The 69,134-nt window shown below is 49.1% G+C and overlaps 3 protein-coding genes across 5 annotated transcripts in view; 2 read left to right on the top strand and 1 right to left on the bottom strand.

Annotated features, from left to right (window-relative positions):
- Positions 1 to 18,065, top strand: part of AHCYL1 (adenosylhomocysteinase like 1) — a 36,583-nt gene extending 18,518 nt beyond the window's left edge. Inside the window, 16 exon segments of the mRNA XM_038541051.1 lie at positions 5,244 to 5,355; positions 7,811 to 7,954; positions 8,957 to 9,057; positions 9,684 to 9,770; positions 9,772 to 9,787; positions 11,583 to 11,677; positions 12,252 to 12,358; positions 13,200 to 13,316; positions 13,578 to 13,641; positions 14,439 to 14,527; positions 14,890 to 14,960; positions 15,326 to 15,420; positions 15,509 to 15,607; positions 16,022 to 16,090; positions 16,718 to 16,796; positions 17,941 to 18,065. Coding sequence (XP_038396979.1) covers positions 5,244 to 5,355; positions 7,811 to 7,954; positions 8,957 to 9,057; positions 9,684 to 9,770; positions 9,772 to 9,787; positions 11,583 to 11,677; positions 12,252 to 12,358; positions 13,200 to 13,316; positions 13,578 to 13,641; positions 14,439 to 14,527; positions 14,890 to 14,960; positions 15,326 to 15,420; positions 15,509 to 15,607; positions 16,022 to 16,090; positions 16,718 to 16,796; positions 17,941 to 18,065 — 1,470 coding nt within the window.
- Positions 18,066 to 35,135: 17,070 nt separating this feature from the next.
- STRIP1 (striatin interacting protein 1) lies at positions 35,136 to 53,599 on the top strand. Of its 3 annotated transcripts, none has more exons than XM_038541046.1 (21): positions 35,136 to 35,330; positions 37,615 to 37,684; positions 38,642 to 38,716; positions 39,329 to 39,463; positions 39,557 to 39,677; positions 39,948 to 40,016; positions 40,959 to 41,065; positions 41,179 to 41,306; positions 42,439 to 42,621; positions 42,975 to 43,192; positions 44,189 to 44,254; positions 44,378 to 44,441; positions 45,526 to 45,597; positions 46,085 to 46,159; positions 46,384 to 46,481; positions 47,694 to 47,820; positions 48,032 to 48,132; positions 49,077 to 49,143; positions 49,681 to 49,785; positions 50,359 to 50,563; positions 51,701 to 53,599. In XM_038541046.1, the coding sequence occupies exons 1-21, from the start codon at positions 35,151 to 35,153 to the stop codon at positions 51,946 to 51,948; spliced, it is 2,514 nt and encodes an 837-aa protein (XP_038396974.1). In that variant the 5' UTR covers positions 35,136 to 35,150; the 3' UTR covers positions 51,949 to 53,599. The 3 variants fall into 3 exon arrangements, with proteins under 3 accessions (XP_038396974.1, XP_038396975.1, XP_038396976.1); XM_038541047.1 differs by lacking the exon at positions 35,136 to 35,330 and adding an exon at positions 35,732 to 35,881; XM_038541048.1 differs by lacking the exon at positions 35,136 to 35,330 and adding an exon at positions 35,840 to 35,864.
- Positions 53,600 to 57,700: 4,101 nt separating this feature from the next.
- On the bottom strand, positions 57,701 to 66,842 carry ALX3 (ALX homeobox 3). Its single transcript, XM_038541050.1, has 4 exons — positions 66,566 to 66,842; positions 61,852 to 62,168; positions 59,041 to 59,169; positions 57,701 to 58,875 (listed from the first exon to the last, which is right to left on the bottom strand). The coding sequence occupies exons 1-4, from the start codon at positions 66,840 to 66,842 to the stop codon at positions 58,567 to 58,569; spliced, it is 1,032 nt and encodes a 343-aa protein (XP_038396978.1). The 3' UTR covers positions 57,701 to 58,566.
- Positions 66,843 to 69,134: the final 2,292 nt, after the last annotated feature.

The raw sequence follows: 69,134 nt of genomic DNA, 5'->3' as shown, positions 1-69,134 counted from the left end.
GCGTTTCTTCTGGAAGTGGATTCTAGCAGTGTGTGTGTGCACGCGCACGCGCATGTCATCCTGTTACCCTTGAGACACAGAGATGGGTGGAGTGGAGGAGGGAGATGTATGCTGTGATTAGTCAGCCGTCCCCCCCCCTCCCCCCCAGAAGCTCAGGCCCCATCTGGGGAAACTGAGAATTTAAGAAACTTGAGACCGAGAAGGAGGACAGGGAGCAGCCAAGACCTGCTGAGTCTCAGAAGACTAGTTTGTGCACTAGGGAATGGAAGCAGTGACTGAAGGAGACTGTGGATTCGACTCTGTGGCCTGAGATTGATTCCCTTGAGATAAATTATTTTCTGGTGGTGTACCTGAGCAACGTGTTGGGAAGAGGATATCCTTCTTTGGGAAATTTCTTTTATCTAACTGAAGGTCTGAAAGATGCGCAGACTTACATAGTTCTTGTACCAAAAAGTTGGTGTTCATTGATGACTATTTTTTTGGATTCATCTGAAATGAAATCAGACTGATAAGTGGTAAGTATCAAGGAAAGGTCTTGGGCCGATTTAGTTTAGGGTGACAGCCATACCCTCTTCCTTTCCTCTGAGAAGAGAGCAGAGGAGAGTTGAATCTGTCGAAAAAGGAATATATTAGGCAGAAGATGTGAAAGGGATTAGAAAAGATGTAGGAATCCTGGAAGGTGTTGTAACATATTGCTTAGCAATTGACCTTGTTAAAATCTCTGATCGTCATCTTGTGCTCAGTTGCTAAGTATTAAGCTAAGAAATACGCCAACCATTTCAAAACAGAAAAATCTGCACACACAGTATGCCAGAGGAGACAATGGGACAGATTATATAAATTTGGGAATATCTCAGAAAATCAGTCGTGTACCAGAAGAGGGGATACTGGCCCTTTAGATAACTCTTCAGCAGTTAAGACAGACCAATCCCTCTACTCATTTCTAAGCTATGCTTTCTTAATGATTTGTTTTCCTAATAATTGCTGTTTACCTTTGAGTCTAGTCCTTCACCCTTAGGAGGAAACCTTTCTGAAGAAATTAAAAGCTGCTAGATAGGTATGTGAAATCACAGGTCTGTAAATTGTCTAGCCCAACCTCTGATTTTTGGAGGCCTAAGCTAAACAGTATCCAGATAAGACTGTTAAGATCTATATCTTAACATCTATATCTTCCTTAAAAAGCAGTAAAATTCTTTGGCAACCATTTGTGTTATTATTACCCTGTCATCAGTCTAAATCTACAGATTGTAAGGGTCCATGTTTCCTTTCATAGTTCTTTCCTGGGATAGTGCTGGGTGCTTAGGTGGTGCCTCCCAAATGTGTTGACTAAAAGAGTATAATAGTCCATGAATATTATCCTGATCACCATCCCTTGGCCATAGTGTCATAATGGCATTCTGATGGCTTTCGACTCTCTTGGATTCTGGGGCTAGACAGCAAAATTGGGTGAGACCTGGGAAGGAAGTGTGGCTAAGCTACTTAACATCTGGGTAGATAGAACATGTGTTTGTGGAAGTAAACTTTTCAGCTTCTAATGGTAAATAATGTCAGTTGGGATAAATTGAACCAGTAACATATAACAGTTTTCCTTCCCTGGAGGTTCATAACTGTTTTGGATTGCCTGTGATCCCTTTTTCTGGATAAATTATCTACAGAAATTCTTTCAGCTCACTTTGTCACCAGACTTAACAATGAGGTGGTGGGTGCACCGTATCCCACGTCATTTCTTTGGCAAAGCTTCTCTTCATCATTTTCAGTGTCACATGGAAGACAGTCAACCATTATACCCACTGAGCCTTTTGAAGAGGTGCTCTAAAATAGCACATTAAATTGGCCTGATATTTAATTGAGTTTTTAAGACACAGCAAGTAGGCTTCTGTATTTGGATGTGCTATTTGGAGAATGGGTCAATCTGACCTTCTAACCTTTCTCAGATGTAATACTAGTTCAAGAATGAAAAACACTGGCATGCCTTGTTGTGGGTAAGGCTGGTTTATGGCGGGGGCGGGGGGGTGAGTATTCAAACACAAAATAGTTCTTTAACATAGGACTTTTTGAACATCCAACTATCTTATCTCTTTTTCTCTCGCCCTTTTTTCCCATCCTACATCCTATTTAGAACTAGCCTTCCTTACAGATAGAGCTTTGAAGAAACACTGAAGTGCACCAATTGAGATTTAATTATGATTGGAAGAAATGACCACAGGAAGTAATGTAAACAGAACAGCTTTGCAGCCATCTTTGGGTTTTGTTTTTACCTAAATGATCATATTTGCATAAATGCAGTGAATCCATCCCAATTTAGAGGGCTGTTACTGAGATCTGGTTTCACTGAGGGAAATCTTGTGATAATTGCTTTTGGCAACAGTGTCTTTGTTTATAACATGCAGGTGAACAGCACTTCAGGAGGTACTTTAAAAAGGAAGGCGGGGATCCCTGGGTGGCGCAGCGGTTTAGCGCCTGCCTTTGGCCCAGGGCGTGATCCTGGAGTCCTGGGATCGAGTCCCATGTCGGGCTCCTGGCATGGAGCCTGCTTCTCCCTCCTGTGTCTCTGCCTCTCTCTCTATCATAAATAAATAAATCTTTAATATATATATATTTTTTTAAACTATATATTTATATATGTTCAGCATGCAGGTTGGGAGAAAAGACAAGGTCATCATGAATCTTTGTATAGCTGGACCACCCTATTTATATTTATAAGCAGTGAAAATGTCCAAGAGCTGTGAGAACAGACAGCTACCCATCCATGTCATGGCTTGAGTTAACATTCTGCCCACTTCAAATATGGACCAAATTCATTATTTGAGAGATGGGGCACTGCACTGATTAGTAAGCTGCTTGCAACACAGTCTAATATTTTTAGATGGGAAAGATTTTGCTAAGCTTTAGGCTACTGGTGAGCTGCATTAATACAAGGCGGGATTATGACTATTAAATCAGTTCTTAGGTGGCTGAAGAAACATTTCTGTCCTGCCACAGCTATCTCTCTCTCTCTCTCTCCTTTTATTTAAGAAACTGCAAATGTTACTGCATTTCCCTTCCCCACCCCTGCCACCACCAGGTAGGTGGTGTCTGGGAATATGCCCAGAGCCTTTTGAAAAAAGATGAACAAGGGAGGGAATCATCACAGTCAAGAGAGAAGACTAGCTTCCGACTAGACTGCCCATGCCAGGAACAAGGAGGCTGATGGAGGAAGGGCTGCCTCTAGAGAGTGGTAAAAGGCATGGATGGTCTCTTGACTATTTTTTCTGGCACCAAAAGAACTACATATTGGGTTGAAAGTCATTACCTTGGTCCTGGATTAATCTCTTCAGTAAAACTAGCTTTGCTGACTGTAGAAGTCATGTGAACATGCAGTGGGAAATCCTGTCCAGAAGGGCAGATGCTGACATGGAGCCACTTCAGGAGTGGGGTTTTTTATTTTGTTTCTTGTTTGTTCTAGATTATTTGAGAGTACTTGGGGAAAGAGGCAGAGGGAGAGAGAAACTTAAAGAGGCTCCTTGCTGAGCTCAGAGCCTGACACAGGGCTCGATCTCATAACCCTGAGATCAGGACCTGAGCCAAAACCAAGAGTCCGGTGCCTAACTGACTGAGCCACCTAGGCACCCTCAAGTGTGGGGTTTGTTTGTTTTTCTGAAAGTCACTGTGCTTTTGGCATTTCAACTATTTAAGTTTTAGCACCTAAACTTTAAAAATTGCTTAGAAGATATAAAGATACTTGTCAATCAAGTTATGGTGTCATGTATGTTTAGACTGAGTCCCTTTTATTTGATTATTTTTCTGTGTTTCACATTTAAGCCTGATTCTTACATGGCTGGCAGATGCTACCCTAGCTGGAGGGTACATATGACAGAGGTGGGGGCTGTTCTGCAGCTATGACAAATGGGTAGTTTACTGTTCCTGGCTTAAGAGTGGCTATAACCATGTTGCTAGCATTATGGGGAGAAGATTTTAATCTGTAATAGCTTTTACACTTCCCAGAGATATCTGCTAAAGACTTAGCTTAATGGATTCTTCATGGGAACCTTTTCAGATTTAGTGAGATTGTGAGGAGAATCTCCATTCATAGTCTCAAACTGTTCTGTTTTTCAGGAGGCTGAAGTGTATTTTAAAGAAAGGGTTTTTCAGAGTTTAAAGAGTTCAAGAGGAAGATTTAAACCATTTAATGGAAGAAAGTGTTTTCATACACTTTAGAAGCATCCCTTAATTTGACTTGACTATAAATTATATTATTTGTGGGCAGCCCCGGTGACGCAGCGGTTTGGCGCCGCCTGCAGCCTGGGGTGTGATCCTGGAGACCCAGGATCGAGTCCCACATCGGGCTCCCTGCGTGGAGCCTGCTTCTCTCTCTGTCTGTGTCTCTGCCCCTCTCTCTCTGTGTCTATGAATGAATAAAATCTTAAAAAAAAATTTTTTTTAATTATGTTATTTGTAAGGAATTTACCATTTATTAAAGCCAATTTTCCAAGTATCCTTCAAACAGTTACCTAGTTCTGGTGTATTTCATTGAAAGAAGTTTGTAATGCAGAGTTTACCAAGTCATTTATTTTCTCCTTCCTTCAAATTAATTCTAATTAGTTGGATTTTACTGTGGAGTGCATACACTTTTTAAAATTTTGCTTTCTTTACTGTATTCCAGTATTTTACTGAATGTAGAAAGTTCTGGGCATACTGTACTGGCTTTGTGAAGTATAGGTATGATTGGGCTCTTGACTTGGCATCACCATCAAGTGCCCATCACCATCTCAAGACAGCTCCATGGTTTTTCAAGCAACAAGACAGTTGCTAATTTCAGGATAAGAATACGCTGCAGATAATATTCTGAAAAAAAGAAAAAGCTCTATGAGTGTTTAAAATGTCTGTTTTTTTGGTAGTGTTGGGAGGAAGGGCGAAGAGTTTAATGTGTCAAGGTTGTAAGAGGAAAGAAAACTTTATGGAATGTGAGAAGAAATATTTGTGAGATTTGGACAGATGCTGAAAGAAATTGAGTCTTAAGCACCACACCCCAACAAATACACACACACATATAAATTCTTCATCAGAAAGAGACAGTAATTGGCATTTGGGGAGGAGTCAGCCAGGAGCCTCTGCCCACCCTCATTCTGGTAGGAGAGTTGCTAGGTTAATAGGAGCCATACAATAATATTGGGTTTTAGGGAAAGAAATGTATGGCCTTCAAAAATGGAACATTTCATAGAATTCTTGTTGTAAGTTTTCAACTGTTTGTCTTCTTCTTACAGCAAATCCAATTTGCTGATGACATGCAGGAGTTCACCAAATTCCCCACCAAGACAGGCCGGAGATCTTTGTCTCGCTCCATCTCCCAGTCCTCCACTGACAGCTACAGTTCAGGTAGGTACAAACTTCGAGTCCACTCTGATCTCTCTTCCCAGTTCCAAAGCCTTAAGCTAGTTCTCTACCCACTGCTCTTTACTTATCTAGAATCTGAAAGTTCCTCCTATCAGGACTTCCCATCTTTCTGCTGAACGCTGATAATTAGCAGTTGGGCAATTGGACATGTCCCCAACCAGGCTTGTAGCTGAGGAGGCTTTTGTCATCTGAGGACTCTCTTCCCCTGGCTGTCTCTGTGTGTGGTCTGTGGGCAGTGCCTGTTTGGTAGTATTGGGCCAGTTCCCATTCCCACGTTTCTCCGCCCACATCACAAATGGAGAAAATCAATTCTATCTTGGCTGACAGAACTGGCCTTGAAAAAGAGGTGTACTTTGGAAGCATAATTTCTCACTTTGTTGTTTAAGATATACACCACCACCTATCCTTTTCTTTCTTGGCTCCAAGACTGTTTAAGTGGTGACAATAAGAAGGAATATTTTGGCTCCTTTTATTCACTAGGTCATCCTTTATGTTGAAGTGTCCTCTTCTGTTCACCTCTGGAGTAGGAAAGGTTCAACTACTATAATGTGACTCCAGCTTGGTTTCTTTTTAGCTCTCCTCTCCTATCTTAACATAGGCTTTTTTTTTTTTTTTTTTTAAGATTTTATTTATTTATTCATGAGAGACACAGAGAAAGACAGAGGGAGAAGCAGGCTCCATGCAGGGATCCCGATGTGGGACTTGATCCCGGGACTCCGGGATCAGGCCCTGGGCTGAAGGCAGACGTTCAACTGCTGAGCCACCCAGACATCCTTTTTTTTTTTTTTTTTTTTAAAATTTTGCCCTTCTCAACTTCAAAGTGAGTACTACTAGAAAGTTAATGTGGAAAAAAAGGATGTAGAATTTAGGATTTGAGTACTAGAGGAATAGACACTGGAAGATCCACAGGGGCCACTGATCTAACCTCCCCCCATTGTTCAAGTGAGGAAACATTGTTAAGAGATTAAGAGGCTTGCCCAAGGTCCTAGATTGCTGTTAGTTTTAGCAGAGATTTGCTGTCTCAGTAAGTGGCTTTGCCAGAATACTGTTTGTACAGTGTTATTAACATTAAGGACTGGGCTTGAGGGGAAAGGAATGTAAAAACAACAAGTAAATGCATTTTAAAAAAAAGTGTCCTTTGCTCTGTGCCACTGATAACCCAGGGTAGATAAGATAGGCAAATAAGAGTAAATGGTGGTCTACAGGGTTAAGTATTGAAATAAATGAATATCCAGAGTCCCTGTGGGCATGTGTGCAAGAAAAGGTTCCCAAATATATTGGCTGTCATAAATGTGTCATGGAGTGACAGATACCAGAGTGGGGGTGATAAGCAGGCTGACTATAGCTAAAAGTGAATTGTGAAAAGCTGTTATAAGAGGAAGAAGGAAGGAGTGAGGGAAGAAAGCTTTAGTGAAGTCCTCAAAGATTTTGATGTCTGTGTATTAACAGGAGCCTATCAGAGCTTTTTTAAAAAAGCTTTGTGATCTAGTTAAATTGTCCCCATGGGAAAGAAACCTTGGAGAGTATTTGTGTTGGCTCTTAGTGTGAGGAAGACAGCCAGGGAGACCTGATGCACGGGTAGAGACAGATCAAGAAATACTTGTCGATTCAGAGAGGAAGGAAGTGATTTGAGAGTCTCAGGGACTGATGATTATACGTCCTCCTGCATATGTCTAAAAGGACATTTTCAGCCTTTATATGAAGCTGCTTTTTTTACAGTTGAACATATTGAGTGATCTCAGGACTGGCAGAGCCAGAGCTACTCACCCACCTTTCAATTCGTTTCTTTCCATCTCTATTCCTTCAGCACAACCTTGTGTAAAATCCCTTGCAAGATTCTCTTAGCACTATCGTCCATATTAGTGGTTCTCAGAGTGTGTGGTCTTCAGAACAGCATCAACAGCACCTGGAGACTTGTTAGAAATGCTAGTTTTGGGGTCCCACCTGAGACCTACTGAGTGGGACTCTCTGGCGGTGGGGCCTGGCCATTTGCATTTTAACAGACCTTCCACATGATTCTGATGAATGCTTTAAATGCTTAAGTTTGAGAACAGGTATTCTCCAGAAATGGTGTTCCTTCCATGCCCTAAAGTATTCTTCCATTTTGGCCATGTCTGGTTCCAGTCCAGGTTGGGACCAAGCACCCTTGTTACCTGGGATCCCTCAAGGCAGTGCAGGAGTGGGATCAGTAGCTTCCCATTACAGGCACTGATGGCACAGCATCATCAGGGTGGATGAAGGGGCCCCAACACTGAAAGATCCACAACAATTTCATTCATCTGTTAGACTCTGAAGTAGTAGAGCTGAGCGTGATATAAAAGGCAACTCCAATTCTGAGTTTGCTTAACTTAAATGAGAGTCTTTTGGGGGAGGGCGGTTTGTGGAGTTGGGGCCATTGAGGTTTTTCTATCCTTGTTTCTTTCTCTCCTGGCTCTAGCTGCATCATACACAGATAGCTCTGATGATGAGGTTTCCCCCCGAGAGAAACAGCAAACCAACTCCAAGGGCAGCAGCAATTTCTGTGTGAAGAACATCAAGCAGGCAGAATTTGGACGCCGGGAGATTGAGATTGCAGAGCAAGGTAAAGAAAGGGAGAGGGTGGGGGCCAGAATCAACCCACTTGTTGCTAGTCATCAGGATCCACAGACAACTTCACACTTGAAAGCTAACTTGAAAGTCACCTTGGACAATTCAGTATTCTAGACTCTTGTATGAGCAGATCTCTGTGTGTGCAGCTCGAGCCTCAGGGTACTTGTTCTTGGTCTCCTTGCTTCCTGTTCTCTGCACGTAGTGATTACACAAAATAGTTTCTGTTTTCCTCCCCCATGACACCATATTCGGAGAGCTCCTTATAGAGTTAGTGAGTCCCAGGACCACTATGTGGTGGTTAGTTCTGCAGGATCCTACCATAGCTGCCAACCTCAGGGACCCACATTTCCCAGAAGCAGAAAATGTGGGAGGGTTTTCAGCTAAGGATGTGGTGACCTAGGGTCTCGCTGGTCTTTGGTCCCAAGCACCCTCTGCTGGAGCAAGAGTAAAAGTGACTGGCAGTTAAATCTTGATTTCCCCACCCTCTCTACTCCAAACAAGGTCTCTTTACTCTTGTGGCTTTCACACTGAAGGTATGCTCTGTACTGGGAGGAAGTACAGAAACCCAACAGACCAGCACAGTGGGGTTAGGCAGCAAGTGCTCTTCTGCTGAGGGTGAAGTCTCCCTTCCTGGTTTGATGATTATATATAGGAGACCATTAGCCAATGCCATAACCACTTCCCTCTCCTCCCAAGTGAATGATGAGACTTCCCCTCCATTTTGACGAGATTTGAGAATTTACTTCATTCTCCATTCAGTCCTCTGTGTAGAAATCTAAAACGGTGGAGGAAGCAAGAAATTTCCAAGCGGTTGGATGGCAACTCCCCAACTGTCTGTCTGCTGTTGAAGCTGCCAGTCATGGAAATTTGCTTAGAGTTTTTCATCCGAATCTTTGATATCTCTACAGATGCAGACCACCCCTAGATGTTGCTGGGGCAGGAATTGATAATATTGCTAGTGCAGACCTAGCTCAAATCCTCTGTTCTTTCACAGACATGTCTGCTCTGATTTCACTCAGGAAACGTGCTCAGGGGGAGAAGCCATTGGCTGGTGCTAAAATAGTGGGCTGTACACACATCACAGCCCAGACAGCGGTGAGTTTGTGGGGAGGAAAAAGAGGGACTTCTGATGAGGGGGAAGAAAGAAACTTTTTTTTACTTGCTTTTCCTTCCCTAGCTATCCAATTTCCAAATGCTTACGACTATTATGTGGGACCCCCTGTTACCCAGTAATGGGGTTTTCTACTCTGTGTGCACAGGTATAACCTATGTTTAACAAACTTGACTCAAGGAAATCTAGATCTGCAAAAATGTAATTGACTATCATGAAAATGTTCAGACTTTAGGACACATCTGTTGGGTAAAGTTAGATACCAGTATTCTGGGGATCCCTGGGTGGCGCAGCGGTTTGGCGCCCGCCTTTGGTCCAAGGCACGATCCTGGAGACCTGGGATCGAATACCACGTCGGGCTTCCCGGTGCATGGAGCCTGCTTCTCCCTCTGCCTATGTCTCTGCCTCTCTTTCTCTCTCTGTGTGACTAGAATAAAAAAAAAAAAAAAAAAAAAAAAAAAAGATACCAGTATTCTATTTCACTGGCCCCACATTGTGACTTCCAGCGCACCACTGGTCGCTACAGAGTTGCTGGGTCTTGTCCTCTTACATGTGCGCTTCTGTCTGGCCCTCCTCTTTCTCACCCTGTCTTCCTCTGTTATCTACGTAGGTGTTGATTGAGACACTCTGTGCCCTGGGGGCTCAGTGCCGCTGGTCTGCTTGCAACATCTACTCTACTCAGAATGAAGTGGCTGCAGGCACTGGCTGAGGCTGGTAAGTTTAGCTTGTTTTCACCAACTCTGCCTCAGAATAATTATCTAAGTAGATTATTTTTTAAAATATTTTATTTATTTATTCATGAGAGACAGAAAGAGAGAGAGAGAGAGAGAGAGAGAGAGAGGGGCAGAGACACAGGCAGAGGGAGAAGCAGGCTCCACACAGGGAGCCTGATGCGGGACTCGATCCTGGGACTCCAAGATCATGCTCTGGGCTGAAGGCAGGCACTAAACCGCTGAGCCACCCAGGGATCCCCTAAGTAGATTATATACATACCAAAATTGTCTTCGGGGATCCCTGGGTGGCTCAGTGGTTGAGCGTCTGCCTTCAGTCCAGGGTGTGATCCTGGAGTCCTGGGATCGAGTCCCACGTCGGGCTCCCTTCATGGGGCCTGTTTCTCCCTCTGCCTATGTCTCTGCCTCTCTCTGTGTCTCTCATGAATGAATAAATAAAAATTTCTAAAAAAAAAAAAAAAAATTGTCTTCATGGTTATATGTACGTCTAAGGGCTATAAAACCTAGAGGGTAATAAGAATATCACCAGGAAGAAAATGGGTAATAAACTGAAGGTCCATATCCCTGATGAAATATATGGCCATTAAAAATGACCTTTGAAAAGAATCTTAATTACGTGGGAGATGCTAATTCTAATGGTTAAGTGAACAAGGAAGAGTATCAGACTATATGAGGTACATGAGTTCAGCTGGTCTTTTTTTCACCAAAGGCTCATCACTTTTGAGGGACCACAAGTAAGAAGTGCCTTCTGTATAAGCAGTTTGGTTAGATAAGGTGGTGGTCAATACTGCACTGAAAATATATGGACCGCTTGTAAGTTCAGTTTAGCTTACAATTTTTATTGTAAAAATGTTCATAAGAAAATCACCATGAAGTTTCTTGAAGGACTTATCATCTCCCTGGGATCCTCAGAGAGCAACTGTATAACTTTTATTTTTCTTGTTGTTCTTTTCTGGTGCTCATTGCAGAAAATATAGGGGTTTTCAAAATAATAATAATCCTACACAGGAATAATATTTTTTAAAAGATTTTATTTATTTATTTATGAAAGACACAGAGAGAGAGGCAGGGACCCAGGCAGAGGGAGAAGCAGGCTCTTCACAGGGAGTCGGATGAGGGACTTGATCCTGGACCCCGGGATCACGACCTGAGCTGAAGGCAGACACTCAACCACTGAGCCACCCAGGGATCCCCACAGGGATAATATTTGATGCATTTTTCCTTTTTTCTCTTCATGTTTTACAGAGATGAGATAAATCTCTGTATACTTTTATAACATTTTCAGAAGTAGTTTTCCATTTCACTGAAAACTTTTTGAAAGCATCATTTATAATAATCATATGGCCACGTGATTTTACTTCACCGTTTTACTCATGTTGAACATTTAGGTTTCAAGATTCTTAGTAATATAAATAATGTTCTAATGAGCAACTTTATTTTAATTCCCATTTCCTTTTATCTCCTTAGGTTAGAGTTCCAAGTATAAAATTGGCCAAAGAGGGCAGCCCGGGTGGCTCAGTGGTTTAGCGCCGCCTTCAGCCCAGGGCCTGATCCTGGAGACCCAGGATCGAGTCCCATGTCGGGCTCCCTGCATGGAGCCTGCTTCTCCCTCTGCCTGTGTCCCTCTCTCCCTCTCTCTCTCTCTCTCTCTCATGAATAAATAAAATCTTTAAAAAAAAAATAAAATTGGCCAAAGAGAATCACATTTTAGGGTTCCAAAAATGTCTTAAATTTGTTATTGATTGGAGAAATCAGCTGATTTGTTTCCATCCCTACAGGAGTTGCAGTGTTTGCTTGGAAGGGCGAGTCTGAAGATGACTTCTGGTGGTGTATTGACCGCTGTGTGAACATGGATGGTTGGCAAGCTAACATGGTAATGATGTATATTCATCCTACAATTTGACCATAGATTTGTTTCCTTTTTTCCCTCAAAGCATGGTTCCCTAAATATGTTTTGGTTGTGTTCTAATACACTTAACTTTGTTGCCAAAGTGTTGAACTTGATACCTATTCAGAATGGGTCTGAATACTGAATGGAAAGGTGGGGGAAGGGTAAGACGAAAGTGAACAGGTTGGCTCAAACACAGCAGAGTGAAATAGAAGTAATGTGGTACCTCTTTGCAGTGGAATTCTGGTTTCTTTCCTTCCTGCCCCAGCTCTCCTTTTGCATTCCACAGAGCCATAGATTACAAGACTCTAGACTAAAACGAGTCTGTGATTAGCCTAATACTCTTCACTATAGTCAAGAACAAACTTAGGAATCCTTTTAACCATTCTACACCAACAAATTTGACTGTGTTTCCATTGTCTAAACCTGCTCTAAGGAGATCTGAGGAGTGCTCTTCCAAAACATACAGGGCTCTCTTATTAGTACAGAAAGTGGGTTCAAAGTTCCCCCCAGCTCTAGCAGCCTGAATGCCCATAGAAGTCTTCTGGCTGTTCTATAGATCCTGGATGATGGGGGAGACTTAACCCACTGGGTTTATAAGAAGTATCCAAACGTGTTTAAGAAGATCCGAGGCATTGTGGAAGAGAGCGTGACTGGTGTTCACAGGTAACAGATTCTGGAGTAGCTGCCCTTGGGTCCTTGCCTCAGCAAACTCTCCTGGTCTCCATTAGGCCCGAGGGCTGTGTTTCAGACTTATAACTAAATGGGAGGATCTTCATTAGATAAAACTCCATTTTTACTTCTGAAGAATCCAGGAGATCCTAAAAGGAAGTGACCTCAGGCTCTAGTTCACACATTTTTCTTTCCCACTTATTCCACTGTGAGTCTCAACCAGTGTTGGGAGGTGTAGGGAATGGATATATCTGGAAAAACTGTATTCAATATGTATTATAATTTTATATTTGAAATACGAAAAAAAATCCTATTGTAAAACTATACTTATACCCACTACAAAAAGTAAAATTTGGCAAAATATTCTTGGCTTGTTGGAAAACCTCAAAGATATATCTCCGAAAAAGTGTTTCTCAGTTGGGGGCACATTGCACATGCTTGCACACGCACACATAGGGAACCAAAGCAGAGTCACTGATAATCTTTGTTTATCAGAAGTAGGCATGTTTTTGTTTAATTGAGAAAATGCTGGTCTAAGGAAATACTTCCCCTTTTATGGAAGAGAAGTGAATTTCTTCAGTTGAAAGGGGTTTTTTTTTTTTTTTTTTTTTTTTTTTTTCCCTTCCAAGAAAAAGGGCGGGGGCAAAAGGGGAGAGAAAATGAAAAGAGGTGAGGGATGACAAGGAAATGCTCTTCTTTACTAATATCCTTGGGCAGTAAATACAGCTTGGGAGGTCAGCATGGCACTCGAAGAGAATTAGGCAGACTTTGTCATGTATTATGTTTTACCAGCTAACTTTGGTTTGTTTGTTTTTGTGGCTTCTTCTCCCTTTAGGCTGTATCAGCTCTCCAAAGCTGGGAAGCTCTGTGTTCCGGCCATGAATGTTAATGACTCTGTTACCAAACAGAAGTTTGATAACTTGTACTGCTGCCGAGAGTCCATTTTGGATGGGTAGGTTGAAATGTAGAGATATTCAAACTTAGAGGGGACAGGTTTGGGTTGGGTTGCAGTGTTAGTCTGATACCACTCCAGTCTTGTCCCGTGGTCTTCCTTTGGCATTAAAGGTTTGTTAGAGGGGTCCATTTCATTCCATGCCCAGCCAGCTTCCAGCTGGAGTTCTCCTGGGGCATTGCCTCACGCTTTTACTTTTGTGCAAAGGGACTGTGTTTGGGCTAATAATGTTTAAGTTGAGCCCTTATCTGTTTTCCACAGCCTGAAGAGGACCACAGATGTGATGTTTGGTGGGAAACAAGTGGTGGTGTGTGGCTATGGTGAGGTAAATAGTTGGGCCTCAGTGTGTCTTTTCATAGACTTACTAGAAATGTTGAGTGAAGGAGATTTGTGCCATCAGTGTGGTCACTGATATGGGGTTAAAATATACTTTGAGATAGTTATTGCAATAGCAAAAGTGCTTTATTCAGACTTATCAATACAGACATATAGATCAACTGAATTTTCAGATCTCACCACACTGTTTTATGGATTGGCATGTTGGCATCATCCGCCCCTCCCCCCATGATAAGTTACCTTTTATGAGACTTACTTTAAGTGAATATGTAGCATTTTAGCTGCACAAGTGACCTGGTATTGGGAGTGAAGGGTGGGATGCGAAAGTGGTATATAGATGATTCTCTCTAAACTAGAGTAGGTAAAGGAGATTTTATTGTCATCCATGACCCATGGAGTCTCTTGAGCTACTGGGCTATCCTGAGTTAGATGCATCTCAAAGGAGAGTTAATTAGGTTTTTCTGGAATAAGCTATGAGAGGTTACAATTGCTCTTCCTTGGTCTTGCTTTCCTAATGGTAACACTTATTTTATCTCCAGATTTCTTTTACTATCCCAAGCCCCGCCCTTGATATAAAATATGAATGTCCACTAAGTCCCCTTTCTAAGGGTCACAGCATAACCTGGATCTGTTTATGCTCTGCTTGGATTTGGAGCATCCCTGCCAGGGCTCACTAGATAATTGGTGATTTCAGGGAGGTTATTCCCACCTCTCAAAGGGCCTACCTGCCCCAGTACCCATGCCTTAATGGACCTGACACCCCTACTTCTTTCTTATGCCATGCAGGTAGGAAAGGGCTGCTGTGCTGCTCTCAAGGCCCTTGGAGCAATTGTCTACATCACAGAAATTGACCCAATCTGTGCTCTGCAGGCTTGGTAAGAACAGAGTGGTAATACCATTAGATTCATCCCTGGTACTTTGTTGTTTCTGAGAGTTATTGATTATATTAACCATTCCTTGCAGAAATCTCTCAAAGGAAGAGAAAACTAGGAGGATGGCTCTGTTCCCTCCATTTTAACCCCAGGGCACTCCTAGAGCTTCCTGGCATTTTCCCTTCCTGAACAGAATCTCAGGGAATATGAAGAGGCCAGTGTGAAGTTTAGCACAGCTTGTCCCTTAGCCTTGTGAGGTGCACTGGACCTGACTTCAGAAGGGAATTTAGCAGTCTCATTTTGTGACCAGCTTCTATCCCACTGCCCCCTTGCTTTGCTCATCGTGTTCCTTCCTTTTCTTCCAGCATGGATGGGTTCAGGGTGGTAAAGCTAAATGAAGTCATCCGGCAAGTTGATGTCGTAATAACTTGCACGGGTAAGTATCAGTGCTTTAGTGTATGTGGAGGATTGGCCACTCTGAGGCCAAATCTTGAATGTGGTCTGCCTTTCACATAAAGTAGGTGAGACCTGGGCTCAGTGTAAAAGTCTCAGAACCAGAATAAGCTTTCAGAACCTTAACATGTTTTCCAGACCTAAGAGCCTTTTTCCCTGATGGCTATTTATACTGTTTAATCCTCAAACCAAATTACTGAGTCTACAGAGCTGTCACACAGTGTACACTTTCTTACAAAGGATACATGCCCTTGAATGCAGCAGACTTCTTTCCCATGCTCTAACTGGAAGCCAGTTGGTACCTTTGTTCCCCAGCATCTTTCTTTGGCTACTCTCCTTTACTCTTAGGAAATAAGAATGTAGTGACACGGGAGCATTTGGACCGCATGAAAAACAGTTGTATCGTATGCAATATGGGCCACTCCAACACGGAAATTGATGTGGTAAGGTTTCTCTCATTCATTTACTGCAAGGGCTCTTCTCCCTCTCTTCCATTATGACCACAAGTCAACTGTGCTGTCTTCCTTTCAGACCAGCCTGCGCACTCCAGAGCTGACATGGGAGCGAGTACGTTCTCAGGTGGACCACGTCATCTGGCCAGATGGCAAACGCGTCGTCCTCCTGGCAGAGGTACACACGCAGGAGGGCTTTGGCAGTGTAGCACCAGCAGTGTAATTAGATCCATGGCAGAGTCAGGGAGATGGGGAAAAAAGTATTAGGTCCCTGTCTCCCTCAACTCTGTCTTTGGATAGTGATATTTCTTAAATTTTTTGGTCCTTAAGATAGAACCACTCAAGAGGAAAAAAAAAAAAAAACAAACTACCTTTTACCATTGTAACATACTGTTTCCTGACCACAGCGGATTCTTCAGCTTTTCATATTCAGATGGACTTACAGAAAAATAAGATAAAACCTAGAGTCCCAATCTGGAACTGTAATTCTTTCTCTACCAACTGACTGCTGTCCTGCATTTGCTTAACTTGTATGACACTGGAATCTGAGAGGGGGAGCACAATTCATCCCAGGCCTCTCTTACCTTTTCAGGGTCGTCTGCTCAATCTGAGCTGCTCCACAGTTCCCACCTTTGTCCTGTCCATCACAGCTACAACACAGGTACGTGACCCAATGCCGCCTTCTCCCACCCTGAGATTAATGGAACTGGGCCTGGGTCACAGTTCAATGAGTGTGTGCCCTGCTATGTTCTTTTCAACCTGTTTCAGGTCACAGGTGGTCAAGATAAGCTTGCTTTTTTTTTTTTTTTTTTTTAAGTTTTATTTATTTATTCACGAGAGACAGAGAGGCAGAAACATTGGCAGAGGGAGAAGCAGGCTCCCTGTGGGGAGCCAGATGTGGGACTCAATCCCAGGACCCCGGGATCATGCCCTGAGCCGAAGGAAGACACTCAAGCATTGAGCCACCCAGGTGCCCCACAATAGGCTTTCTCAAGTATAGAAGAGTCATCAGGCAGGCAGTCAGTGTTTGTGTCCTTTTGAGATGGCTATGTTAGTTGAGAATGTAGTGTTGCAGTTTAGTTGTATTTAGTCTGTTTTATTAGGAACCAAACAAAGACAGCAGATCCTCTTACGATGCATGGTGGTGTTTATTGCAGGGCAAGTCCTGAGTAGTACTACCATGGTATATCACTGTAGTACTTACCCCAAGACCCTGTTATATCTAGTTTTATTTTCATGTCCCTAAGAAGTGTTTTTGTGTCTTCTGACCCTCTTTTTCCCAATCTAGGCTTTGGCACTGATAGAACTCTATAATGCACCTGAGGGACGATACAAACAAGATGTATACCTGCTTCCTAAGAAAATGGGTGAGTGAGAAACAGTAGGAACCTGTATTGATTCCCCAGACTTTTGCATGGTTTAGTAAAATGATTATCATTGAAATTATTGGATTTAGAGTCAGAGTTCTAATCCACATCCTAGCATTTCATGGTTTCTGAACCTCAGGACAAGCTCTAATCTCCACAAGCTTCAGTTTCTTGAACTTCAGTTTCTTTATCAATAAAGTAAGAATGATATTTATATACACTGCAAAATTATAGTAAGAATTAACAGCTAATGAGTAAAAGTGCTTAGCACAATGGTTTAGGGTAGGTGCTCTTATTCTAAGTAGCCTCATGGAGTTCAGCAAACTTCCCACCACCAGTGACTACAGCCTGCAACCAAGATGAAAGAAACAGAAACAAATCTTGGTTTTATCATCCATCCTCTGTAAATATGCAACCTCCTGATACTCCAGGAGACAGCTGTGTTGTGTTCATGTGGCATAATACATCATCTCTGATTCTTTCCCTTCTTGAATAGTGGTACCCACCTCCCATCTATGATTGGTCAGCCCCGACCCCTTAATTAATTAGCTGAAAGACTTCTCCCTCTCATCTCCTCCAGTGGCTTTCCTCATATTTTTTTTTTCCTTTAATTCATATTTATAAAAGTAAAGCCTGGGAAGTTTATCTATGGAAGAATAATAAATTTGCACCAGCTGCCTTAGAAATCCATGATCCTAAGATTTGAGGCCTTTATGGATGTTATTCTAAATAAACCTTAATTTGACACAGAGGTCTTTTGAACTGCTGGTATCTATTTTGTTTCATAGTTTGATTGTAATTCAGTTAAGGAAGTTGTTGCAGGAAGGTGAGAGTATTACATAGCATGTTTACCTTGGGTAAAGCCAAAAACTTTGCCAGAGAAGGATGAGGAGGTAAGAGTCCACCCCATTTTGTCACGCTGACAAATGGCTTTCTTAAATGCATTCTGGATGTACAGAGAAAAGTTCCTGCCAGAAAGGCAACTTTGAGGGTTCTTTAAGCAAATACTTTGAGTTACAGATACTTTCAGAGTTACTCTATTCCTGTCCTCTTCAAAGAGCTTCGGATGAAAACAGGAGGAGGTTATGCCCTGGGAGGTAGATTAAAGTAAGAGTCTGCTCCCCTGCCACTGTGTTCTTCCTAGATGAGTACGTTGCCAGCTTGCACCTGCCATCATTTGATGCCCACCTGACAGAGCTGACAGATGACCAAGCAAAGTATCTGGGACTCAACAAAAATGGGCCATTCAAACCCAATTATTACAGGTAACTTGGGGAAAACAAGTGAGAAGCTCTTTTACCTAATATTAAACCAAGCATGCTAGCCAGCTTTCATAAGTGCCGTGGCTGATTTGAAGAGTATGAGAACTCTACTCCAGACTAACAAGGTAGGCAGAGAAGTTGTAGTAGATGTTAGAGGAGTAAGGGTTTTCTAGAATTTTGAAGCTTGGGCCTCACCTCCAGAGATTGTAATACAGTTGGTCTAGCATGGGGCCTGGTGTTATTTTTTTAAAAGCTCCCTAGATAGTCAGGGTTGAAAGCCACTGGCTTATATTATCAGGGAGCAGGAAATGAAACCAGAGATGGCATTGTCAGAAGCCCTGTGGAAGCACAGGGAAGAAGAATCCATGGGGAATGGCTGTAGGGATCCCCAGCCGGGACCAGGGAGGGACCCTGGGGAGTGTCCTCTCTTTCTGATTTTTCCCTTGGCTCTCTCATGAGCCAAGTGCTAACCAACCAGTCTCTTTCTTTACAGATACTAATGGACCATATTATCAAGGACCAGTCCACATGAACCACACGACTCTTAAATCTTTTTTAAGATAACTTTTATTTTCTTCTTATTCCTTTCCTGTTGATTTTTTTCTATAATAATTTCATTTTTGTTTTTTTCATCTCATTGTCCCAAGTTCTGCAGACCACACAGGAACTTGCTTCATGGCTCTTTAGATGAAACTGAGGTTCAAGGTTCCTCACCCTAGTCACTAAAGAAGGATTTTACTCTCCCGGCCCAGAAAGGTGATTCTTTCTTTCCCATTTCTGGAGACTTTAGTCTTAATTGGGTACCTTATTAAGAGGAAGTGCTAAGGTACCTTCTGTGTTGAACAATCTGCAATGTCTAAATTGCCTTAAAAGAGCCCATTTCTTAGCTGCTGAAATCAGTGCTCTTTCACTTCATCAGAGGAGCAGGGATGGTACCCACCAGCCAGGTAGGTTAGATGTTAGGTGACGCACGTTCATTTCCCCAGGTGTTCCAAGGCCTGTTTCCTGTGTGAAGGTGGTGTGTCTGGTTCAGAGATGAGTATTGTTCAGATCCAGTTGGTCCACTTGGATTTAGTACAGCCCTTCCTCCACCCCCACCAGACCTTCTCGTTTTTCAGGTCTTTAACCAGACTGCAGTCTATTAAGTTGAATTTTGTCCCCTAGCATCAATTTCCATCGTACAAAAAAAGAAAAAAAAAGTAAGAAAAATGTTTAGCGTTAACACTGAGGAACTGCTGGGTGATTAGTTGTTCACCAGTTTCTCCTTTGAACCTTCGGAGCTGAGCGTGCAGAGTTGAGTCTGCAGAATGCTGGCCTCCACCTCTGCGAAGTCCCTCTGTCTCTAGCCCGTAGTCTTATAGCATCAGTGAACTGGGGCCCCATACAGCTTGTGCTGAAGGCGAATTTCTTGAGCCATCGCTCAGCCTGAAACGCTGAGCTCTGTCTTTAGGATTTATCCTTTAAGAGTAAATTTCTGGTCAGCTGTGCTTCTGCAACCTAAAATATTTAAAAGGAGGTAGATGTGGATGGGAGAAGGATAAATTGGGCCAGGGTGAGGGAAACGTAGTTCCGTGTAACTGGTCCGGGACTTGAGGCCCCTGCATAACGTTAGTGTTGCAGAAGTGGTGATCGACGCATGTCACAAAAAGTTTATGAACCAAGATCTTAAAGAGCAGTTTGTGCACAGAGAGGGTAATCAGTGTGTCCTGGCTCATGCTCAGAAAGAATCCCTCGAGAGGCCCTCAGAGATTGGAGAGGTGTATTCCCATGCCATGCACCCGGCTTACCAGCATCTCTGCATGGTCCGATGAGCTTTATGCTCATGAGCTTTATATAATTATCCAGGATTCAAAACCTTCAACTTGTTCTAGCTGATGATCCTTCCAAGTTGGGTCAGGCATTAGTGCTAGGTACGAACAATGTTCATTTCTCTGTTGCCATTGATCAGAGACAGACATTAAAAACAGTCATATAAGAAAGGAAAGCTTTCACTCTGCAGCCTTCTAGCAGAGTTTTGCCAAAACGTTTTTCCTTTTCCTCTCCTGGTTCTCCACTACCCAGGCCCTTCCCACTCCTTTTCAGTGTGACCATGCTTTCTTCTCTGTAGATGTTAACGGCCCAAGCCCTTTTTCCCAGGGCATTGAACCAGCCAATCAGAACACCCCATCCTTGAGGGGCAGTAACCTGGCCAATAGTGGTATCCATCGCATCAGCTCTGCTGGAGGCAAGGGGCCTAGGTCCTGCTGCCCTGTGGCCTGCCCCCTGCTCCCAATCTTTTATTGTGTCCATAGGAATAATAGGTAAGGGCTCCATCTCTGTCAAGCCATGTAACAAAGGACACTGTGGGAAAATCTCTGGCATCAGAGGGAGCGTGTGGAGAGCAACTCGGGAGGAACAAGTTTATTTTGTATTGAATGATTTTTAATGAATGCAATATTAATCCTTGCAGATGAGCAATAATCATTAAAGTCAATTAAAATGATAAGACCTTATTGGGATTGTGTGTCATTCTTGTTTAGACTTGTCATTAGAACTTCTTTTCTGGGGTGGGATGGGTCAGAGGCCAGTCAGCAGTCTCTAACAGAGATTAGCTGAGGACCTAATATGGAGAGGAGCAAGCTGGATGCAAAGTTCTTTGGGAATATCTTAAGTTGTGTTTGCCTGCTCTGTGCCAAAGCACTTGCATTTGAAACTCCTTCAAGAGTCAAATCTGCAAGGTGCCTGACTGGCTTGGTCGGTGGAGCATGCAATTCTTGATCTCGGGGTTGTGAGTTCGAGCTCTATGTTGGATGTGGCCAGGACTTAATAATAAAATCTCAAAAAAAAAGAAATGTTCAAATTTCAGGGCTCCTCGCTTGCATCGCCCCCCTTCTAGACCTATACCTAATTCTTTTCCTTAAAAAATGTCTTTAAGGCATCTGGTTGGCTCAGTTAAGTGGCTGACTCTTGGTTTCAGCTCAGGTCATGATCTCAGGGTCATGAGATCGAGCCCTGTGTCAGGCTCCATGTTTAGCTGGAAGTCTGCTTGGAACTAACTCTCCCTCTGCCCCTGCCCCTCTCCCCTGCTCACTTGTTCTCTCTCTCTCTAATCTTTTCTTTAAAAAAAGAATGTCTCCAAAATTAGGAAAGCATTAGCCCATCTCACACCTTTATCCAACTTTGGAGTTGTGTCTATGTCTTCTGATGTAACAATGTACCTATTAATACTCAAAAGTATTTTAAATTGGTCCCAGACAATGTTGACGGTGTCTATGCAGACTGGTAAAATTAGTATTTTTAATTCTGGGAGGCTTTATCCATGCACATAAATCCAAATTTAAGATAAACTTCAAATTGCCTAATTAGAGATTTAAACTTCTAACTACCCTGTGAGTCTCTTCGGTAACTTTTGAGATTATAAAAAGTTGCCTATTATGGTGGGAAAATATCTTGAAGTTAAATATTTGAATACAAAGTATTTAAATGAACTGTTGACCTTGTAGTTTCATAAAATTGATTCCTCGTTGTTTTTTGTTTTGTTTTGTTTGTGCCAAGGTCTGTTTTAGATACTTGAGACATATATCAGTGAGAATCCGATTTCTTCCTTTGTGAAGTTTACATAAAATTCCAACAAGTCTCAGATTCCTCTTCCCCTTTTTCCTTTACCCACAATTCTGCAATTCAGTAGAGCAGAGCAAGCTAGGCATCCACATGGATTGGTAGGTTGGTATGTGGATGTGGAGCTGGGGGTAGGCCCCGTGCAGAGAGTCCATGTAAGTGGGATGAGGAGGGCAATGGGGTTGGATAAGAACAGGAACTTGATCAAATACGCAAAAATATTAAGGATAATGGAAGAGAAGGTGTTACAAATCGGAAAGGGGGAGAAGACCAGAATGAACTCTGGTGTTGTGTCTGAATAGGAGGTATTGCTGTGAATTCATGAATTTCAACATAAAGAAATACAGGAGCCTATATTCCATCCCCTAGCCCTGTCTACTAAATGAGGCTTGCAGCAGTCTCCTTCCGCCAGAGCAGTCACGCATCTACCATCCAGATTCAGGGACAACGTTCTCCACTTAAAGGAGTCAGGACTGTTTGAAGAAAGGGCTGATTACATGGCTGGGCGGGAAAAGTAAAAGATGAGCCAGAAAGAAAGGAAGTAGTCCAAAAGTGATGGGGGCATGTCAAAAGAACACAGAAGCTAGCTTTAAAGGGACTTCATAAAAATAATAATAATAAAGGGACTTCATGCTGGGCAAACCTGAGACAATCTGACATAAAAATAATGGCTTCTAAACCATTAAATAGAATAGGAAACTATGAGTTTATACTGATATGAATGAATGAATGAATGGTTAAATAAGGAATTGGCTATGTATACAGTTTCCAAGTACTTCCCCGTAAAATATTAAGTGCAATGGCAAAAGAGTATCTTAAAATGGAGAGGTTGGCAGACCGCCTTAACAGGATGAAAATCAGTAATAAGATTCTATATCCTCCACCCCTGGGATGCAGAGAACACAGCATGCCTTCTGCGATATTCCTGCCAAAGATGCAAAACCCAAATGTAATCATGAGGAAACAACAGACAAATAATCGTTTTACAAAATTACTGGCCTATAGTCGGTCTTCACAAGTGCCAAGGTCACCAAAGTCAAAGAATGACCAAAGAACTGCAGAGACTAATACAACTAAATGAACTGAACTGGATCGTTTTGCTGTAAACATTACTGGGACAACTGGTGAAACCTGAAAGGAGGCAAGGACTAGGTGGTGGGAACATCAGTGTTAATTTTTTCTGAAGTTGATGGCTACAGTGTGTGTGTTTTTTTTTTTTAATTTTTTATTTATTTACGATAGTCACACACAGAGAGAGAGAGAGAGAGAGGCAGAGACATAGGCAGAGGGAGAAGCAGGCTCCATGCACCAGGGAGCCCGACGTGGGATTCGATCCCTGGTCTCCAGGATCGCGCCCTGGGCCAAAGGCAGGCGCCAAACCGCTGTGCCACCCAGGGATCCCTACAGTGTGGTTCTGTAGGGTGTCCTTGCCTGGAGGAAATCAATACCCAAGTATTAGGGGGTAATGGGTCATCAGGTCAATGACTCCCTCTCAGATGGACTAGGAAAAGATTATTTGTAACATACTTGCTACTTTTTTGAAAGCTTTATTGTAAAGTTGAATTTTAATGAGAAATCAAAGACCAAAAAAAAAAAAAATTCAGACTTTAGTTTCATCAACTGAGAAAAAAATTTAAATCTTTTTGCTCTATTTAGGAACATTTTAGGGCGGCCAAGGTGGCTCAGCAGTTTAGCGCCACCTTTGGCCCAGGGCATGATCCTGGAGACCCAGGATTGAGTTCTACATCGGGCTCCCTCCGTGGAGCCTGCTTCTACCTCTGCCTGTGTTTTTGGCCCCCGCCCCCCATGAATAAATAAAATCTTTTTTAAAAAAAAAAATAACATTTTAGACCAGATAATAAAGGTAAAGCCTCCTGGGTTAGCAAAGAAAAAGAAAAACACAAAAACAGTATTTTACCTGCCCACACAAAACCATATTTCACTGACAAGTCCCAATGAAAGTAGTAACAAAGACCTGGATGGCTCAACCAAAAGGTGGGGAGTGTGGGTGCAGCAAGGTGCAACCACTCCAGAATGCTCCCTGAACAAAGTCTTAGCTGCCAAACAACTTCTGAATGTGGGAAATTCCAGAGAAATATGTGAATCTTGAAAGAATGGAGAACAAGAATTTACATTAGTACTTAACTTGCTAACCAGGTGCAGAACTCTGGGTCAGAGCAGGGGTCCATAAGTGATAGCCTTCCCATGAGCCAAATCTGGCCCACAGCTCACAAGCTAAAGAATGGTTTTCACTTTATTTTATTTTTTTTAAGATTTTATTTACTCACCCAACAGAGAAAGAGCCAGAGAGCACAAGCAGGGGGAACAACAGAGGGAGAAGGAGAAGCAGACTTTCCCACTGAGGAAGGAGCTGGACATTGGGGTCCATCCTACGACTCCGGGATCATGACCTCGAGCCAAAGGCAGATGCTTAACTGACTGAGCCACCCAGGCGCCCCTGGTTTTCATATTTAAAAGAAATTTTTTAAATTGTGAATAATATTTTGTGACACTTGAAAATTACATGAAGTTCAATTTCAGTGCCCATGAATGAAGTTTTTTTTTTTTTTTTTTTTTTAAGATTTTATTTATTTATTCATGAGAGACACACAGAGGCAGAGACACAGGCAGAGGGAGAAGCAGGCTCCATGCAGGGAGCCCGATATGGGACTCTATCCGGGGACTCCAGGATCACACCCTGGGCTGAAGGCAGGCACTAAACCGTTGAGCCACCCAGGGATCCCCACCATGAATGAAGTTGTATACACAGCCACACTTACTCGTTTGTATGTCTATGACTATTTTCATGCCACAATGTCAGAGTTGAGTAGTTGCAACCAAATAGCCCACAAAGTGCAAAACATTTACTGGCCTTTTATGGAAAGTTTGCTGATGGCAGGCATACAGGTTGTTAGGTATAAAAGGAAAGATGTGTTGAAAGGCATTTCATTTGCATTCTGTTAGGTAAGAAGAGAGCAGAAGCTGAGAGAATGAAAGCATTGGAAAGTAAAGGGTATTGAGTAGAGTATTATTCTAGTGTAGGTAGCAGATGCTAAATCCATCTGCATCCTGGCCAGGTTCCCTCTGGTACTAGGAAATCTCAGCAAACTGATAACTTAAAAATTAGTTGGGGGGATCCCTGGGTGGCGCAGCGGTTTGGCGCCTGCCTTTGGCCCAGGGCGCGATCCTGGAGACTCGGGATCGAATCCCACGTCGGGCTCCCGGTGCATGGAGCCTGCTTCTCCCTCCGCCTGTGTCTCTGCCTCTCTCTCTCTCTCACTGTGTGCCTATCATAAAAAAAAAAAAAAAAAAAAAATTAGTTGGGGAAGATAATTTGTGATTCCAATCTAGAGTATGTGACTGAGTAATCAATTAAGACTTAGTAATCAGTTTTAAATTGCCATCGATTCTATACATATGGTATTGGAAACTATATATACACCATCAGAACTTTTTATTTGAGAGCACTATCAGAACTTTTAATAGTATTATTTTGTTTGCATTTGGTTTGGTGATAATTGAAATACTCCAAAAAGGAAATTGAATATATTAAATATATAAGTGCAATAGTAAATGTTTAAAGGAGTTTAAGTTATGAATTGGATATTCAGACCTCCCTTAATTAAAAGTAATTAACATTTGCTAGATTTATAAATATAACATCTAGAAGCCAAACTTTAAAAAGCTTAAGTAATGTTTTTATTACTTTAGTAAATTGAATATTAATCATTTGGACTGAAGTGATGTCTTCTCTACCCATACAGCAGCCCTTGAAGACATTTAAAAATGTCCTCTAAAAAGAATTCTTCTGAACTGTGGGCCAGAAGATACAAGTCTCTGATGGTGGGACATTTCCCCTCCTCCTGCCCTCCTGTGGCGTGGTTCTCCACTGCAACCACCAGAGGGCGAGTTTTCCCACATTGTCTTATAACGTGAGAAATGTGTTGTCATATAGGGTCTCCTGCCAACAAATGATAATAAGATGTAGCTCCACTGTCCCTTCTCTGAAACCCCTGCGCTTTGAAGTCAAGAATATTTCAGATTTTTAGGATATACACAAATATACAGTATATTATGTAATGCCTATTGGGAGGTGCAGGGCAGCCTTCCATAATCAAATGTGTTGATATTTCTTCAATTAAATTTTAATATTCACAGAATAAAAGATAAAGACTATTAATGGCCTCCCATCAACTCAGACCAGGTTTTACTGCCAAAGTGATTTATGCCAAACTTAGGGAAAAACTTTTTGATTTTTAGAATTTCTTTTTTAATTTTGGAGTTGTGGATAATGCTTTGTGGATCTAGAATATTAAAAGTAACACATAAAAAAATAATAAAAAATAAAAAAATAAAAGTAACACATAGGTGGGGCAGCCCCGGTGGCCCAGCAGTTTAGTACTGCCTTCAGCCTGGGGTGTGATCCTGGAGGCCCCGGGATCGAGTCCCACGTCAGGCTCCCTGCATGGAGCCTGCTTCTCCCTCTGCCTGTGTCTCTGCCTCTCTCTCTCTCTCTCTCTGTCATGAATAAATGAATAAAATGTTTAAAAAAAAAAAAAGGTAACACATAGGACAGCCTGGGTGGCTCAGTGGTTTAGTGCCACCTTCAGTCCAGGACCTACCTGATCCTGGAGACCTGGGATGGAATCCCGCATCGGGCTCCCTGCATGGGGCCTGCTTCTCCCTCTGCCTGTGACTCTGCCTCTCTCTCTCTCTCTCTGGGTCTCTCATGAATAAATAAATAAAGGGATCCCTGGGTGGCGCAGCGGTTTGGTGCCTGCCTTTGGCCCAGGGCGCGATCCTGGAGACCCGGGATCGAATCCTACGTCGGGCTCCCGGTGCATGGAGCCTGCTTCTCCCTCTGCCTGTGTCTCTGCCTCTCTCTCTCTCACTGTGTGCCTATAAAATAAAATACTTAAAAAAATAAAAAATAAATAAATAAATAAATAAATAAATAAAATCTTTAAAAATAAATAAATAAAAGTAACACATAGGGGCACCTGGGTGGCTCAGTCAGTTAAGCATCTGCCATCAGTTCAGATCATGATCCTGGGGTCCTGGGATTGAGTCTGCATAGGGCTCCCTGCTCCACAGAAAGCCCACTTCTCTCTCTGCCTCTGCCTCTCTCTTCTTTTTGTCTCTCGTGAATAAATAAATAAAATCTTTAAAAAATATATTTTTTAAGCAATGCATAGTGTTTGCTGTAACTTGGCTCCATTGTGTTTTCCACAATACTTGATCTTCACAATAACCCCATAAGACAGGTACTACTATCAACCCCATTGTATAGATGGGGAATTGAGACAAGAAAGTGAAGTAACTTGCCCCAGGGTACACAACTCCTAAGTTGGTGGAGCTAGACAGTCTGGCTCTAGGGTTTATGCTTAACACTAGGCAATACAGCTTATAGGAAACGGCCTCAAGCCAGGTTTCTAGTATGAGTCACATAAGGGGGCTGGTTAAAAATAATACATTCCCAATCCTGTCCCAGACCTACTGAAATAAACTCAGAGCCAGGAGGAAATAAAATATATTGAGTCACAGCGCAGTTGATAGGTAGAGCTAGGATTTGACCTCCAGTCTTTCTGGCTCCCTGTAGGCTTTCTTCTGAGTCACAGCGAAGCTCCCCAAGGGCACTTTCAGGTGGTTTCCCTATGGTTCTCGTTTCTTAGCAAAGACCCTTTCAGCAGAAGAAACAGCAATGGCGTGAAGACCCACACTGCAGATGCCATGACATGCTAATGCTCCCTGAATAGCAAGCCCTGGCAACCTTGGGACCCTGCTGCCTCCTGGTGCACAGGACTCTGCTTCCCAAAGCCAGCGCCAAACTGGCTCAAAGTTGCCCACTCTTGGGGCCCCAAAGATTCCCTGATGTCCCATTGGGTCCTTGTGCTCTGGACTGGGTTGTTAAATCACAAAAGTTCACACATATGTTCATTTCTTTTTTTTTTTTTTAATTTATTTATGATAGTCACAGAGAGAGAGAGAGAGGCAGAGACACAGGCAGAGGGAGAAGCAGGCTCCATGCACCGGGAGCCCGATGTGGGACTCGATCCCGGGTCTCCGGGATCGCGCCCTGGGCCAAAGGCAGGCGCCAAACCGCTGCGCCACCCAGGGATCCCCCATATGTTCATTTCTGACACCACTATTTCCATGCACAAATGCCAAACACAAGGTGCATTCTTTTCAACAATTCTCTTGCCTTTTTTGTGGGCAAATTACTTCCGAAGGGCCACTTAGCAGTGTTTTCTCGCCAGGGAAAGTGCAACTAGGAGCTTGAAGTAGATTAATATGAGCACACTGCTCTACTGAAGGTCCATGGAGCCTAGCCTTCTCCGGGCTGCGCTAGCTCTTACAGCTTGCTTTCAGGCAAATCTGTCGACAGAGGGGATAGCTGTGTGAATTTCAAGTAAACATGGCTTTATCTCAAATCTCATGGTAAAACAGGAAGAAGGGAACTGTTTTTCTCTGTCACACATATGATGGGGAACAAGCCACCACCTGTGGCTTTTTCCTGTCTATGCTGGGAACTTACTAATGTTTATGCTTTTTGTTGTTGGAGAGAGGGTTCTGTGTGTCTGTTAGAGCTGGCTGGTTTACTGCGTTGTTTCAGTCCTCTGATCCCTTGCTTATCTTCTGTTTGGTGGTTCTATCCATTATCGTGAGTGGGGTATTGAAGTCTCCAACCAATATTGTAGAACTATCCATTTCTCCTTTAAGTCTATCAGTTTTTGCTTCATTTATTTTGACGATCTTCATTAGATGCATAAATGCTTATGATTATTATAGCTTTGTGCTGTGTTGAACCTTTTATTAATACATCATGTCCTCTTTTGGAGAGCCTGGGTGGCTCAGTCAGTTGGGCATCTGACTCTTGGTTTTGGCTCGGGTGGTAGTCTCAGGCCCTGATCTCAGCATTGTGAGATAGAGCCCCACCCCAGACTCCCTGCACAGCAGAGTCAGCTTGAGATTCTCTCTCCCTCTCCCTCTAGCCCTCTCCCCTTTCTCTCTCTCTCTGAAATAAATAAAATCTTTACAAAAAATATGTAATATCCTTCTTTGTCTCTTCTAAACCTTTTGTTTTTTATTTAAGATTTTACTTATTTATTCATTAAAGACAGAGAGAGGCAGAGGCAGAGGCCGAGGGAGAAGCAGGCTCCCAGGAAGCCTGATGCGGGACTCATTCCCAGGACCCCAGGATCACGCCCTGAACCGAAGGCAGACGCTCAACCACTGAGCCAGCCAGGTGCCCCTCTTCTAAACTTTTCTGATTAAAAATTGATTCTAAGGTGTCTGAGTGGTGCAGTGGGTTAAGCAACCGACTCTTGGTTTCAGCTCAGCTCATGACCTTGGTCATGATCCCAGGGTCATGAGATGGAGCCCTATATTGGGTTCTGCACTCAGCATGGAGTCTGCTTGAGATTCTCTCTGCCTCTCCCTCTGCCCCTCCCCCCATGCTCACACATACATGCATGTATGCTCTCTCTCAAATAAATAAATATAGATAGATAGATAGATAGATAGATGATAGATAGATAGATAGATAGATAGATAGATAGATAGAATCTATTTTGTCTGATATTAATATAGTCATCCCCACCCTTTCTCTTTGGTGCCTATTTGCATGGAATATCTTTTTCCATCCTCTCCTTTCAACTTGATCGTGCCTTGGGATCTCAAGTGCATTTCTTAATAGACAGCATATAGTTAGGTCCTGTTTTTGTCCATTCTGCCCATCTCTGTCTTTTGATCGGGGCATTAAGTCTATTTATACTATTTTATATCTATTTACACTACTTGCACTTAATTACTTATAAAGAGAGACTTCTGTCATTGTGCAATGTGTATTCTATATGCCCTACAGCTCTTTTTGTCTCTCATTTCCTGTATTACTGTCTTCTTTTGCGTTTAGTTGATTTTTTTGTAGTGAATTATTTAAATTCCTTTCTCATTTCCTTTTGTGTATATCATATAGCTATTTTCTTTGTGGTTACCATGGGATTACATTTAAGATTCTAAATTTATAATGCTCCAATTTGAACTTATACCTTCAATAACATACAAAAACTCTGCTCCTTTACAGCACTTGTCATTACCCTTTTGGTTTCTGATGTTACAAAATATCATCTTTAGAGGTACCTGGGAGGCTCAGTTGGCTAAACTTCTGGCTTCCTGGGGGAGTCAGCTTCTCCCTCTCTCTCTGCCTCTCTTCCTCTGCTCCTGCTCTCACTCATGCTCTGTCTCTCAAATGAATAAAAAATCTGAAAAAAAAAAAGTCATCTTTGTACATTGTGTGCCCAAAAACAAAGTAATAATTCTTTAAATTCTTTATTCTTAAAAAAAAAATAAAATAAAAAATAAAATAAATAAAATAAATTCTTTATTCTTTCAAATTATGGAGAGAACAGAGTGAGGAGTCACAAACCAAAGACACAGTAATACTAGTTTTCACACTAACAATCTTTTTCTTTAAATGCATCAGTCTCAGAGAAAACAAAACCTACAGTTTTAAGCCATTGGAGAGGGATAATTGCTACTGTGCTAAAAGCTGAAATTGATCAAAGTTAAGGTAGTTTACTCTCCAGGTCTTCCCCCTGGGAGGTGTAAAGCCTTCAGCAAACTTCTGAGTTCCAGAACAGTTACATCAGACAGCCTCTGCCAGTGCACTGTGTCCTCTAGATGAGGAGACCGATTTCCTGGGGCTTCCTACTCCACCATCTTCCTCGAACCCTCCTCCTGCAACCCCTAACACTGACATATCACTTGAGTATGTCCCATCACCTCCCACCTCCCCGGGTCAAGCTGTCATATAAGACTACAGCCCCAGTTAACAGTTTGCAGCCTCATGAGAGACCTTGGCAAGAGGCTCTGCTTGTCCAAACTTCAATCAGGCTCCTCCGAGCCCTTTTCTTGATGAGGCCTTGACCTTGCCCCCTTCACCTTGGCCTTGTCAGGCTTGCAGAGCCCAAGTGTAACAAGAGTTCTGTTAAGTCAGTTCAGTAAGAATCTCCTCACCCTTGATATCTAATCATATTCTTCATTCTCTACCCTTGGTATCTGATCACCTTGGCCTGGCTTCAGCAAGAATCTTGTGTCAGTTTAGCAAGAATTACCCTACCCTAGATACCGCCTCTTAGTAACTTTTTTTTTCATCCACTGACCCCCTTATTACACTCGCTGGCTACAAGTCCCCATCCGTCTTTGCTGAATTTGGGTTGAGCGCAACCTTTCTCAACTTTTGATAACCTGGACACCACCTATTTCAAGAGTCCTGACTAAAGTCTTCCTTACCACATTAACAAGTATCAGAATAATTTGTTCTTTAACATCCTTGAGCTAGAGGCTCTCAGCAAAGCCATCCTCAGATTTTCATCCCATAGAAACTATGAGATAATAAATGTGTGTTGTTTTGATCCTTAGATGTTGGGGTAACCTGCTACACAAAACTAGAAACTAATATGCAGTGTGTCCTGGACAGCGTGATGCACTGTTCAAACTCTCCTTCCAGGGCTGGGGTTCTCACAATTCTATTGCCCACAGTGTTGGCTGCTAGCAGCTGAAGTTACCAGAGGTGCTTCTCCAGTTACTGCCTTTGGTAAAGAGAGCTACCTTGCCCAAAGATACACCCCTTCCCTAAGCATCCCAAGGATGTGTCCACGCAGAAACAGAAAGGCCTTGGCCTCCAATGTGGGATGATTCTAAAGGGTCATCTCAGCTCTCCAATGCCATGAAGGGTCCACTGAGATCTCTGCTGCACTGCGTCACAATCCAACTTCTCCCTCCCCCGAGTCCTGGTGCTCTTACTGTAGGTGCTACAGGGTCAGTCTCCAACATACCTCCTAAATGTGAACCTCTGCTTCAGAGCCTCTTTTCAGGGAACCTGGCCTAAGACACTCTGTGACCTTGAGCAAATACTTTACCTCTCTATATCCTGGTTTCTTCATCTGCAAAGTGTCCATCCCAGAGTGTTGTTGGGAGGATTAAATGAGTTTAGGTCCTTAGCAACAGTGTCTGCCATACAGGAAGCACATACACATATTTGCTGTTATTATTATTTCTGTTATCTATAAAAGAACACTCCAAGCTCCCTGCCTCCTTTCACCTCAATAAACCAGCTAGTGCACAGGTCTTGCCACGGCTGCAACCTTGGCATGCTAGAGAGACAGAGTGGGGGGCCGTGAAGTCAAAGGAGGAGAGAGTTAGGAGATGAGGTCAGAGAAGCAAGCAGGGCCTTGCTGGGCCCACGTGGGCCTTGGGTGTTAGGGTAAAGAGCTAGGATTTAAATCTAAGTAGGGTGGGAAGCCATGGCAGATTGAAAGCAAGTAAATTACACGAGTTGCTTTGGGGTTCTCAAAGCCCAAATTGGCTGCAGGGAGAGTCAGGCAAACAGAGGGAGAGAAGTGGGGACGACTATAGGGGTGATGTGCATGAAACGGAAGCTCTGGGATGGGTTTTAGGGGAGAGTCACTGGTGGATATATGTAAGGGGTGAAGCAGAGAGGAGTCAAGGACGTGTCCTAGGTTTTGGCTTGAGAAAAGTGGGCCATTGGGAACATCATCTATTCCGAGAAGGAAAAACAAGGGAAAAGCAGGTTTGGGGAAATGGAGAACTCAGAGTTGTTTGTAGCATGCTAAGTTTGAAATGCCTATTAGACATCCAAGTGAGATGTCAAACCAGCCATCGGATGTATGTTTGGATCCTCCTTTGACTGAGCCATAGAGCATGTAAGAAGGGTATGAAGTTATAAATTAAATATGTCCTGGGACAGAATTAAGCTGGTTGATTCCTTTAGAAGACAGGATTAATGTTATTTGCCTTATTAACTGACTACCACATTATCAACCTTTTCTTTTCTTTTTTCTTTTTTAAAGATTTATTTATTTATTTATCATAGACAGAGAGAGAGGCAGAGACACAGAAGGAGGGAGAAGCAGGCTCCATGCCGGGAGCCTGATGTGGGACTCGATCCCGGGACTCCAGGATCGCGCCCCGGGCCAAAGGCAGGCGCTAAACCGCTGAGCCATCCAGGGATCCCCAACCTTTTCTTCTTCTCATAGCCATTAATAGAGAAAACGCCACATAGCACTGCAACTAGAGGGTAAGACTTGGTCTGTATGTGCTCTACAAGTCATGACTTGAATATTGAGCATATCAGTGACTAGTAATAATCTGACTAGGGCTAAGATGGAAATTTCCAGAAATATGCAGTTAGGTATGGATGGTAGATGACACCCTAGAGGTACACAGCACGGGCCAACTTCCTTCTACAGAGCCTACCTGGGACCACTACCATGTTCTTGGGCGCAGCCCCATGACTACTTGTGGCAAAGGAAGGGCCTTCTCACTGTAGGGTTCACCTCTTGGTAATAATAATAATTCCCCTTTTTAAAAAAACACTTTATAGTTTTCAAAATGATTTCACATAATTTGATCCATAGCCTTCATAAAACATGGGATTATCATCAGTTTACAGATGAGGAAAGAAGAAAGTCATAACTATTTTCCTACGTGTCACTGAAAATTCTTCTTAATATTAAACATGAATATTCATATCTTCTATATATTCAATTTTATCAAAGCCCCATTATTTAGTTAGTCATTTTTTTTATTGGCTATTTCTCAAATTGGGTTGGTCCCAACTTTATACAACTGAAAACACCAATGGCTGGAACATCATCACATATATATCTTCATCTAAATCTTTGTTTCTTTAGAATCTTTTAATAGAAGTGGAATTATTAAACTAATACCTTAAACTTTCCCAACTCTGAACGGAGATGAAACAGTATAGGGTGTTTCAAGGTCTATTCTTCCCCCTAGGTGATAGAACTTGTGGTATAGGTCAGTCTTAGAACTTGGCCAAACTGGTGACTAAAACTAGAGAGCAGTTATGTATTGGGTTTTGTGGGACTTGCTAATTTTATCCAAAAAGGTTAGCCGTATTAGTCCTTTTCCTGCAAATTCCTAGTTTTTCCTATCACCTTGGCCCAGCCCAGCTTGGATGAAATGCTAATTTACAAAGTGTATTATTAGACATAAAAGGAAATGGGCAAAGGATGGGAAGATCAGTAGGAGGAAGAAGCAACATAGTGGCTTTAAGTTTATTCATCAGTTTACAACAAAGACTTTTAAAGCAACTACTAGTTGGATGGTGGAAATTTCGAGAAAGTTGCATCACGGGGAACTTTCTGGGAATTGAGCTGGAGTAGCCAAGATGGAGTTCTGGAGGGACAAGGACGGAGAAAATGCCTTTAATGCCTTCACAGCATAGTAACAGGTAATTATCACATGTTACCTCTAAGATGTTTAATGGGCATCTCTAGCTTGACATGCCCCAAAGAGAAATCTTGATCTTCCTAAACCTGTTTTTCTTTCTCCCAGACCTCCCTAATGTAATCAGCAATACAACCATTCACCTAGTTGCTTAAGCCAAAAATCTAGGACTCATTCTTTACTCCACCCTAACCTGCTGATAGGATTCTAACCTTTTACTAAATCCTGTCACATCTACCCACACAACATAGAAATATTGTTAACTCCACTTTGGTGCAAGCACCATCATTTTCATCTACAAAGTTCCTAACCTGCCTACCCTCATTCACTCTCAAGTCTCTAATTCCTTTTCCAAAAGCAGCCAGATTGGTCTTGTAAACTTCAGACCACAACAGCTCCCTGGTTAACACCCTCTGATTGTTTTCCATTTTACTTAGAATAGAAAATAGAAAAAAAAAATTTTTCATCCCCTTCACGGCTCTGCATTTATCTGGCCCTCATCTCCTCCTGTTCATCCCCTGGCTCACTCCACTGCCACAGCGACCCCAGGACCCTCTGCTTACGATGCCTCCACGCCTCTTTGCACGGTAGGGGCACGCGGGGGGCTCAGCAGTTTAGCGCCACTTTTGGCCCAGGGCGTGATCCTGGAGACCCGGGATCGAGTCCCACGTCGGGCTCCTGCATGGAGCCTGCTTCTCCCTCTGCCTGTCTCTGCCTCTCTCTGTGTCTCTTATAAATAAAATCTCTTAAAAAAAAAGTGTTGAATGAGTGATGAATGCATGCTAGTCACAACTCTAATTGCTTTAGCCACTTGTTTCGCCCATGACCCCCAGGTGAGTGTCCACTCCCTGAAGACTGGGGATCCTGCCCGTTTTGTTCACTGTTCGGTCGCCTAAGCTTTGCAAAGGGCTATCACAGTGACAAGTGCAAAGCTATATTAAGGCAAAGTGGGGGCAAGTCAAGGACTTGAGGAGCTATGGGACTACTCACAGGTAAAACTGCACCCACACAAGGACTAAAAAGGGGTGAGAACCAAGCGGAGAGAAAGCTAAGAGCCCGGGAAGAGATGATCTCGCGAGGTGTTGGGCAGCCAAGATGGCTTCCGGCACTTGCCGACACACCTAATATGGCGACGAGGGGGGGGCGTTCCTGGAGGAAATCACGCGAGAGTTACATGAAGACTAGAGTCCGAGAATTGAGCCGGGGGTGTGGAGCCGCCAAGATGGAGCCGGCAGCCGGCGTTCCCGTCCCGCTGATCATGAACAACAAGCAGCCCCAGCCGCCGCCACCGCCGCCCCCCGCAGCCGCGCAGCCTCCCCCCGGGGCCCCGCGGGCCGGCGGGGGCCTCCTGCCCGGGGGCAAAGCCCGGGAGTTCAACCGCAACCAGCGCAAAGACTCGGAGGTCAGGCGCTTGGGGGGCCGGTGTAGCGCCCGCGGGCGCGGGGGGGCGGCTTTCGGGCTGGTCGTGGGCTCCCGTGGGCTTCCCGTGGGTTCCCGTGGGCTCCCCGTGGGCTCCCGTGGGCTTCCCGGAGCCCGGGCGGGCCCGCGGGCGGGTGGCACTTCACAGCGAAAGGAGCGGGGCGCGAGGCCGGCGCCCCCGGCCGGGCGCGAAGCCGGTGCTCCTCCGCGGCCTCCCCGGCCCCGCCTCCGGGACGCCGCCCCCCCCCCCCCCCCCCCCGCCCCGCAACGGCCGGCGGAGGAGCGGGCTCGGCGCCCCGGGACTCCCGGCCTCCCCGCGGAGACCTCAGGAAGGGAGCGCCGGGGCCCCGGGCTGTGACCCGCGGCCGCCCCCGCCGAAGGTCGCTCGGAGGTCGCTCGGAGGGGACCCCCGCTAGTGCCCGCGCCGCGGCCGGCCTCACAGCCGGGAAATCCGGTCCTCTCAGGCTTTGGTGTCCTGGTGGCAGCGCACGCCCCTGGGAAAACGTGTCAAAATTTGGCAAGTCCAAAATAGAGGTACTCTGAGCTTGAAGTGAATTATTTGAAAAAGCAGTGAAACTGGTTTTTTAGGAGCTTTTGCATGGTGAAGTATGAAAGGCGTGGGAGTGAACCTGCCTTCATCAGGAGAGGACTTAGAGCTTAAGAATAGTTTTAGATTTTCCTGAGTAGCCTTCAGTGATCAAGGCAATGATCATGACCCTCTGATGCATGTAAATTTCTCTTTTCTACCCTTTAATTTCCATATAGACTCATCGCAGGGAAGGCAGCCAATGAACACATTTAAGCTGAGAGACCTGCTTCAGTTATTTTATTGGAGATGCCAGAGCTGCACTCCGCTCTTTGGGGCATAGCTGGAATCCACCGGCTGGGAGCTTGAGCAGTGCCTGGAGGACAGCGAGGCGGTCTTGGGGAGAGCCTACTGTGTGCTACATAATTTTGATTAGTCCTTAAATCCTTCAAGATAGGGGCGCCTGGGTGACTCAGTCAGTTAAGTGTCCACCTTCAGCTCAGGTCATGATCCCTGGATGCTGGGATCGGGCCCTGGGTTAGGCCCCCTGCTCAGTGAGGAGTGTGCTCCCTCTCCTTGCCACCTATTCATGGGCTCTCTTAAATAAATAAATAAATACTTAAAAAAACAAACAAACACAAAACCTTCAAGATGGATTTTTATCATCCCCTTTCCATAAATGAACTGAAGCTCAGTAACTAGAGAAAGTATGCATTATTGCCTTCGACCGAGTAAAGTTCTTTGTTTTTCCATCTCTGTGGGTTTGCTATATTGTTTTGTGAGTGCTCTTTGTCTTACAAAGTAGCTTGTAATTAGGCCTGAGGCCTTTACCTATTTCGTCCCTTCTCTCTTCCTAGCACAAGGTTTTCAAGATGGTGTGGTCTCCGTGATCACCTATCCCCAGCAGTGAACAGATTCTCTTTGTCACTTTCTCTCCTGTCTGTTGGAGGGACACCATTCTGCCCGTCAGTTCTCACGGAAATTTGAGAGAAGGGCAGGAAAGCGGACTGTCAATACTCATTTTGCCCTGAATTGTTGATGGCTTACCACTAGCCAGAAAGAAGTGAGGCTTCCAGAATCTTAGCACCATGTGGAATGGGTCATTCACTGCACAGAATACATAGAGGCTTTGTGTTCATTTGTGTTCATTTATCTAACAAGAATTTATTTGACTATAAACTCTTCATTTATATTCGCTCATTCAAGCCAGGTAGCGTGCTGGGCATTGTGAAGTCACAGGTGAGCAGAGTGGACAAGTTCTCTCTCTCAAGGAACTTGGAGTCTCATGGAGAGGCATACATGAAATAAACACACATGCTGGTATATAATTATAAGTTGAGGGACGCCTGGGTGGCTCAGCGGTTGAGCGTCTGCCTTTGGCTCAGGTCCTGATCCTGGAGTCCCAGGATCGTATCCCACATCGGGCTCCCTGCATGGAGCCTGTTTCTCCCTCTGCCTGTGTCTCTGCCTCTGTCTCTCTGTCTCTCATGAATAAATAAATAAATAAAATCTTAGAAAATATATATATATATATAAATTGTGCTACTAAGGAAAAGTGGAAGGTGTTCTTGCAAGGGCTTAATAGGAAGACCTGAGCTAGCCCTGGAGATAAATGTGTTAATACCTAAGAAAAGTGGAGGCAGTGGTGTCTTATAACACAACAGTGTCTCAATGCATATGTATTTCCTCCTTTGGAAAACAGGATGGTCTCTTGCATTACTCTTTGTCCTTTTCTCAACAGGGCTATTCTGAGTCGCCAGATCTCGAGTTTGAATATGCTGACACAGACAAGTGGGCTGCAGAGCTCTCAGGTAAAACACAGACCTCCATATTATTTGGGGGTGCTTTTTTCTGTATTGGTCTTCAATAAAATTGAGAGTGAATGTCACAAGTGCTTTGCAATATAAAAAGGTATTCTCTAGGTTATGGCCTATGACTTTTTAGTAGAGACTAATTCTTCTAGATGTCAAAATTAAAGCAATGAACAGCTTTAAAAAAAAGAAAAAAGTGAATGTCATTTTGGAGTTCATTTTTTCACCTGGTTAATTATGATTTATATATATATACATATATACACATATATATATTTATAATGAACATGTTTACATACATGTACATACTTATATATACACACACACACACACATATGTAAACATGTTAATTATGGGATTCAGGCTTTGTGTATCTTATAACTTTGGCTTTTCCTTTACTTTGGTGAAGCACCTCTTCTGTGTGGTCAGCTCTTTTGGCTGTGGCCTAGTCGCAGACAGTGATGCTCCTTGGCCATGCACTCTGTGCCCAGCAGTGGTCTTTCCTAGAGCAGTAGGTCACTCATGAGGCTTGCCAACAAATGTGCCTGCATCTGTGCACATCTGTTACTGCCACTGCTACTCACATGTAATGTGAAGCTAGCCTGAGCTGCTTCTCAGGCCTCCATAGTACAGGTCCTATTTAGGAGGTCAGGGCCACCTGAGAGACACTTATCCATGGTGGCAGTCAGCCTTGTCATGGCATGGTGGGATTGATGTGCACAGGACTGGAAAGGCCTGGATTTATGTGGCATTCTGATTATCGGCTGCTAGCGGGAATCAGCACTCTCTGCATCGTGCACATCAGAGCACTCACACCCCCTTAGTCATTGGATAGTCTGGGAGTCACTGTGATTCAGGGAGACTGGGGCCTAGAAGCAGATGCCTTATATTCTTTGCTACCTATGAGAACTGCTATGGAAGGTGGACGTGGAGCTAATGAGACTTTGTTCTTAATAGAGCTTTACAGCTACACGGAAGGGCCAGAATTCCTGATGAATCGAAAATGCTTTGAGGAGGACTTCCGGATCCATGGTGAGCCGGTTCCCTGCACTTGTTGGTTCCTCTGTCCCTGTGTGGTGAGAGCTGCAGAGTTTCTCTTAGTCATCTGAGCGACTTGAGTCATTCTGGACTGGCCTAAGAGACCTGCTGAACCATGATTGTTCAAGGCCCCCTGTGAGCTTTAGAGGGGGATTGCTGGTACTCTGGTGGTGGCTTTTCAGAGTGTGAATATGGGGAGCGGAGGAAGCTTTATGTGATAAAAATAACATAAAAAATATCAGTGTTTCAGTCTGGAAATCTGTAGAGCAGCAGCATGACCTTCCACCTTATGTAGAGAGTAACTTCTCTTACTGAGTTTTCTGGTCTTGTGGCAGTCTTGAATTTGGTGAGTTAGCATTGTGTTCATTCCATTGTGAGGACTTTTTTTTTTTTTTTTTTTTAAGATTTTATTTATTTATTCATAGAGACAGAGAGAGGCAGAGGGAGAAGCAGGCTCCATGCAGGGAGCCCGATGCGGGACTCGATCCCAGGTCTCCAGGATCACACCCCAGGCTGCAGGCGGTGCCAAACCGCTGCGCCACTGGGGCTGCCCGCCATTGTGAGGACTTTTCTGGGCTCAAGTATAACTGGTCTCTTGCCCTGCAGTAACAGATAAGAAATGGACCGAGCTGGATACTAACGAGCACCGTACCCATGCTATGAGGCTCCTGGATGGCTTGGAAGTCACTGCCAGGGAGAAAAGACTCAAGGTGGCTCGAGCAATTCTCTACGTTGCCCAAGGTACTGAGTGGGCCCCCGGATACCCTGACACTGCCTTCACTGACGTTGCCCAGTCAGATCTGGGGAAGGACTCCATGAGCCCTGTGTCTGCAGGCACCTTTGGAGAGTGTAGCTCGGAGGCAGAGGTGCAGTCCTGGATGCGCTACAACATCTTTCTGCTCCTGGAGGTGGGCACGTTCAATGCTTTGGTGGAACTTCTGAACATGGAAATAGAGTGAGTCCGTCTGAGGAGCTGGAGTAGGGAAGGGGAGGCAGGGGTCGAGGGGACAGAGCTGGCAGGACTCAGGTCTCAGAGGAGGGTGACTGGGCCTAGTAAGGCTGAGGGCGTGGTCCAGGCTCTGTTCTGAGCAGTCAGGTTGAGCTGTGGCCTCTTGTGCAGTCAAAGCACATATATAGTTTTATTCCTCCACTGGGTGGCCCTTGTCAGGGGAACTCCTCCTCTTCCTTCCTGGGGGAAGACTTGACTCCCAAATCTCTCCTGCAGCAATAGTGCCGCCTGCAGCAGTGCAGTGAGGAAGCCGGCCATCTCCTTGGCTGACAGCACAGACCTGAGGTGAGGCAGGCAGCAAGCCTGGGTTCCCTGAGAATGAGATCAGAGCGGGCAGCAGGAGGGTGTCTTCGGGTGCCCTCGCTGTGGGTGTGCTCCTTCTGAGCATGCTGATCTTCATGTGTCCTGAGTCAGCCCTGCAGAAGGTTCTCCCTCGGTGGGCCTCTGGGCTGTATCCCTCACAGGAAACCTAGGGTGAAGCCACTTATTAGAGCCACAATGAGATATGGCCTCCTGCCCACACTTTTGCTGAGAACTTGGTGGTGTGGTACTTTGTGATTGGTGAAATGCATGACGTGGCTACTTGGGCTCCACCTTCTGGTACGCAGCTCGACCCCCATCTACTTGATGATATTTTGTGGCTGCACAGGAGGTAGCAACTGCTGAACAATGAGATCACCTTCCCATTTTTGTGAGGCTTAGCATCTTTGTCTCTGAGTTTGGGAGTTTTCAGACCTGGTGTTGGTGGTCTTCCCCACTATGGTCGGGTCCCTGGGCACTGCCCGCTGGCTCCCTATTTCTGCTCCATCACGGTAGCTTTGACCCCGTGCTGCTTTGTCTGATCTGGCACCTACTTCCACAGTTCGCTCCCACCTCTGAGTTTTTCTTGCTCCAGGAAGCTTAGGACCCGAAATGTTTTGAGCCTTTCTTGTTCATGTTAATCCATTCAGCAACCCATTGATGAAGCACCTGCTTTGATATCCACTTAGCTCGACGCTGCTGAAATATCAAGCAGAGTAAGATCTGGTCAGGATCTTAACAGCAGAGACCAAGAAATGGCACACCAAGAGGTGCTCTGTGGGACTCTTGGTTTTCTCTGCGTCACAGCCCTCGCCCCCAGCTAGCCTTTGTGCAAGCACTTTCCTCATGTCAGCTAGACTGTGGGGAAGCTGGGACACTCCCTTGCTTCCCCATTCTGCACCATTATGAGCTGGCTCTTGTTCCCAGGGTCCTGCTCAACATCATGTACCTGATTGTGGAGACCGTTCACCAGGAATGTGAGGGCGATAAGGCTGAGTGGAGGACCATACGACAGACCTTCAGGGCTGAGCTGGGTAGGCCCCTAGAGATCCTGGGGTGCTGAGGCCCTGCCTGGAAGCAGAGGCTTCTGGCCTTTGGGAGGGTCCTGTTCCTGCTGGTGGGCCTGATCCCTTAGTGTTCCCTCTAGGTTCCCCCCTGTACAACAATGAACCATTTGCCATCATGCTGTTTGGGATGGTGACCAAATTTTGCAGCGGCCATGCCCCTCACTTCCCCATGAAGAAAGTTCTCTTGCTGCTCTGGAAGACAGTGTTGGTGAGCATTGCCTTGAAGGGGAACTCAGCTCCTAGGGATCGGGGCAGGAGGGAGACTTTTCATTGTATATCTTTTTAAATGTTGAATTATGTGAAAAACTATATGTGAATTAATATATAACTAACTGCTTTGACACTTTTGTCTCACTATGGTCAAAGAGGACTTGGCCCTTGGGTCGGAATAGATTGTGGGCTCCCTGACTCCTGGAAGCTGCTTCTCTAGCCCTAAAATGCCTTCTTTCCAACCAGGCTGCTTCTGAACCTGGAGCATATAAAGTGATTGGAGGCAGAATTAGAGCTGGTGTAATCGGGTCCCCTCAGTCAGAGGTCACTTGAAGGAAGCAAGAGCGAGCCTTGTGCTAGTGCCATCTTCCTCAGGGTGTGGTATGGAGCCCATTTCTGGCTGGGGAAGGACTGGCCAGCACCCTTGGCTTGGGGCCATTGTCAGCAGCCAAGCCCAGCGCCCTTCCCACCTGGAGGAGTGATTTCAGCAGAGAGCAGCGTTGCAGTTGGGACTCCTCCTCCCCCTGGGGCTCACCTTCCTCCTTCCAGAGCAGGCAAACTCTGCAGAGCCAGGCTCAGTGAGTTAAGGGCCTCTTAATCTTTAGAGTGATGTGCACCTTTTGTTTTGGTCATACATCCCTTTGGTTCCTCACAAAGCCTCACTGAAGCCAGAGGCAAAAGCTGAATTCCACTGGGGTTTTGGCTTCTAGGGGCATGATGAGAGGAAGCTTTTTTTTTTTTTTTTTTTTTTTTCCTTTTTTTTTGTAGTATCTAACTGTATCCCCAATTTGATTTTGAAAGACCGGCATGTACAGTTTTTGAAGTATGTGAGTTTCACGGACTTTTCTACGAACCCGATAGGGTAGGCTTTGCAGTCTGCCTTTTTGACATGTAGAGTATATCGTACATATGGAGCTAAACATGTCCACTAGCTCAGTTAGCCTCCATGTCTCCTTCCCTTGGTCCGTTTTCTCTGCTCCCACCTTGGCATTGCTGAATTCTCGTGTGAGTTCCTTATTCAGAGATTGATGTGGGTCGTGGTATCACATGTGCTTTTGAGCCTAACACAGGGCCCAGGGACCCACTCATGGATGCATTCAGCCCAGCCCTGCCCCTTGTCCACGATGCAGTGCACACTGGGTGGCTTTGAGGAGCTGCAGAGCATGAAGGCTGAGAAGCGGACCATCCTGGGCCTCCCTCCGTTGCCTGAGGACAGCATCAAGGTGATCCGTAACATGAGGGCTGCCTCTCCGCCGGCGTCTGCCTCAGACTTGATTGAGCAGCAGCAAAAGCGGGGCCGTCGGGAGCACAAGGTGAGGGTAATCGATGTCCCCTGTGACTCCTGAGAGTCTCAAGGTGCATGACATGTAGCAGCATGATCCCTGTGTGAAAAGGGCTGTTAGAAATCATCTCTGACCAGCTGGTCCAAATGAAGGCCTCTGGGCCAGGGATTCTGTGTCTCTAGCCCAGGGCCCAGTTTATTATAGGTACTCACACATGGCTTTTTTTGAGGCTCTGGGGCAAGAAGGCCTTTGTTGTTTTGGCTCAGCTTTGGCTTCCTCTCAGGCTTTTCCACTGCCCTTGGCTCTGCCTACTACCTTCTGTGATAGAGCCTCTCTAGCCTCCTTGCCCTTAATGGTTGCTTGGTTTGTCCCTCTGTTTTCAGGCGCTGATAAAACAGGACAACTTGGACGCCTTCAACGAGCGGGATCCCTACAAGGCTGATGACTCTCGAGAAGAGGAAGAGGAGAATGATGATGACAACAGTCTGGAGGGGGAGACATTCCCCCTTGAACGGGATGAAGTGATGCCTCCCCCACTGCAGCACCCACAGACTGACAGGCTCACCTGCCCAAAGGGGCTTCCATGGGCTCCCAAGGTCAGGTGAGGCCCAGACATCTGGCACACTCCTGGCTTCTGAAACCAGAGATCTCCCACCCCCAGGCCTGGCATCTGGCCTGAGTCACCATGGGAAGTCCTCTGTAGGGCCAGGCCAACCGTGGCTCTGGGATGAAGCTGTCTTATACAGTACCACATGTTGGCCCAGAGGTCTCGGGGCACTGGCCTTGCACAGAGAGACCCATGTATGGCTCTTGAGTTGGTAATATGAGTTAGCACTTGGTTAGCCATACTAATAAAGGGAGAATAGGGAAAAATGAAAACCAGGACATTTAACTGAATTCATCTCCTCTCACCCTGGGATTGTATGTGGTTTTTAACAGATTAAAAAAGAGTTTTAGGATCATACTTAAGGTGTTTGAAATATGTGTGCATGAATCAGTGGGTGGGAAGGTACCTGCATAAGTAAATGGAGGTGGTATCTGTTTGAAAAGGCACCAGCTTAAGAAATAGATGGACGTGCAAAAGAATACAGAAGTCAGTTTCTTGATCTGAAACCCCAGTTTTCAGTGATCTGTGATGGCAATACAAAACTAGTCATCAGAAAACTGCAAGATGTGCATGCCAATTGTTTAAGACAGGGACCCAGGACACATGTGAAAATATCAGTAGCTGAGAGGTCTAATTGTAATAACTTTAAATATTTGAGAAATTCTTTTGACAAACTTGTTAGCTGAATAAAGTGTGCTTTTCAGTTCGATGTAGTACCTTAATTTTACAGATAAACTAATTACCTGTAACATATTTTCAGGTTATTGATCCAACAATGTTATAAAGGACATTAAAAAAAAAAGTCTAAGGATTTTAGTTCTTTCTTCCTTTCCTCCTTTCCTTCCTTCCTTCTTTCTTTTTTCCTAAAAAGAAAAACAATGGTGGGAGACCTTTTTTTCTGGCTTCACCATTTTTGGGCATTCTGTGTTTTATTGACCATGACACCTTGAAATAACATTTAATAAAAACCTGGTTCTTTCTCTTTGGCAGAGAGAAAGACATTGAGATGTTCCTCGAGTCCAGCCGTAGCAAGTTTATAGGTTACACTTTAGGCAGGTGAGTGTGATCTGAGTTCCTTTTGAAGAAAGGTACTGGGAGTTCACTCTCCTGGCCTTTGGTGTTTGGGGATCGAGGCGAATTCATGTCTGGGCTTAAAACAGGGCTTTCTTTATTCACCAGTGACACCAACACAGTGGTGGGGCTGCCCAGGCCAATCCATGAGAGCATCAAGACTCTGAAACAGGTAGGTGGCATTGAATGAGCTTTTGACCTACTTTGGTCCCGAGTGAGTAAAGTGAGAGCAGCCTTTTGGGAGAAACCTTTTAAGACTATTGTCTGCCCAAAGGAACCTAGGGCGGAGTCATGGGTGGACCGTGGTGATACCCTTTAAAACAGCTCTTTGTAAGTTTTACTTATTTAAGCTGACTTTTTGTTGGAGACTTAACTGGGAGTTTATTAAAGATAGTACTTGATAATTAGAGTTTTAAGGGGCCTGATAAATAGCCCTCCCTTTTCCTAGCCCGAGCTCTAAGGCAATTGAGATAGAGGAGTAGATAGATGGAGATTGAAACACCAGCTTTCTTGCTGATAGAGCGACTGGAGAATGAGGCAAAAGGGCACAGCAGCGACATGCACCCTAATGCTTTACTTCCAGAGTTGGTGGACTCACCTACCCACGGCCAGGCGGTATTGGAACCCTGCTAAGCCTGATCGAGGAGCAGAAGAGAACATAGGCTTTTCTTTTTTCTAAAGAGAAATTCAAAGAAGGAAGTTGGGCTCAGAAAATCCTGTTCCTTCCCTGATACTTGCCAGTCGGCGAAGGGAGAGGAGTGAGTGTATGGAAAGGGGCAGGGGAGATCAGGAGTTTTTTTTACACACACGTATCCCTCCACATGGGAGGAAACATCAAGTGGGGAAGAGGTATCTCCCCTAACAACATGTCAAGAGTGTAAATGTTGATGATATGTTTTTGAAATACGTTTTTGAGATTTGTACAAATGGGCTAAGCAGGCCCTGTGCCATTAGGCTATTTGAGGACTTGGTTCTGAGTCATTGACTCTCCCTTTAGTGGTTTTCTCGTATCTCTTTAGTTATCTGGAAGTCCCTTCTTTCCTTTGTTTTTTCCTAATCTATTGTGTGCTTTTTAGACTGGGTTTAAGAAATATGTGTCCACTTAGAAAAATATTTCAGGATTTGAGTTAGGGATTTTTGTGGTGATGTTAGCTCTCTTTGAGAAGATTGTGTTTGAAGAAAACCGCATGGGGTCTTTGCCAGGGTGTGCGGCTTTGGCCAGCGAATGAGGGGTGTTTCCCCCGCTCTCTCTCCAGCACAAGTACACATCGATTGCAGAGGTCCAGGCGCAGATGGAGGAGGAGTACCTTCGCTCTCCTCTCTCAGGGGTGAGTCTGAGGCCTTCTCCAGTCGCCACCCACTCCCCTGCTGTTCCCAGGCACTGGGCTGGGCCCAGACCACAGAGCTGCCCCAGGCCCTGCCCTCGAAGCTCCCAGTCTCTCTCCCATTGCAGGGGTGGCGGGTTATTAGTATGAGGGTCAAGAGCACAGACTCTGAGCCCATCACCTGCCTCTGACTCCCAGCTCCCTGACTTGGTAGGTGGTCACTTAGGCAAGTTACTGGATCTCGCCGTGCTTTAGTTTCCTCACCTGTGGAATGGGAATAATAATAGCCTTCTTCACAGAGTTGTAGTAAGGATTAACTGAGTTATTACAGGTAAAGTGCCTCACAGGTCGTATTATTCAATGTTTGCTGTCGTTATCAACATCTTTATTTATATCACTACTTACAGATTCTCCTCTAGCCGCCTAGCAGGCTGGCTCAGGAGACCCATCAGGACTGGGGTTTTGTATTTGTGCCTAATTGTGTTAAAAGGGAGAAGAGGAAGTTGAGCAAGTACCTGCAGAAACCCTCTACCAAGGCTTGCTTCCCAGCCTGCCTCAGTACATGGTGAGTGCCCCTGCTCCTGGGGCCTTGCCACCTCTTCAGGAGTCCTCTGGGTCTGGGACCCCTTTAGTGGCCATGCGTAGGTACTGCCGCGGGATCGCCCTCCCCACTACACTGGCCTTGAGAGCACGCTCTGCCAGTGTCCTTTAGCCCCTCCCACCGCCCATTTGAGCTCCTCTGGAAGGACCACCTCTAAGGGCTTAGGGCTGCTTCTGCTTCTCTGGCAGATCGCACTGCTGAAGATCTTGCTGGCTGCAGCCCCCACCTCAAAGGCCAAAACAGACTCAATCAACATCTTAGCCGATGTCCTGCCTGAGGAAATGCCGTGAGTAGCTGGGTAGCATACCGGTGAATGGAGCAGGGCAGAGGCTGCAGGGTAGAGGGGAAAGGCAAGGTTTTCCTCTCAGGTCCCACTCTTTGTTAGGTTGATTTCTCTCTTTGACTCACTTTCTCTGTGGGTTAAGTTTAGGGTATTCCTGGCTCAGAAGAAAGAAACTGTATTGGATTAAATACTTAATTTTACTGGTTGGGGAAGTGGCTTTGTGTGGTAGGCCCGGATTCTGGTGTAGACTCTGCCATTGAGTGAACTGGGGAAAAGTCATTTCCTCCTCTGTAAAATGAATCAGGCTGTGTTTGACATTTCCCAAACCCTCCCTCGAAAGCTGTGTGATCATCCAGGACTACTGTACATTTTACCGGCCAACAGCTGAACTTGAGCTGGGTGTGGATTCTTTTCTATTTGCTGTTGATTTGGCATGCAGGATATTTGTGGATATCTCAGGGTGATAGTGAAATCCTTAGGGGTTCTTTTTCCCTGGGGCACTGACCTCATCGCTTTGATGTGAGAGTTCAAACCGAGATCATTTTCTGCTTTGAGAAGGACCTGGGCCTTGATCTGACTTTCTGCTTGCCTGCCTGCCAGTACCACCCAGCTCTGAACCCAGCTCCCCGGGGGCTGGAGCCCCTTGAGTCTGGCCATGATAGCCAGGTGAGGGAGGAGGCAGGGATTGGTTAATACCAAAGGGAGCGTCCTAGAACACCAGGCCATCATGATGGTCCTTGGAAGAAGGGTTCCAGAGTCAAATACTAAATTTCACAGAGATTTACAGTGCAAGGCCCTGAATTAAGAAACAGTTTAACTTAGTGCTTCTTCAGTATATCTGACTCCAAAGCCCTTTTTTCTCCCCAGTATGAAAAGCCTCAATGTACTAGTATTCCACAGGATACACTGGGAGGGACCCAAGTTCATACAGTAGCAAAAGCTTAGGAAGAACTTGGAAAGGAGTTCATTTTGCGAGGAAATCAGAGAAATAGGCTAAGAATGTGTTTGGGGCCTCACAAGAATTGTGCTGAGCTGGATTGCTTGTGAGGCAGGTAGGAGGAGCCCAGGGCCTGATATCTGAGATGCCCACGAGGGGTGGGTGGTGAGGTGGGGGCCTTTGCCCAGGGAAGGCTCAAGAATGCCATCTCTCCCACGAGCATCTAGAAGGGCTGTGCTGTACCTGCTGGTGGCTCACCCTGGGAATTGTGTTTCCAGCACCACAGTGTTGCAGAGCATGAAGCTGGGGGTGGACGTGAACCGCCACAAAGAGGTCATTGTTAAGGCCATTTCTGCTGTCCTGCTGTTGCTACTCAAGCATTTTAAGTTGAACCACGTCTACCAGGTACCTGCAGGGCCTTCCTTCCTGTTCCCTGGGCCAGGGCCTCAGGCAGCACTACTCCTCCAATCCTGAAAAATTCAGGCCTTGACCTTCAAACCTCTTTGAACTCTGCATGAATGTTTTAAGACACAGTCTTCCAACCAAGGCCTTTTATCATTGGAGGAAAGAGGGCGAGGTCCTAAAGGGCATACTTACTTTTTTCTGTTGGTTTCAGTTTGAATACATGGCCCAGCACCTGGTGTTTGCCAACTGCATCCCTCTGATCCTAAAGTTCTTCAATCAAAACATCATGTCCTACATCACCGCCAAGAACAGGTGATACGGGAGAGGGAGCAGGGAGGGGTGGGTGTGGCCAGGTGGCAGGGCTCCTGGCCGGCCTCCTCTGCTGAGCCCACTCAGCCCCTGCAAGCCAGCACTCTCCCGGGCCTCAGCACAGGGACCGCAGGGACCGACCCCTGCTGTGGAGAGTGCCACTGTGTCAAGTCTGAGTCTAGCCACTCCAGTGACAGGTGGCACAGTCCGCCTGGGTGGGAGGGTTCTCAACCTGGGTTCCAGTACTGTCCTCAACTGTTTGGTGTTTCTTTGAGGAGACTGGCTGGGCCTCCTGCTCTCTGAGGAGCTCTGCCACGTGCACCGTGAGCCCTTGTCTGCCCCCTCCCCCACCTGCTGCCGGCTGTAGCTGATGGCGCAGCACAGGGTGAGGGCGGTTGGCCAGGTGCTGTCTCCAGTAGGGGCTTGGCATGCATTAACTGCCTTGAGAAATCTTCCCCATTTCTGCAGATTTGCTGCTGTAGGAGAGGAGGGCCTCTGGACCTTACAAGATGGCTACCTGGTCTTTGGCCATGAGAGACCCTATAAGTTCTCTGGTAGCAGGGATTTTTTTTTTTTTTTTTTTAAGATTTTATTCATTTATTCATGAGAGACACAGAGAGAGAGGGGGGCAGAGACACAGGCTGAGGGAGAAGCAGGCTCCATGCAGGGAGCCCGACGTGGGACTCGATCCTGGGTCTCTAGGATCATGCCCTGGGCTGAAGGTGGCGTTAAACCGTTGAGCCACCTGGGCTGCCCTGGTAGCAGGGATTTGATCCTCCTATTTGATCCTCCAGCTTGGAAAATGAGGGGAGTGCAGGCAGGGCAAAGTACTGCTTCCACTGCCACCAAGTGAGGGAGGAAGGCCAGGAGCCAGCCCTGTCACAGTTGCTTCACCAGCCCCTAGCCTTCGCTCACGGTGGGCACTCGCCTTCTCTTGCTCTCTGCAGCATTTCTGTCCTGGATTACCCTCACTGCGTGGTGCATGAGCTACCAGAGCTGACCGCTGAGAGTCTGGTGAGTGGCTCTGTGCTTCCCCAGCCATTCTTTGACTTGAGGGGTGATGGTAGAGGGCCTGCCTCCCCTGACAGAGGGATAAAGGTGTTCACAGATGAGGTCATTGTTGAGCACTGGCTTTTAAAGCACCAAAATTGCATAGAAGGGCTGGAGGGAAGGACCTTACATAGTGGAAGGATTTGGATATAAGGAGTAATTTGTCAGGAGCATGGTCTTCAGGGGCCACTGACCCAGAGTTCACTTGGTTGAGTGGTGCCTCTCACACAGTCGTGTCTCTGTGGGGCACAGCTCTGAGGGAGCCTGGGTACAAGTGCCCCAGGTATGGGGGCTGAGGGTATAGTCCCCAAAATCATGCTCCATGTTTCCTACAGAAAAATTCTAGGGAGGTCCCCTACCCCTGCCAAGCTCTGGGACAGAAGTCCTCCTGGCTTGAGGAGAGGGTTGCCGGTACAGTTCCAGGGAGGTGTGAGGGCCTTGGACAGTGCTGAGCATCCTGCAGCTATGAGGGTTACAATTGTTCCTGGACTCTCCCTGTAGGAGGCGGGTGACAATAACCAGTTTTGCTGGAGGAACCTCTTTTCTTGTATCAATCTGCTTCGGATCTTGAACAAGCTGACAAAATGGAAGCATTCGAGGACCATGGTGAGCCAGTGCTTGGGACAGAACTTGGGACTCGAGGCAGAGGGCTACACCCCATGCTGTCCCCTCCCAGGGCATCCCCATGCAGCCTTGCTGCTGCCCTGACACCCCTCTTGCTGCACTCGCTGGTAGCCACATCCTTGCATTTTAACAGCTCATCCTTGGTGCCTTGCTGAGTTGAACTGGAAGCTAGAAGCTTAGTTGTACCCTAAAGCAATGAACACTTAGAGAAGGGATTTTTCTGTGTCCTCTTAGTCTCCAGTGGTAACACAACCAGGCTTCTGGGAGCCTCCAGTAACCCTGAGCCTGAGGATGCCTTTGGGGTGGGGAGGTCCGTGAATTCTCGGAGATTCTACATCTTGGTGCATAGGAATGTTGGAGGTGAGAGAGCTCACAGCTTTTCTTCCATCATGATTTTATGATGACCCATGATGTTAGCAGTGGGGGGTCCATGTCCTCCCAGGGGAAACTGTGATGGTAGGGTCCCCTGCCTGCAACCCCAGAAGGTAAGCAGTAAGGTGGTGGTGCAGGTGTTGATCCATGCCCTCAACCCGGTCCTCTCGTGGCCCTTCCCAGATGCTGGTGGTGTTCAAGTCGGCCCCCATCCTGAAGCGGGCCCTGAAGGTGAAGCAGGCCATGATGCAGCTCTACGTGCTGAAGCTGCTTAAGGTGCAGACCAAGTACCTGGGACGGCAGTGGCGGAAGAGCAACATGAAGACCATGTCTGCCATCTACCAGAAGGTGCGGCATCGGCTGAACGATGACTGGGCGTACGGCAACGGTAAGGCTGTGGCGCGAAGCTGAGGGGGGAGGCTTTTCCCTCTGATGAACCCGCAGAGTCCAGTTCCTGCTTCTCTAGCATCAGGATAGGAGCTCCAGGAAGGACCTTGAGAAGCTGCCTGGGATTGGTGCATGTGACCCTCCCCCGTTCCTCTGTCCCCCTGACATAGTTCCTTTTCCAGAAACTGCCATGAGATCCTTTCCTGGCTTTCCTCTCCCCACTGCCACTGCCTTGGTTCTAACCACCGAAATTCTCACAGACCTCAAACAACCTCCTGGCCCTGCTCTTCTTCCCCTCTGTCAGTGCCTCAAACTGTGTCTGAGTGATCTTTTTAAAAAGCAGATCCTGTGATCCTAACTCCCGGAGTAAAATCTTTCATGAGCTTCAGGTTTCTCATAGAATTTGAGCCACACTCTTAACACAAGGCATATAAGGCTCGCCAGCCTCCCTTCCCTCCTCCGTAATCTGATCCAGCTTCTCTTCACCCAGCTAGAGCCCAGCTTCTGTCACCCCCAGGGATCTTGGCCCAGTAGCCACGTTGTCCCCACTTTCCTTGCTCCTGGCAGGAGCCTCCCTCGTACCTGCACTGCTCACTGTCTGCACAGGTTCTTCCCCTCTGGTAGGCTGCTTCGGCCTCAGGCAGAGCGGACTTCCCCGGGCTTTCCTGAGCGTGTTGCCACACCGGTGGCAATGCCTCGCCCACCACCCCATGGCCGAGTGACCGCATCTGTACCCCAGTGCTCTGTGAATTTGTGAGGAGACAGAGTGGTCCCCGGTTCCTGGTCAGGGAACTAAGAGAAGGAGCCAGTGAGGGGATCCGCAGCTTCCTGCCATCCATCCCAGAGAGCCGGGGAGAGCGTGACTTTCAGAGAAGCTGGTGTTCCTTTGGCTCTCCCTGGCCGGGTCCCCCAAACTGCAGTTGGGCCTTTTTCTCTGTAGATCTGGCCTCTCTCTTTTTACCTGATTTCCCTTTGTATCTAAGTAAAAAGTCCTGTCAGTCTTTCTGAGGATGGGGATCGGAGGTCTCCCGGTTGACAGCATTACAAGCCAGGGTCAGCCTGTTCCCGACTTCAGGGAAACCAGGGGGAGCTACCATGAGGACTTGGCTCCTAAATATGTCTTCCTGCTTTGTCCCAGATCTTGATGCCCGGCCTTGGGACTTCCAAGCAGAGGAATGTGCCCTCCGTGCCAATATTGAACGCTTCAACGCCCGGCGGTATGACCGGGCCCATAGCAACCCGGACTTCCTACCTGTGGACAACTGCCTGCAGAGTGTCCTGGGCCAGCGGGTGGACCTCCCCGAGGACTTCCAGATGAACTATGACCTCTGGTTAGAAAGGGAGGTCTTCTCCAAGCCCATTTCCTGGGAGGAGCTGCTGCAGTGAGGCTCCTGGGCCAGGGTACTGAGAAGGAAAGAAGGGGTGACCTGGAGGTGCCCCAGAGGCTGTCCTGGTTCATTGCTGCAGTGCTCCCACATCCCTCCAGGTGGCAGCACAGCCCCACCATGCCCTGCCCTTGGTCCAGCTGGGTTTGTGAGGGAGGCCAGATTTGGCCCCTCTTTGATTGCCAGCGTCCTGCCCAGAGAGCCATCTGCTCTCTGCTTGGGATCCTCTTTTCCTCCACTCCTTCCCACTTTCTTCTCTTGGACACGGTTGGTTGCAGCTCATTTCTTTCAGCCCAAGGCTGGGAAAAGCTGGGATGGGCTGGGAAGCCATTGCATCTGAATTGCAGGGGTCATGCTGACTCTTCCCAAGACACAAATCCTTGGCGTGTCAGCTTGCCAAGGAGGAAGACCAGGGCCAGAACGTCAGAATCTTGGTTTTGCTTTGAGGGGTTTCTCATGTCATTCCAGCTTCCTGCTAAGTTTCATCCAGAAGCAATTGCAGAGGCTCCTACAGATGTTTCAGTGCTTTGATTTTGGACAGGCTTAGGGTTTAGGAAGAGAAGCTTCCCTTAACCAGGGGTGCCATTTTTCCTCTTGGTTTGCAAGGGTCTGTAAATACCTATATATAAATTTCTGTGTATTCTCTTGTGTCACATTGGGGTTTTTAATGTGTTTGTGTATTCTGTTTACATTAAAAGGAAGCAGAACCAATCCCCATTGCCGTGTCTGCAGGAAACATGGCTCCTGAATATCTCCTCAGATCTAGAAAGTGGGTTTTCTTGCCAGCATTGATAGGTCACCCACTTGTTCCCCGTCAGGCTGCATGCCTTTCCCACCTGAGGGGGAGAAGCAAGGGGAGTTGGCGCTTATCCAGAGTCTTTTCCCCCCTACATCAATCTGGAATAGCTCCAGCCCAGCTCCAGGGCTCCTGTACCCCTGGGTGTGATGTAATTGAAGTAGAAGCCCCAGGCATCTCTGGATCGCACTCCCGAGTTGGCCTCCACCAGCCCAATTTCAGTGCTAGGGAGGGAGGGGTGGTTGGCTGCTCTGGGCCCTCGTGAGAGTAGGTGGTTGGGACTGAGAGGACCTCTGTGCCCAGGGCTTAAGGAAGCAGCCCCTCAGGAGTCAGCTTCACAGCGGGGAGGAGTGTGTCGGGGGTGGGGGGCCCAGGAGTCCACATCGCTGGGAAAGAGGCAAGGAAACTCTCTATGGTAGGTGTCCATTTGGGGCCTCCTGGAGTCTGCCCCTGGCCTTCTGATCCCTGGACACATCTGCTTCCGCCTCGTTCCATCTTGAGGTTCTGTATGATAGGACTGTTCTCTTTCAAGAATTACTTGAAGGTCCCTTATCTTAACCTGTAGGCTATGTGTACGGAGTCTTAAGTATCTGAAGGGTCTTGACGTACAAAGGAAATGTATTCTGGGGACAGGCTCCCTTTTGTTTGTTCAGTGCCTTCCTGGCCTGGGTTTTGGCTGAGCCTCAGTGCAGGCCCCAAGCTGGGCTTCTGGGACACGCTTGCATGGTTTGCAGCAGCAGGGGCGAGGCCAGCACTGTACCTTTTCTGCAAGTCACACAGCCTCTGAGGTGGGGCGTCTCTGTGACTGACTTTTTGTCTCATGGTAACTTGCACCAGATGAGAGAACTTGACACAATTTGTGTGTGTGTGATGGATTTTTCTACCGTTCCCTGCCAGGACCCATGGGAAGTACATATCTCGGGATTGTAGTTTGGGTAGGATAGATTTTCACATTCATACTCGCACCAGGCTGTCTGGCTCACTGCACCAGCCTCACGGAGGTTTTGCTTCCTTCCCCTCTTTTGATTTCTCCAGTCTCTCCTGAAGCTTCCCTTAACCAGAGGTGTGCCATTCTTTCCTCTTGGTTTGCAAAGGTCTGTAAATATCTATATATCTAATTTATGTATAAATCTGTGCAAAAAAGAACACAGAATCTCAAAGCTGACCCATGAAGCCTGAGTGGACTGGTGTATCCCCACATCTGTAGGCCCAGGGGCTGGCCCAGGAGAGGAAGAGCCTTATCCCAGCCACAGGGCATGCTAGTGGTAGATTGGCCATTCCAATCCAGCACTTGTACAGAAATGTCTTTTGGAGTAAGTGGTCACCCCATGTCTGTGGTTTTATTTCTCATCTAGGTCCTGAGATGGGCAGGGTACATGAAGCCCTTTGTAAACAATTGAGTTACATAAAATGGTGACTATTGCTAACCAGGCTCAAGGTCTGGGCTCCTTTAATCCACTAAGGATGGCTTACCTTGTGGCTCTATCACCTGAGGGAACTGACCTTTGTTAACCAAAAGTTACCACTTAACTAGATGCCAGATAGGTAAGTACCAGGCCCCGTACTGATGTTTCTTGAAAGCTAGTTTTCCACACAGGAGCCAGCAAATGTTTAGTGCTTACTATGTGCCAGCCACTACTCTGAGGACTATATATATAATATATATATATGTATGTATGTAATATATATTATGTAGATACAAAATACTGCTGCAAATGTGTACGTCCCATGGCCCCCAACCTTTCTCTAAGGAATCATTTTGATTCTACAGCACTTAACACCACTGCATTCAGTCAGCACTTTGTATTTGCTCAAGCATGGTCCTTGGCAAGAAGGTTCTTGGCAAATGTCAGCTAGGCCTTAGCCTGACTTCTAACGTGCCCCAAATGTGCCCTCATCAGGGTAGTTCGGGGGTGGTCGCTGCTACCTTCCTTTTCAGCCTGTGCCTGGGCGTCTGTCTCTCCTGGGTCCCAGAGGACTCTTGTGTGTGGCAGCCCCTCCATTCCCATTGGGCTTCTCTCCCGGAAAGCTAGCTTCCTGTCTATCCTCTAATGCACTGACAGCGCAGGGCAGCAGTAGCTGTGCCATTCGTTTGTCAACTTGGCAGGGTCAGCCTCAGGCTGCAGGCTCTTGCATTTATTCACTGAAGGACCTTGAGCTCATCAAGCTCTCTGCTTTAGTTGGCTTATCTGTAAAAATCCGATTAATAATAAACAGCAAGGTGGTCAGGAGGGCTGAATAAAATAATGGATAATAGACCCACATACCTGGCTGAGGAGGGACAGCGTGGCCCATAAATGATAGCTACTCAGTCCTGCCAAGGGCCCTTCCAACTCTAGCCTGCACTGGATTTGCTTCTACTTCCTGAATCCTCTGGAAAAGAGACCCTCCTTCAAGGGCCAGAATAATGTCTTAGGCCTCCTCCTATCCCTCATCCTGAGCTCAGCGCTCTAAATACAGAAGGCTCTCAAAAGTCAGCCACTCACCTAGCCACCCTGCCGTCACACCTTGAAGACCTCTTCTGGGCCAGGCTGTGTTCCAGGTGCCCTGGGCATCCAGGTGAACAGAGCACCACACTCTCACTATGCTTGGTGAGCTGTCAGTTGGTGGACAGATTGGCTACGAGAGCAAGTGAAAGCATTAACGTGGGTGCAGAGACATGTCTGCAGGGCCCCCTGGGCTCCACTGGCCCCGATCAGTGCCCTGGTAAAGAGACTGGGCGTGGGAGCCTGCCATGGGTGAGGGGCAAGGGTGGGGGCTCCAGCATCAGGAAACTCGGGCTCTGGGAGCAGGCATTTTGTGTTCCTTACCCCTGGGGAAGATGGGTAGGATGAGCCTGGGGCAGAGGCTGGGGCAGGAGTGAGGTGTGTGCTCCCTCTGCCTGATACAGGGAATGCGTTTCCTAGCGTTTCCTGGCGAGCCTGTGTTCCTGTGGGGGGGGGGGGCGGGCTGCAGAAGGTCTGCACTTCAGGGCTGTAATTCAGGTTGATGTGTAAATGCTTGGGGGGAGGTGGGGAAGGAAGATTGAGCGGCTCTAATGAGAAGCATTTCCTCATGCCTGGACTGAGACCAGACTGAAGGGCCCACTTGCTAGGGCTCTCTGCTCTGGGGCTGGGGTCCATGCCCCTGCCAGGACCAAGATTTAGGGCTTCTCTGGGTGGGCCTCACTGGCGCAGAGAGGGGCCTTAGCAAAGAGACATTGAGACTAGCAACTCTCTTAAATGTGGGATTCCAAATTTAATTCACCTCTGGGGTGAGGCGCGGGGGCAGGGGCATCTGAAAGACTCAGGGGCTGTGTTGGGTGGGACGCCTAAGGCGTGGAGGAGGAGGGGAGGATGGCTAATGGGAAGCAGGTGGAAGGGCTGCCTGTGTCCCAGCCAGGGGACAGGCCCTCTATGATGGCCCAGTCAGTGGGAGAAGCCATCGGCTCACAGATAATCCCAGGGAACAGGCTCCGGGATGCCCATTCATATTCATTATGTGTGAAGTGGGCGGTTGTAAAGTTAGCTTTCTCTTCATTTAGCTGTCACTGGACAGAAAAATATGAGCTGTGGGCAGATGCCCCTGGATGGGAGCCAGTAGCTGGTCTCTGGCCTCCCCGTGCCCTCCCCCGCCAGGGCCTCCCTCCCGCCTGGTTTGCTCCCAGCCTCCGCCTGCCTCTTCTCTGCTGCGTGGCTCTCTGCTTTGCCTTTACTGTCTGCCCTAGTCTGTCTCTTCCCCACCTCTCCCTTTGCTTTCACAGGTCTTTCCTCTGTGCACCCCCGCCCCTCCGCCTGCAGTGTGAGAGAGGGAACTGTTTTACTTGACTGTTGTTCTATCCCTGCCACCCAGCACAATGCTTGGCACAGAGTGGGCACCCAATAAATATTTGTAGAGCAAACTATAGTCTTTCTGCATGTGACTTTATGACACAGGAGTCCAAAATCTGGCTGGCCACTCCTTGGGTGAAGAAACTTCTAGTGCAGTGGTCTTAGCCCTAAGTTAGAAATTTGGGTCTGACTCCCAGTTCATTATTAACCTGCTGTGTGAAGGGGATTGTGTTCTTCGGAGATACTGGGGCTGCCTCTTCCTACTACTCAGACTCTTCCTGATGGACACAGGGCTCATACCTGGACCTCTCAGAGCCTGCATGAATACAGAGAAGAGAAATCACCAGAAGCCGGGCCCTCGAATGAACGGAAGGAAGACACGGGTTTCTTCTGAGGGGTGCCCGAGCCTAGACACACTGGGACTGTCTTAGGGAAAGCTGATCTGATGGGGCCTTACACCCCCTTTGGGACTAAGCACAGCACTGGTGTCTTTGTGTGCTCTGGTTTCTCCATGCCTGGAAGTGGGGGCACGGGGCGTGGTGGCTGGGGCTGAGCTCTGAGCAATGTGGTTGTGTTTACGGAGAGGGTGGGAGGGCCAGGCCTGCTTTCTTCCCGCCGTCCAGGCTGCGGAGATAAGGCAGAAAGTGGGGATGAAGGATAGAATGGCTAATACTCTGAAACCACAAGAAAGAGTCCTGGCTTTCGTCTCTGCCCCACAGCTCAGACACGCTTCTGGGGCCTCTGGGAGAAGGGGGCTGCCCCACCCCCACTGCTCTGGCCCAGGGGAGCTCAGAGCCCTCAGTGGGCTCCCCCGCCTTTCATCCCACCCCCCATCCACTGCCAGTTCAGCCACAAGCTTATCTCTGCCTTCCCACTCCCCTTCCCATCCCCAGCCCTCAATTTTCCCTTCCACACGAGCCCCAGCAGCCCTAGAGCTGGGCTTTCCTCCTGCCACACACTCCAGCTGCTCCTGGGCAGGTGACAGGGCCAGGCGTGGCATATATCCGCTTTGGGGGGCTCTGCTGCAGGGCTGGCTTCCCTTAGTCCCCAGGATCCCTGCTGGCCCCTCAGGAGGCCCTGGCTCAGCCTGAACCCTGGACACACCCACTAACCAAGTGCCAAACCCTGAGGTAAACAATCACTTGGTCTAAGAACTACTGCCATCTTTATTATTATGTTGGGCAGCACATTTTTTTTTCTTTTTTTTTTTTTTTTAACAAAAGTAGGGGGTTGAGATCTCAAGGGCTAGAATCTGGGAAATCTGTTTTATTCTTAACCAACATCTAATGAGTAAACCAGGAAGCCTACAGTTTGCATGGCACAGCTGGCCTGATCACATAGAAAAGAATCCAAATAGTTGGTGGTTTCTGGTGGACTTTATGTCCCCTGGGGGCAAAGGGGACTCCAGGGCCCGGCCCCGTTGCAGAAGCGGGCACAGGACAGGAGTGAGGGGCGGCTGGGGCAGGGGCTACCCATGCCTCTTCCGTGGCCGGCCTCAGGCCTGTGAGCCCCAGTCGCCAGGTGCTCGCCCCCTAGTGCCGGGAGGGGAAGATGGCCCTAGGTGCTCGCGGAAGTCGGTTCCCCTAAGGCACAAAGAACTCCTCCTGCTTCAACCTGTGTCGTCCTCCTAACTTTCCCGGGTTCCCTGAATGAGGAACCAATTCAGGCATTTCAGCTGGAGGGATGACAGTTAAACTTGGACAAAGTCTGGAGGAAGCAGGACAGTGTCTTCCTCCAGCCGAGCTGGATGTTGGGACCCAGTGCGCAGTAGGAAGAGCGCTACCCGCTTTGCAGCCCCCTTTGTCCTGGGCAGGCCCCCCTTAGCTTAGGAGGAAAGTCTCTAGCTTGTTCCCTGCGGGAGGCTGAGGATCCCAGCTGCCCTGCCTGCCTCCGGGAGCCAGGGGGGGCTTGGAGGCAGAGGGGTGTCCTCTCTGACATCCAGGCTGGGGTGGGGTGGGAGCAGCTGGGATCAGACCCGGGGGTGGCAGCTTAGTCTGCGTGTCCACGCAGCTGATCACGTGGTCCAGTTCAGTAGGCTGGGTGGCTCCTTGGACTTCACCCTGAGCGAGATGAGGCTCGGAGACTTATAGTCGCCCTCTGGGGTGGGCTCGAAGCTGTGGCCCCCCAGGGCAGGGGAAAAGCCATGGATGGAGTAGATGCCAGGGTGGGCTCCGGGGGAGGCAGGCACCCCCATGAAGCCAGCCACATTGCCATGGGAGTGGGAGTACGGGGACATGCACGGGGAGGCCATGCCCTCTGGAGACACGAGGCAGGGACCTGGGGGGCTCCCAGACCCCGGGCTGGGCCACAGGGAGTTCTGCAGCTGCAAAGAGACAGAACGAAGGCCCATGATGAGTGGCCCAGGGCTGCCTCCCTCACCAGGGGCTCGGTCTTTGCTTCCCAGGAAGCCTCCCCCCGCCTCAGGAGCCCCCTGCCGCCGCCTCCCTCACGAGAGGGCCCTGCAGTTCCCGCGGCAGCGCGGCCTCACCTGGGCGTGGCTGGCCGCTCGCGGCAGCACGGAGGCGTCGTAGGCCGACGGGAAGGGGTTGCGCCCCTCCTGGATCTTCCCGAATCGCTCCCGCTTCCGCCACTTGGCTCTGCGGTTCTGGAACCAGACCTGGGGACCGAGGGGAGAGGCTGAGGGAGTGACAGAGTGGCCCCCGAGGAACAGTGCCCTCTGGGGAGACCGCGGCTCCTCCCATGGGGCGGGGAGCTGGCCGCCCGCGGGAGGCTGCAAATCCCCAGTTCTCAGGGCCGGGCGGGCGAGCTTGCAGGGGGGCCTAGCAGAGGCCGGAGTTCCCAGGGGCCCCACTGGTCCCTTGGGCCACCCCTCACCCTGTCACCAAGCTGAGTCACCCTCTCGGTTCTCCAGCCTGCTCGCACCACGCAGGGCCCAGGGCTCTAGCCCCGGCCTCCTCCGGCCTCCTCCGGCCTCCTCCGGCCTCCTCCGTCCCCAGGTGCCCCGACCTCATCCCAGCGTTCAGCTCCTTAAAAAAGCCCCAGGGAACTGAGCCCGCTCCTCTCCACAGCTTCATCCGCGGCCTGGTGGCATCACCGGATTCCTCCCACTTGCCTGTCACACCAGCGCTTTTGAAACCGTCTGCCACCTTGCTACCCTGCCTGGGCTGCCCGCCCCCCCAACACACACACCTCTCTGGCCACCGGCCCGGGCCCGTGCTGCCAGTTCTCTCAGACTTCCACACTCTGTCACCATTGTCCATTTTGTAATCTGGCTCCCTTCTCATTTGTGAACACCTGGCAGGTGAGAGTGGCCTGTGTGCTGTGCACATCTGTGTATGTATCTGTGACAAATTTATCACTTGGCACTCACCCTGTGGCTGTTCTTTTTGTGTGTACCTGTGTATGCACTTTGTATTTCTATCATTTAATAAACATTTATGTGTCGGGTGCTGGGCTAGATGTTGGCCACATCAAGACCAGACCAAACCATCCCCTTGCTTTCCTGGGATCTAGTTGGGAGCCCCAACAAAAGAAATTCCCTGTGTGTGTGTGTGTGTGTGCACACTCACGCGCATGTGCATGTGTAAGCAACCCCACCTTAGCCCCTCACACACTCCCCCGTGGTGGCCATCCCTACCTGTGCAGGCAGGTGAAGCCACGATGGTTAGGGAGCTTAGCACGCCCCCAGCCCCCTCAGCCCCAGATGCCGGGAGCCCAGAGCAGGCCTGGGGCAGGGACGGACGATCCCACCTGCCCAGCCTTCCCTTCTCTGTTCTTCCCCTGTGGGCAGATGAAGGAGTCTGCAGCCGTTCTTCCCACCATCGCCAGGTTGTCTCTACGGTCCCCACTGTAGACTTGCACCTGCGCTCTGGCCCTGCGAGCTTGTCCATTGCTCTCCACCGGGCAGGGTCTATGGGTGGATGTCATATTCCCCGCGGAGAAAAGAGCCCTACTCCAGGGCCTCAATTATCGGGGAAGCTTTTAGACTAGGTCTGAGGGCCTTGCGGCCACCCCTGCATCCCTTCAGGTTTGAAAAGGCCTGGGAGAGGGGTGGGGTGATGCGCTCTACTTCTCCAAGGCGGTTCCACTGAGACAGCTATTCAGACCCCACCCCAGAGGCTCGCTGAGGGTCCAGAGACTCGATGTTCTGGACTTCGTGGCTCATGGAATCTGGGGCTGTTGTGAATGCTCAGTCTCTTACCCCGATGGCCCCAGGCCCTGGAGCACCCTGGGACGGCTGTCCTAAAAGTCTGTTTTGGGAGCCACCTGGGAGGAAGAGTGAAAGCAGGAGGACCCAGAAGAGAAGGGGAAACAGCCCAAGCCCCTCTGGTCCTATGCTGAATCCCACTGTAAGACCTTGTCTGCTAGAAGGCAGCTGGCCTCTTTGTGGATTGGCCTGCTGGTCCCCACATTTGGCCAGGAGGCTCAATACAGGGTGTGCTATGTATGAGCTCTGTCCCACTTGGTCTCCCCTGTGGTGGGCAAGACAATCCCGTCTAAACGTCACCTCCTCACCTCTCCGGAGGAGCCCACATCCCCACCCCTCTCCCAGTGCCTCTCGCTTGGCCCTTGGCCCGGGAGCTTGTCGTGCCTCACGCCAGTTCAAAGTCAAAGCAAGGCAACCACCACCACCTTCCTCCGAGGCTAGGTCTTTACTGAAGCCTCCTTCCACCCCCCCCCCGCCCCCCCACCCCCCCCCACCGCCGCTTGCCACCTTTGTGTCCTTTCTCACTTCCAACGTATCTTGGGCATGGACTTCCCTTTTCCCTCTCCCCAGTTTCCAGCACCCTCCATTCCTTCACCCCCAACCCCTGGGAAGCTGGCCACAGCCCTACCCAGGAAGCCCTGGGGCTGATCTCTGCTGGGGAGAGCAGGCTGGGTGGGGAAGGGCCCCTGGCCAGCCTCTTCCGGCCAGGGCCTGGAGCTGGCAGGCCGGACAGTCACTGGCTCAGGATGGCTTTGAGCATCACTGAGCCTGAGACGCCCCAGCAGGGACCCTCCAGCTCTGCTCTGCACAGCTATATCAGGAGCAGCCTGATATGTTCAGCATTTCCCTGCTTCCAAAACGCGGTCACATCTGTGATCCTCAAAGACCACCCTACATAGGAAAAGTGACACTGAGATCCAATGGCAGGCCCCAAGTCACCTGGTCAGTCACCAGATAGATCTTTAGATTCCGAGAGGCCACCACCCCATGAGGCACTTCCAGGGGAGGCAGGCACCTGGGCAAGGTGGCTCTGCGTGTCACTTGTGCCCGCCTCTCTAGACCCTTCCGTGGCCGGCCCATGCTCAGGGTGGTAGAGGCAGCCAGAGAGGTCCGTGTCCGGGGTGCCCTCACCTGTACCCGGGCCTCGGTTAGGTCCGTTCGCAGAGCCAGCTGCTCCCGGGCATACACATCAGGGTAGTGGGTTTTCTGGAAGACTTTCTCCAGCTCCTCCAGCTGGAATGTGCTGAAGGTCGTGCGGTTACGGCGCTTCTTGCTCTTGTTCTTGGCCAACTCCATGGAGTCGGGGAGTCCCGGGGACAGAGGGACGCGCAGGCTGGCCAGACAAGGGCCTGGGGAGCCTTGCAAGTTAGAGGGCCCGTCTCTGGGGGCCCCTCGGCAGTCCAAGGGCAGCTGGGGGAAGCTGGCAGCTTTGGAGGCCTTCTCCTCGGCTGCAATGGAAAACACAAAAAGGAGGATGGAAATCGAACCAGGGGGTTTTGTGGGTGGACTGGGGGAGGGGGAAGAACAGTTGACGCTTCAGTCCCCGCCTCCCCCTTCCTTTCTCTTCCCTTGTCTCAGCAGCCATCCTCCATGGGAGCCTGGCATTCGGAGGCCTGCTTGCTGAGCCTCCAGCTGGGGAGGGGGCCCTGGGGAACCATGTGCTCTGTGGTCTGGGCGGATCTGCTGGGGCCAGAGGAGGGTTCATTTCAGGGGAAGCGCTTTGTGGTGGTGCGTCCCACAGGGTGTGGAGGTGCCAGGATTGGCGCCATGGCAGGGCTGAGCACAGAGGCAGGAGGAGGGGGTGAAGATGGGGTGGCTGACATCTCCCGCCCCTGCCAGGAAGTGCCTCCTCCAGCCATGGTTCCCAGGTCCTCAGGCCATGCCTCTGGTCCCAGGTCCAGGCAGGCAACAGACAGGGACACTCACATCCCCTTTGGCTGGTCTGTTGTGCCTCATTCTCTGGACCCCAAGTCTCAGGGCAATGTCAAATCCCCCAGCCTTGGGGCATGAAGGGCAAGACAGGGCAAAGGGGCATCCAGAAAGATTGTCGCATTCCTCTGAAAACTGTGATGTTTGGGCACAAAGACTTGAGCTCTAGGATTAGAGAGCAAGAGATAGGCTATGTGGAGAGAAGAGTTGGGGGGGGGGAGGCCAGTGTGGAAACAGGACTCAGCTTCCAACCCCAACATTCTAGCCCTCGGCTGCCCCCTCCCTCCTCAGCAGTTTCAGATGGCTCCCCAGATGGGGGGACCTGACTGCAGCTGGACGCCGTTCCTGGCAGCCCCACTCTGACACATTAACCCTCACTCTCGAGGCTTGGTGGAGCCCTGCCACAACCCAGGCATGCTGAAAACAGGTCACCCAACTGCTCTGCCCTCTTCTGTGGCAAGGCCCCACATCAGCACTGTCATGAAATCTCAAGAGTCTGCTGGGACAGCAGGAGGGCTGCCACAAAGCCGCCCCACAGACTCACACACCCCTGCCCTGGCCCTGGGCCATCCGTAGCAGGGGCCTAGGCCCTGGGAGGCCCAGCAAGCTGGCACCAACAGGCAGTTTCCTCCTTGGAACTTGGTATCAGGATCACAGCTGTCATCAGGGAAGGATGGGACCAGAGAGATGGGGCTCTCGGTTCTGGCTCTGATGAGTCCCCATCTGGACTATGGAGGACGGAGAATGAGTCGGGCAAGGTCCCCCTCAGTGGGAATGTGGTTGGTGACCTCCCAGGACCCGCCAGGCTGTGTTGTGAGAGTGTCCTGGAGGCCTGGCAGAGTCAGGGCCTGCTCTCTGGGCTGCGGACAGCAACAGGCTCCCAGCTCAGCGAGCATCCAGGAGAAAGGGCCCTGGCCACGACTTCCATCCTTGGCCAATGTGTTTTGGTTCTAGGGGGAGTTCCATGGGCAGCAGCTTCGGAAGGACTCATGGAAACTGAGCCAAATAACTGGAGATGGTCAGGGAGAGTGGGAGCTTGGAAGGGACACCCCACATAGAGCAAGTCTGAGAGAGGGGATCTTGGAGTCCTGGGTTCAGAGGGAGGTCCTGCTGGACTCTAGGCAGAGAAGGGTGAGGGTGGCTCAGGGATGGGGTGGCGGTGGGGGAGCACTGACGTCACTGTAGAGGGCTCCCCAAAGTTCTGAAGCTTGCTCATCTGGCTCTTGGGCCCTCAGTGTCTGAACAGGATCTGCCCAGAGAACAGTGACTAGCTCTGGCTCTGACCTACCAGAGTAAGAGATAAAAGTGCAACAAGACTTTTCTGAACAGGCACTCAAAAAAGGGGCCAAGCCTCCCATGCCTGCCCATTCTGCAGCCCTCCCGGGGCACCAGGGAACTTCTTCCCCCCTCACTGCCATTGCCCCAAACCTCCAACTACCTGGAGGGCTCCACGGAGAAGCAGGCATCCCCCGCTTGGCGAGGGGGGGTGGTGGCAGGGGCACACCTCACGGAATGCCTCCTGGAGAGCGCGGCCCAGCGCAGAAGAGGGGAGGGGGCACCCCGCGGGCGGCGGTCAGGGGAAGCAAGGAGGGCAGAGCACTTGGGGAAGCCAGCCGCTCTCAGGCGGCGGCTGCGCTCGGGGGTCGCCTGCAGTCCCGGGCCGCCGCCCCCAGCCCAAGTCCATCCGGCCCTCTGGCGCGGCCACGGGGCAGGGCAGGCCCCCCACCCGGGGCCGCCGGGGCCCCAGCACCCGGCTTCCAGCCTCCGCGGAGCCCGGCTTCGCGCCGTGTCCCACGCGATCGGCTGAGCTCGCAGGGGTCCGGGCGGACAACCCGAGCGCAACGCCGCGCGCAGGGCGCCAGCGGGGCCTCGGTGCTCCCCCGAGCGCGGCAGCTTCGGCCCGCACGCCGGGCCCCAGGCCTTCTCCACGGCGCCGGCGGCCCGGTGGGCGCGCCCGCGGTTCCGCTCGGTCGTGGCAGGGGCCACGCGGGGCGGCCCAGCTCGGCGCTTCCCCGGCCCTCGCCGCCCGCGCACGGGGCTCCGGGGGTGCTGGCACGGCCGGCACCGCGGCGGGGGGGCTGGGCCGGCCGAGGCGGAGCGCCCGGTGCCGGGGACCCCGGCGCAGATGGGGCGCAGCTGCGCGCTCACTGGTCTAAACTGGAAACGCTCGGAGCCGGTCAACGTAGAAGCTGGGAAGTAAGGGGGCTGCCCTCGGCCGCCACTTCCCACCCGGCAGGCGGCGTGGCCCCAGTGCCCCGCGGCCGCGCCCCGGCAGCCGCGCCCCGCCGCGCTCCGGCCCGGGCTCCGCGCTCACCGGGGCGCCTGGTTTTCGTTCGGCCGGCTCCCCGCTCAACGAGAACCGTTCGTTTTCCTCTCCCACTCGGTCTCCTTTTGCTGCTTTCTGCTCTTTCAGGATGTCCTCTTTTCCTTTCATTTTTTTCTGCCTCTACTTAGTCCTTTCCGTCCTTCTCCATTTACCCGCTTCATTCGATCGTTCGATCCTCCGTTTTTTTTTTTTTTGTTTTTTGTTTTGTTTGTTTTTCCTTTCGCTCTCCGTGTATTTCCTAACCTTCCGCCCTGCTCGCTGGCTTTCGTCGACCTCTCCTTCTCGCCTCCCTCCCGCGTTGTTTTGTTCGGGTTCCTTTCCCTTATTTTTAGTTGTTGTTGACCCGGTTTGGTTTTACCTCTGCGCGCTCCGTTGGTGACGCCGTCGCCGGCCGCGGCCCCGCCGCTCCGCTCTCCGCTCCGCTCTCCGCAGCGCGCCCGCCCGGGGTCCCGCGGTGCGAGCGCACTCGGCGCGCCGGGCAGGGACGCGGGTCCGCGGGCGGGGGCTGCCCGCCGCGGGCGCCGAGCCAGGCCGGGTACCTGTCCCCAGCGGTGCTCCCGGCGCTGCGCGGCCGCCGCCGTCTGGCTGGGATCAGAGGAGCCGGGCCAACTGCTTCTCATTAAGTCCCAACTGTGGTTTTTATCAGGAGAGCCTCTTTGAAAGGGCACAGCCACGAAGCTCCGCGCACTCGCTCATTTCCTCCGCTGACCCCCACACGCCTCCCGCCCTCCCCTACACATTCCCACCGCCCGGCCAGGCCAGGGCCCGAGCCGCCCGGCCCTCGGCGGAGGCCGGCGGGGGCCAGCGGGGCGCGGGAGGGCCGGGCCCGCTCCGGAGGATCCAGCTCGGGCCCGAGGCGCGCAGACGGAGCGGGCGCCCGGCCCCGACAGGCCAGCGGGTGCAGCGGGCGGCGGCGGGCGGGCGGCGCGGGCGGTCGGGCCTTGGTGCAGCGGCGGCACCCGCGGCCGAGGCGCCCAGGGGGAGCCCCGCCCGGGCTGCTCTCGACGGCCCAGCGGCGACGGTCCGGTGCGAGGACGCCGAGACGGCGGGAAGGGCGCCCGTCGCCGAGCGTGACGCCGGGCCCGGGGTGGTCTGAGAAGGAAGAACACAGTCACTCCGTGTGGAGGGCGCCCCGAAGCGCGGGCTGGGCCGCGGCCGCGCCGCCCAGAGCCTTCCGAAGGCGCAGGGGCGCCTTCCTCGCCGCGGCTGGGCCCGGGGAGGCCCGGGGAGCCAGGCCGCAGCCCGCGGCCCCGTCCTGCTTGGCGTCTCCGCGTCGGGGCGCGCGCCGGGCCCGCACGGCCGCCGCACACGGAGGCCGCCGCACACGGAGGCCGGGCCCCGGCCCGCTGCGGGCGCCCGGGCCGGCGGCACCTCCAGCCCATCCGGCCGAGCGTGGTCTCTGCTTCCCGCCTCCGGTCGCCCGCGGGCCTGTCGCCGCGCCCCCCCGCGCGACCTCCCGCCTCCCCTTCCCGCCACGGGAGGCACGGGGCCCGGCCCTGCCCGGACCAGGCCGGCGGGGCTGCGGCCGGGCGCGGCGAGGCCCGGGGGCTCCCGAGGTCGGGCTGCGCGCACGGCCGCGCCGCGCGTTACCTTCCGCGGGGCCCTCGTAGAAGTGGCTGCCGTTGAGCGCCGGGCCGGGCCCGAGGCCCTGCAGGTACCTGGCGGGCGGCCGGGCGGGCTGCGGGGCGTAGGGCTCCAGGGGCGCGCAGGCCGCAAAGCGGGTCGGGCGCGGGCCGCGGGGCGGCGCGGGGTGCAGGTGAGGCGCGCCGGCGGGGGCCCCCGGGGGGCCGGGAGGCTCGCCGTCCGCGGCCGCGTAGGGGCCAGTCCCGGGCCCCACGCCGAACCGCGCGCAGCGCTCGGGGTCCATGCCGGCTCCCGGCGCGCAGGCCGCGGGGGCTCCGGGGCTCGCGCTGCCCGTGCGGCCTGTGAGCGCCGCCAAGGGGGAGGGCCCTGGGCGCGGGGGCGCGGAGCCCCGGGAGCGGCGCGCGCCGCGGGGGGCGGGGGGCGGGGGGGCCGCTGACTCAGTGCTGGAACCATCCACGTCACGTGCGGCCCCGCGCGGGTTAACCCCTCGGCGCCCGGGAGCCCCCTGGTTGGCCCCCGCCGCGACCCGCGGCAGCTGGAGCGGACGGAGGAAGCCGCCTTCTCCCGACGGCAGCCGGCAGGGCCCCCTCTGGTGCGGGCCTCGGTGAGTCCCCCGGCCGAGCTGCGCCCCGAGGCCTGGCCCCTAGGGGCGTGAGGCCCGCCCGGCAGACGCTCTGAGGCCTGGTCTCCCGACCGAAGCCTCGAGAAGGCGGCGTGGGGGAGGGGCTGGGCCGGGCCCTTACCTAACTCTTTGCCGGGAGCCGGAAAAACGTGGCCTCGGACAGAACCGCGTTCCTTGGGGATCCCTTGCTCCGCCGGGGCCGGGAGTCCTCGGGAGAGGCTCGGAGACAGCGCTAATCCGGGAATGGGGGCTGGGAAGTTAGGGCCTGGGCCCGACCATTAATCAGCGGTCGGATCTGGACCTGTCACTAGTGTCTTCGTCTGACTCTGGAGTCTGGAGCGAGTCAACCCGTAGAGCCCTGGTGGGCTTGAGAAGCAGACGCAGGCCCAGCCGTGCAAGGAGACTTGCTCAGGACTGAACAGGGTCCAGCAGAGGCTGTCTTTGGAGCAGGTGGAGGAGCACATAGAGGGTTTTGGGTCTGAACAGCAGGCGTGCAACGAACACCTTTCAAATGATCTGGAAGTGTGTGCGGATCCACTGGAGGAAGGCTGGCTCTGGCCAGACCCCAGGCCTACCATTTTGCAGAGAAGTGAGGGGGTAGGGGGGCCACTCCTAGGAGTCTCCCCAGCCAGAAGGAAGCATAGGACTAGCCAGGTAGCTAGGAATTTGTCAGAAGGGAAACAACCCCCACCCTAAGATCTGGGAAGAAACTCCTGAGGGCCCTGGGACCCTGCTCACCTCTGTGGATCTTGAGGAGTCCCCAGGTCTGGGTTACATTGCTTTTTATTGTCAGTGCCTCCAGAGACCAGTGAGAGAAGTGGGGAGTCAGACATCATTTGTATTTCATTTGAATTCTCAATTTTTAAAGGAATCCAAGGGGCCTGGTGTGAACACCTCCCTCTTCCGCTGGGGGCTTAGAGGGGGTTTCTTGGCTGTCCTCAGCCAGAGTTGGGCTGTAAATCAAGGCCAAACAGGAACCAGAAGCCTTGCATCTCGCAAGTAGTCATTAAGCCATTATTAAACATACCGTAACTTCTCTGAAGCCTTATTGGTTTAAACACCACATTGGAGCATTATGGCTATTAGGGCCCCTAATCACAGACTGCAGACTGGGGCAGTGAGGTGGGAGCACCTGGGGCTGGTACTTCCAGCCAAGAGGGAGGCTCAGCTCAGAATTAAGCTTCCTCTCTGGCCCCACGAGGGGGAGGGATCCCTTTTCTAGGATCCAGTGGATCGAGGCTCTGAGCAACCAATTTGCATCAATCATTTTGGCTCATTAATACGGTTTTTCCATAGTGATTGGTCTTGGGCTGTGGATATTGTTGACTTTATAGGAGGATGTCAGTGTCAACTCAGGACACCAGTTCTGTTGCACAAAGGAATGGAGCAGCTTACTGTGAGAGATGCACGTAGAGTGTGGGGAAGCACATCACAAACAGTTTAAATAACACAGCCAGGCCTGAATGCCAAGCATTTTGCCTCAGGCGATAAACCTTTCTCAGCCTCAGTTTCCTCATCATAAAAATGGGCCATGCACATGGAAGAAGGACATTTGAGAAGCATTTATGTTTTGATGGATGTGATGAACAGTGTTAACGAGATGTGTGTTACCATTACGATCTCCAGAGACAGCAGCCCAGATTTCTGTATTGCATCACTGAATTGGTGGAAGGCTCCTGACCCCTGGGGCTGAATGGGCTAGAGGCTGGGGCCAGTCTGAGAGACCTAGGGACCCACAGCCCTGCCCCAGCCCAGAAGCTCCTCCTGCCATTCCCCACTCTCTGACCAGAACCAGTTTCTATGCTGCCAGTTGAACTGAGGTGGAAGAAAGCCCCCACTTACATCCAGACTGCCCAGCCTCTCCGGGAGGCTTTATTCCCAGGATCATGCAAGACAGGGTACACTTTTGCTTTCCTATTCTCCTTTTCAACCACTGATGCAAACTCTATCTGT

The sequence above is a fragment of the Canis lupus genome, chromosome 6 (assembly GCF_011100685.1).
Source record: "Canis lupus familiaris isolate Mischka breed German Shepherd chromosome 6, alternate assembly UU_Cfam_GSD_1.0, whole genome shotgun sequence".
In the NCBI taxonomy this organism is placed as follows: Eukaryota; Metazoa; Chordata; class Mammalia; order Carnivora; family Canidae; genus Canis; species Canis lupus.
This window is presented reverse-complemented; position numbering and strand designations above follow the sequence as displayed.

Bases quoted from the DNA above. Each gene is read 5' to 3' on its own strand.
- STRIP1 (XM_038541046.1), top strand. From the start codon at position 35,151: ATGGAGCCGGCAGCCGGCGTTCCCGTCCCGCTGATCATGAACAACAAG. The intron at 41,066-41,178 runs GTAGGCCCCTAG...TGTTCCCTCTAG, and splicing joins GACCTTCAGGGCTGAGCTGG to GTTCCCCCCTGTACAACAAT. The intron at 48,133-49,076 runs GTGATACGGGAG...TGCTCTCTGCAG, and splicing joins TACATCACCGCCAAGAACAG to CATTTCTGTCCTGGATTACC.
- ALX3 (XM_038541050.1), bottom strand. From the start codon at position 66,842: ATGGACCCCGAGCGCTGCGCGCGGTTCGGCGTGGGGCCCGGGACTGGC. The intron at 62,169-66,565 runs GTAACGCGCGGC...TTTCCATTGCAG, and splicing joins CTACGAGGGCCCCGCGGAAG to CCGAGGAGAAGGCCTCCAAA. The intron at 58,876-59,040 runs GTGAGGCCGCGC...GTCTCTTTGCAG, and splicing joins GAGCGGCCAGCCACGCCCAG to CTGCAGAACTCCCTGTGGCC.